Genomic DNA, 60,948 nt, shown 5'->3' on the forward strand with positions numbered 1-60,948 from the left:
CATTCATACAATGAAAGTCATTTAATATTTTAACCTGTGTTGAAGGCTCCACCTTGTAGGATTTCACCTTGAAATTTTTTTAGTACTTCCACGGTTTTTGACAATGTAGTAGGTCTTTTACTCATCCACATAGGAGTTAGCCACAAAAATGAGAACTCGTCAAGATTGTTAAGAAGCACTTGTGATTGCCAGATCGCAATGTTCTTAGGTTAATGAATTTTTAAAAAAAATTGAGAGAAAAATCTTTCTGTAGTATAAGGGTGGATGATAGTGTTTAATTTATAATGAACATTCAACTCTAGTCAACCCTAACTCAAATTCCAATTATTTCATCCTAATCCCTCAACTTCAGATTATTGTGTTTGGCCCTTAATGCTTTAACTTTTTGCACTCAAGTCCAATCATGAGTATAACATCCATCAAGATATGATTGGATCTAGTTTGGATTAACCTATAGAGAGGGCTTAAGTTATTGTAAATCAATAATTCAATTCAAGTTATCAATAAAATTCAGTTTGAGTTTTCTTAAAAATTCTTTAACAAATTGTATTGAATTTTTATTTATTAATTTGTGTATGTTGAATGATATCAACTCTAAACATCCTTGTGCATGATATCGCAACCTTATCAGCGCTTATCTTACGTCAAGTAGTGCTTCTTTCTAGAGAGCAATACTTCTGGAAGAGATTTTCAACAACATGGATACTACATATTATTTATACATCGACAAATGCATTTAACTCTACTAGTGCCTATAACTCAATCTATCTTCATTTTAGCAAACAAGCTTTATGGTTAATTAAGTCGAACATATAACTATTGAACACTCAATTTCTCACTTGGTAGAAATGTATCATTCTCTTTGGTGAACTAGACCATGATAAACAAGAGCTTAATTAAGCCTACAGTGACGGAAAACCTAATTTTTAACTCAATATTTGAGTAAGGGATTTACGTTAATTTATATTAGGCCTCACCTTTAATTTAATTTATTTTACATGCATTACTTAAATTTTAAAATGTATTTATATACAAAACCTAAGGATGCATTCTAACACTTAAAATTGGATCTGACAATTCGTATTATTGGATCGTGTTTGTGTCATGTTAATTTAGATTTTGAATTGAAGACTTTAAACCCTAACCCAATCCGAAATAAAATTGTGTCAAAATTTTATAATTTTATACCGAACCGAAATAACCTAAACTATGTAACAAGTAAAGTTGTATCAAAACATAATAAATAACGACATGATTTAAAATAAAATAATACACTTTGTCAAATGTCAAGAAATAACACAATTTGTTACAAAATAATATACAAAAAGACATACTTATCAAATTAAAATACACAAAAAATATTTTGACACAAAACAACATTTTGATAAAACAAAATTTTTCTATTTCAAGTTAATTATAATAGTTTACTTATTATATCTTTATATGATCAATTGTAAAATTAGGGGTGTGTACGATCTGATTTGATGTAGTATAAGAACTTTTTCAAACCAAACTAAAAAACGGTTTAAAAAATTTTCAAACCAAACTAAACTATATTATGTTTTAAACTAAATTAAAAAAGTACAGTTTGATTTAGTCTAGATTATAATTTAAATCTATTAAAATCATTTATTTATAAATATATATTATTTTATAAAATTAATTGAATTATAATTTTCTAGAACATAATATTAGCATGTAAAATAAATATGAAATATATATAAAAAATATATGTAAAGAAAATAATAAAATAAATATGAAAAAACAAGTTGTATATCTAATTTCTTATTAAAAAATTTTATTAAATATAATTACATATATGTATTTAAAAAAAATAAAGTTAACAGTTTGATTTGGTTTAAAAATCGCCTATACTATAACACAAATTGAAAACTATTTTTTAAAAATTTATTAACTCAAGTCAAACCATTTTACAAATTAAGTCATAATTTTTAAATGGTTCAATCCAGTTTTACAATTTAGACCGAATTATACACACCTCTAGTAAGGATAAAACAATAGAATATCATAATAAAAAATCTAAATAAGTCTATAACTTCAACTTTAAAATAATATAATTGATAACTAAGAAGGTTAACAACCACTTATTAAATATTTAAATTTAATTTTCAATTTATATGATGAATGTAATTGTCATAAATATTAACCTCATAAATATTAAAACTATTAAAAAATATATGACACATCAAACATAATAAGTTTAAATTAGTAGTACATAATATATAACATGCCAACTAAAAATAAATAAATAAACTATAGATAGTTTTTTTTATAATTTTAGCAAAAAGAGTTATTAAATTAAAATGAATGTATTCGGATTATGTGAATTTAGTGTTTAGTGATAAAATATCAATTTCTTTGTTGATTAAAATTAGATATAAAAATTTTGTGAACTGAAACTCTTTTTATCAAATGAAAAAGATAAAAAATATCAGAGATTTTTTATTGTTATAATATTATATAATATTTTGTTTAAAATATTCGAATTAGTTTAAGTCTATTCAAATTAGGTTCGTGTCAACCTTAACCCGATTTGATTTTTAAAAGATCAATTCTAATCCAATTTGAACTATTTTTCTTGTCAAAAATTATAATCCTAACCCAATTTTTTTTGCATATCATGTGCTGTTAAATTTTGTTAGATCTACTTAAAATAAACATGTCAATGCATGACCTAGCTATAGCTGATTCTCTTGAGCCTAGAGAGAGCGCAAGATCAACCTAGGGATCTTATTCATCAGTGTGTCCTTTGGTTCTTTAAGAATGTTTATTGTCTTCCTTCATCTCTTTCGTTGCATTACATAAAATGTCATGTAATCTAATTAATTACTTCAATTATTTACGATGATAGAAAAATTTTGAAATTAAATTTGAGGAGAGTTAGGTGAGAAGAGACATATACAAGAAGGTATAATAAGCCAAGGCATGTAGACTTCATTTTAAAATTTTTACAAACAATCACAATGTTAAGCTACAAAAACAAAGGAAATGTATTTAAAATACATAATAAATCTTCCATATGAAACACGTAATATCCAACTTCTCATTAAAACAAAAGAATGCAACCGAATCTTGTATTATTAACTCTTGTTACCAAAACAATGATTTGTACCCAAACAAAATCAAATATCTCTTTTTGTAATGAAATCATATACGATAATTATGGACAAAATTTAAAAAATACAGACACAAGATAAAATCAAATATTTAGATTTGATTACTATCTAATAAATAAAAATAAAAATAATATCAAATATTATGGTTAATATCCAATAACTTAGGAATAAAGATAATACCAAACATTATGGTCAATATTCTCTAAATCATATAAATATCATATCAAGACAATGCTATTCAAAAGATATTGATAAGAATAATTATATGCAAAGATAATGATCAAAATAATATTATATAGTAATATAAATACCCAAAAATGTACATAATTTAGATCAAATCATAAAATCAGAGCAAATTATTTAAAAATTATGATTTGATTCTATTTATGAAGCGATTTTATTTGAATTGATAAATTTAAAAAAAAAAATGGTTTAAGTTATGGTTTGAGTGATTTTCAAACCAATCCAAACTATAAATCAATTTTTTTAAATACAAATATATTACTCTTGCCGGGAATTTTTTGTTCGGTGTTTAGTGCTCTAGAGGCTTTGAAGTTAAAAATATACTACACTTTTGTATGCGGAGATTGACTCAAGTACTTTTTGATAACTACAAAGTTATAATGAATGACTAATTGTAGTAATAGTTTCTTTTCTACAAATATGAAATATCTCGTACATGTTAGTAGATTATATTAACCTTTGCTTTGCAAGATACAAATTTTTTAATCCATTCTATTCTTTAAGATACCATGTTATGGCATGAAAGTAAGTTAAGATAGGGTGAAAGCTTCTTACAAGTCTAAGTTTAGTTTTGGCTTGAGATGCATGCATTTGTTTTTATGGACATACCCTAGATAGTTTTACCACAAGTTTCCTTGTGTGTCGGTTTGTTCTATGACGACCATTACGAGAGGGTACTTGTGAAATTCTCTCTACGCATGCTTGCAATAGGGCATAGTAGTCTACAATAGGACACAACCACCCATAGTAAAGTGTAGTGGATTGCAGTAGGTTCAAGTTATGATATCGTAATTTGATTGTGTATGTAAAGAAACGGGACTATATAATATGACTTATATGGACAAGGTGTTAAATGAATGTCTCAGCTTAGTCTGATCAACACAGATGTTACAATTATAACTTAAGTTATGTTAAGTGTTGTCACCTAACTATTTAAGTTTATGGAGAATCATTCCAGATTAGGATTCCAAAAGAATCTTAGATGACTATATGAGACCTTAGAGCTTCTTAAGATAGCAAGTAGGATCAAATGAGATCCCAAGATATATAATATAATGAAAGTTTCATGTCATCCAAGTCAAAGTCCAAGAATGGTACTCCTGATGACCAAATTAGAGTGGAACCAAGTCAATGATAAAATAGAGATTAAGTAAAAGTTTAAATAGAGTATCATATTTACTGAGTGATTTATCACTTACTCCTTTACTTTATGTTTTGTAGGTAACAAATGATTGTGATGACTGCAATGTAAAACGTTTAGCTAGCATGAAGTTTATCATGAGGAGCATAATAGTCATTGTGCAGTTACATATTTTATAGTTTGATATATTTACAATTGTTTTTCATGTTAAGACTATGTATGGTTTTCTTTTATGATAGATTGATACACACATATTTTGTTTGGAGTCTATTTACATGGTTATGACATCCTTTATATGCTTCTGCACAACATTCAAATAAAGGGAATTTATGGAATTTGAAGTAATGTTAAAATTTTAAGTTATTCGCTTACTCATTAAATAGTATTTCTCTTTAGAGGATAATGCTTCTAGAGAAGGTTTACAATAGAGTAGATACTACATATCCTTTATGCACTAATGAATGCATTTAACTCTACTAGTGCCTCTAACTCAATTTATCTTCATTTTAGCAAACAAGCTTCATGATTAATTAAGTCGGACATATTACAATCGAACACTAATGGAAGGGTACCATTCTTTTTGGCGAACGAGACCATGATGAACAAGAGTTTAATTGAGCCCATAGTGATGGAAAACTTTATTTTTGACATAATATTTGATTAAGGGATTTGGGTTAATTTATAATAGGTCACATCATTAATCCAATTTATTTTGCATGCATCACTTAAATTTTAATATGTATTTTTATACAAAACCTAAGCATGCATTGTAATACTTAAAATAAACGTTTCGATACATAGGGTCTTGCTCTTCAGCATGTCCTCTTGGTTCTTCAAAAATGTTCGTTACCTTTCTTCGTCTCTTCAGTTGCATTACATGAAATGTCACATAACATGAGGATAGAAAAATCCTCATGTTATATTTGAGAGAGTCAGGTAATAAGAAAAATACACAAGAATATATATAAAAAGAGAAGGCATACATACAGACTCTAGTTTAAAATTTTTACAAACGATTGCAGTGCTAAGCTACAAAAACAAAGAAGGACATATATTAAAAATATATGATAAATCTTGAATATGAAACACGTAATGTCCAAGTTCGTTCTCATTAAAACAGAAGAACGCAAGCCAATCTTGTATTATCAACTCTTGTTATCAAGATAATGACATGTACCCAAATAATATCAAATGTCTCTTTTAGTAAAGAAATCATATTAGGATAATTATAAACAAAATTCAACAAATAAGGACACATAACAAAATCAAATATTGAGATGTGATCACTATCTAATAAATAAAAATAAAAATAATACCAACTATTATGGTTAATATCCAATAACTCAAATAAATAGGAATAAAGATAATATAAAATATTATGGTCAATTTTCTATTAATCATATAAATATCATACCAAGATATATCAAGATAATGCTATTTAAAAGATAATGACAAAAATAACATTATCTTATTCAAAAAACTTCAACAAATAAGGGCACATAATAAAATCAAATATTTTTATTTGATCATTATCTAATAAATAAAAATAAAAATAATATCAAATATTATGGTTAATATCCAATAACTCAAATAAACAGAATAAAGATAATATAAAATATTATGGTCAATATTCTATAAATCACATAAATATCATATCAAAATAATGCTATTTAAAAGATAATGATAAAAATAGTTTTAACTAAAGATAATGATTAAAATAATATTATATCAAAAAAAATTTTCGATAACTACATAGTTGTGATGAATGACTAATCATAGTAATAATTTCTTTTCTACAAATATATAATATCTCGTACATGTTTTTTTTTTTTTCAAAGAAATACTATATATTCATATTTATGCACATAATTTAAATATATAAATAATATATCATTATGTAATTAAGTATTATTTTTGTTTAATTTAAAATTATTCAGTCATATGATATCATATCATCTATATACCTAAATTATATATTTAAGATATATATACATAGTTTTATTTTTTTTTTCTAGTGAAATTGTTGCAAATTGACAATTCTTAGTATTGTGTTTTTGGCATTTGGTTCATTGTATGTGCATTGTTGAATTCTCGATGTGGGTAATACTATATACATAAATAATAAGTATAAATTTGTACACAAACAATAATATATCACAATGTGATTGAGTATTATTTTATCTTTAATTCAAAATCATTTAATCACATGATGATAAATTATTATTTATATATAAATTTGTGTTTATTATTTGTACACACAATTTTGTTGAATCAGAATAGCCAAAGGACTATTTTCTACCCAAAGTATACTGATTTCTTAAGTTTCTTCCTGTTAATTTTGAAAATCTCATTTACCCACCCACAGACAGTTAAAATTAACTGTTTCAAGGCAAAAAGGTTTTTTTATCTTTAATATTAAAAATAAACTTAAATTTGATTTTATTTCCCCCTTTAAACCCTAAAAACGAACAATTTCTCCCAACTCAAATTTTTAAAAATAACATTTTCCCCCCTAGGGTTTCCAAACTTTCAAATTTGAATTTTTCGATGACGACTAACGATCTTCAGGCGACATCTTTTCCTCTCCAACGTCTCATCCTTTCAACCATGCTCCTTCCCGTCCTCCTCGACTTCGTCATCGACGAAGATGCCGAGGAGGATGGAAAGGAGCACAGTCAAAAGAAGGAGACGTTAGAGAGGAAGAAACATCATCTAAAGATCATTAGTTATCGTAAAAAAATTCAATTTGAAAGTTTGGAAACCCTAGGGGAGAAATGTTGTTTTTGAAAACTTGGGTTAGGGGAAAATTGTTAGTTTTTAGGGTTTAAGGGGAAAAATAATATAACTAACAGACTCAGTTAATTTTAACTATATATGAGTGAATAAATAAGATTTTCAAAGTTAATAAGAAAAAACTTGGGAAATTATCATACTCTGCAAGGGAATAAGTCCTTTGGCCAATCATAATTCATTAACATATAATGAAATCCAAATATCTTATAACTGTTTGGAATAAAAATTTATAAGAAATCGATAACTCATTATGGATTACAATCAAATATTATTTTGGGAAATTGAAATTTTACCCTCATTTGGGCCTACGCATATATTTATACCACACTTTTTATACTCTAAACATTTTTACCACTTTATATAATAGAATGTCTAAATTATCTTTATCTTCAACCTTGAGAAACCAAAATAAAATTTACAGTATTACTTGCTTTTAATACACTATAGAGAGAGAACATATATAGATATTTCGTATCAGTATTTGAAACAAGATTTATATATATATGTGTTAGATAAAATCAAGTGAATTTAAAATTGTTGAATTTAAATTTTTTAGATTAAATATACAAAAATTGTAAACTCAATTGATTTTATCTGTCGAAATTTTGGTTAGCGTCAATCTCATGTTAAAGCAACACATGAAAAGATAATCCAAGAAACCACCCATGAAGAGCATGCACTAAAGTATTTGGTGTTGAATATGCAAAGAATACACCAATATATATATCCTAAGAATCAAAACAAAAATCAATTGGATATTCACATGAGCTTGCACAGAATAATTTTAAAATTTTCAAAAGCTTGCAGGGAATAACTTGACTTGCAGAGGAGAGATAATGCAATAATTTGTGTAATAGTATTCACATGAAGTAAAATTTCATCTTTAGTGTGTATATATATATATATATATATATATATATATATATATATATATATATATATATATTCATCTTTAGCACATCTATTTTTAACATAAAGAGAGATCTAAAGTTAGCACAGTTGGATACAAAAAAAAATTCAGTGAACAATTGGTCGACGAAAGTTGTTGGATTTGCAGAAACGAAATAATGGCAGGACAACAGGTAAGGTTTTTTTATAAAACAAAAGTATAAATGTATTGTATCGTACCAAAATTAATTCAATTTAAATTTCATGTAAATCAATTTAATTTAATTATATCGGAATTTAATTAAGTAAATTAAAATATTGTTAAATATTATAATTTTAACAATATTGTTAATTAGCCAATTGTTACAATTTTTAAAATGAAAAAAATTTCGAGAAACTGATTTTGGCTAGAAAGATTATTTTGGGAAGGGGGTTGGCGCCGCCAACCCTTTAATAAAAAAATTGATGGGGCTGGCGCCAACCCCTTTACTAAATGTTAGGGGTTGGCGACACCCCTTTTACTTTGGCTTTTGCTAACGTCTTGATTCAAAATACCATACATGTTTTCATCAAACTCTGAGAATTCATCATCATCATTATCATCTTCATTATCTTCTACTTCGTAATCTTCATCCATCTCGTCATCATTATTACCGTCAACACCATAATTCTCACCAAACTCTTGGAAGCTTTGCGGATGTGCTCACTTATTTGTCGGATAACTTTCCTTTTCTTCTTCACGAACATCTTCGGCTTGTTGATTGTCCCTTCCGCCAATTGGACTTTCAGTAACATAAAGTTTATGATATCTTTGTGAACTTCTTATTACAACCATCAAAAACTCCACATTATCATCATCTATGATCTCCATTGGACTCACATTACTTGAGGTAAATACGCGCACATTTGATTGACTTCGATCGAGTCTTAGACAATAGCTTATTCTCGTAATGAATCCTTCAAAATCAACACTTGTGTCAATATACATCCCTCTCTCATTTCCACCAACATATCTTGTCACATTGTCATCACCTTCAATCCATTGGCGTCCGTAGTGAATCTTAAATGCAGTTTTTTTCATCTTAACTAGAAATAACCCTAAAAACATAAAAACACCAATGTCTAGGCAAAGTTTATATACTATAGATAGTAACCATCGATGAACAGTAACTTTCGAAAACTTTTTAAACTTAAATTTTTGTATTCTATAACCATCAATACATACAACATTAAATAATTAAAATAACATGAAATAATAGTATTAAACAACATAAAATTGAGTGGAATGGAAGGAGAAAAAACAATGCAAGCCAACCTCTTTTTGTCTGAAAATTTTCCAGAAATGAATTTTTGTATTTTATAACCATCAATACAATATTAAACAACATTATAACAACTTTAAACAATAAAAATTGTATGAAATAACAATATTAAACAACATGAAATTGAGTGGAATGGAAGAAAGTGCAAAAAATATCAGTTTGGGTGCCAAGCCCTAGGTTGGTGACGCCAACCCGTTCTTCATCTGGAAATTTTTCAGACCATATTTTTTTTATTTTTTGACCATCAATACAACATTATAACAACTTTAAATAATGAAAACAACATGAAATAAAAACATTAAACAATCTAATAATATGAAATCGCAACAAAATTAAATTTCATATGAAGTCATGAATATGAATCTACCATTCATTATTTGATTTTCAATTATTTATAAAAAGACACATAACATATGAGCTTGAATCAAGACTAACCTGAATATAGATGATTTTGCTGTGAAATCTTTGCAACAAATGTTAATTCTCTAAATAAATCTACCAATTTTCGTCTCTCCTCCCTTGTGTCTAATTTGAATCATTTATGATGACTTTCTCACAGGTTTTATTATTCAATCATATATGTTCTCTATTGAAGAAGTGTTTTTTCCCATGCTATAGAGATTCTTTCCTCATTGGAAGGCTGAAGGAAAAAATTCTCTCTTTCTACATGCAGAAGTTACATCAACGAGAGTATTTTGAGAAAATGAAATATTGTTGTGGTATTTTTGTTTAAGGTTTGAGATAGGTGCTATATATATATATATATATACGCGGTAAAAATTTCAATTTCCCTATTATTTTACTTGAAATTATTGGGAAAATTTAGGATAAAATTCAATATCAATCATGGATCGATTAGCACTCAAAACATCTAAAAGAAAGAAAGAATAATTTTGGGCACAAAGTCGGCTAAGCTAACCGATAAAATTGTAGTTGTAACAAGTCTTATCTCTTATCAATGTGACTGGCTTTCTTCTTCAAAGTAAAGGAATTTCTCAAGATTGTGTGATGAATGTAGCTTCCGCCAAATATTCTTATCATAAAAGAATGTAAACACTAGTAATTTTTTCTCATTTTTGGTCACAAGCATGAAATTCTTCCCATTGAGAATTTGACTCTTTACACATTTTTACAGTAATGGTTTCTCTATCAATAACATTTTATTTTAAGATATTATTTACTAATTTCAAAAATATTATAAAAACGTTCATATAGTTCCTCAAAATCATCCGAAAAAAATTAGAATGATAAAAGTTTAACAAATTATAGAAACATCAATAATGCATTGTATTAAGATGGGATAACAACACTTAAAATTATCAAATTATCACTTTTTTTATATTTAAATGATCAAATTTTGTTTTTTTTAATTTTATTAAAAATACTAAGCTTTCGGATTTTTCAATTAAATAAATTGAACTTTAAAATTTTCCTATATAAAGAATCAAACATTCAGTATTTCCTATTGAATGTATCAAAGAAAAACAATTTGTTTTGTTATGTTTTGGAAGCCAAGTGATTGGTATGATATCTTTAAAAAATTAGTGAAAATTTACTCTCTTCAATAGGGAAATAAAAAAAAATTAGTTTTTATAATAAAAAATTTTGAAAATTTAGTTTTTAATAGAAAAATGCAAATTTTTTAATCAAAATAAAAAAATGATAATTCAATACCTCCAAATATTGTTATCTCTAATAAATTTATCATAACACAAATAATGTTTGAAGTTCTTTTAAAATATATTTACTAATTTCTAAAAATTTATGAAACTTCTATATATTTTCTCAAAATTATCCAAAAAAAATTAGAGAAATAAGTTTCTATTCATCTTCTTTGAAAGTTATGTACGGATTATAAAACATCAATAATGTATTATATTATAATCACTGTAAGCTTCGATTGAGGATCCAACAAACCTTATATATAATGATATGGAAGAAGATGAAGTTACAACAAAATTTTTACATTGCAAAACCACAGTGATCTGAATAATTAAATCAATTTGTAAAATAATGCATCAACCCAATTTCATTCAATTTTGTTTAATCTTTATAACCAAACAAACAACCCATTTACGATTGATCTTGTTGGGTTCCTATCAAATTAATATCAAAACACCTACCATTTCTAAAATTGGAGAGAATCGATTTAATAAAGGATGAGATCAAAGAGTAGATATTTGTCCAACAAAAGAAAATGAACTCTTAATTTTTCTACCTTGAGGACAGTGTCATCCTTCTTAAAGATGCGAATGATATTAAGATTAATATTTAGGAAAAATATGTATGGACACAGTTATAAAACATATATGGACAATTATGAAATGAAATCAAGTAATTATGAAACATATATGGAAAATTAGAAAATGAATCATCATAAAAGAGAGATTAGGTATGGAGAGAGGGAGAAGAAATTGAGTTTTTTTTAACAAACTTTGACTGATTGGGAGAGACAGTTTAAACTCTTGAAAACCAGACAAATTAGGGAGAGTTCTGACTTCTTGAATAGCCAGAATTATCCATTTGACTAGTAATCACCTTATTGATCAAAGAAAAGTATCTTTGAGTGAGATTTTCGATCCATGTTCTTGCTCATTTCTGAATTTGTGTTCAAGCAATCCTTACATTTTTCCAAGCCAACTCACAGAGCCAACACACAAGCAGAATTGATTTATAAGAGGTCAAACAGAACAACATCCAAAATGGAACAACTCTCTACACTGTATTTTATATATTCTCAAATGAATAATTCAACTATCTGAGAGGTCAATGTTCTCCACTTTTGGCTGTTCGAGAGACAAGAACACTCTCTAATTTGTCTAGCTTTCGTTAAGCTAGACTCTCCCCCTCAATCAGTCAAAAGTTGTTCAAACAAAACCCAATTTCTTCTCCCTTACTCCACTTTCCCAGTCTCTCTTTTATGTTTGCTCATTTCATAACTGTCCATACATGCTTCATACCTACCCATTCCACTTTCATAACTGCACCTACATGTTTCATAATTGTCCAATCTCATTTCATAACTACTCATACATATTTCACCGATATATACCTCAACTGGACCCAAGAGCTAATGATGCTTTTTAGATGAATTTGCAGGATTTCGTGACAGCCACTTGTCAACAAGCTAAAACCATATTGTGATGTCGATGAAAGTATAAATGATTCATCATCTCTGCGAAAGATATTAAACAAAACTAATGCTGATTGTTGATCCTCTCCAGTGTCACTGCTCAAAGGAGAAATCAACTCTTCTGCAGTTGCAAATAAAGGTAATATAGCTTCAGCGCCCAAAATGACTCCAAACCCCCCACTATTTGCATCCTTGATGGCTCCTCTTTGTAGTAACTTTGCCCAGGGTCAGTGGTCTAAGGTTTGAGATGACATTTTTGGTCAACAGATCAAATGCTTTTCTATCTCCATCTGTGGCTATCACATGGCTAGTGTTAGGAACCCCAGTTCTTATTTAACCAAAATACAAAATTAAAATACAAAAAACATAATAACTAAAATTATTTCATTAACCAAAACATTACAAAGATAAACCGAACAATTCGAGGAGTTCGGGGCCTCCCATTTTCCAGCCGTTCGAGGCGCCGGAGACCTCCCTAAATCAGCCAAGAATGGTTGCCCTCAAACCAAAACCCTAATGCATTTTTCCTTCTTCCCTTTTGAAACTTAAAACACATATTTATAATAAAGAGTGACCGTTGGATTAAGGACAAGTATCCCAATCCTAACATTTCCCTCCCCTTCAAAATCATCTTGTCCTCAAAATGAGTTTTTTTTTTTTAACCTGTCTCTGTCTATCCAAAGCTATTTCCCGCCCACTGTTTTTACTTTTTTAATTTTTTTTTCATTTACAGCTGTCTTTTTTTTCTTTAATATATATATATATTTTTTCTCTCTCCTATTGCTTCTTCACCACTTTTTTTTTCTCTTTCCAATGCCCCACATCTTCTCTTCTTTTTCTCTTTCCAATAAACCCACCTACTGCCTTCCCTCCTATTTTCCCAAGCAAACCACAACTCTCCTTTTCCCAACAAGCCACCGCCGCTGCCCTCCAACCCTCTTTTTATTTTATTTTATTTTTCTCTCCTTTCTCTTTTCTTCTTTCTTTTCCTTCGTCCTTCTTTCTTCTTCCTTTTGCTTTCTCTGCGTTTGCCTATGTAATTTTTTTTTTTTAGACTCTTGCCGATGTTTCCTTTTCATCCTCCTTCTTCCTCTGTCTTCATTTTCTTCTTCTTCTCTCTTTTTTTTTTTTGGCACTTTTCCAGTAGCCACCGACTCATTTCTCCCATTCTTCTTCAAGTCAGCCTCCTCCATAAACATTTTTCGACGACTCTTTACTTTTCCGGCCACCATCTATCTTTCCCGTTGGATCGAATGCTCTGATACCATTTGAAGGGGAGGGAAATGTTAGGATTGAGATACTTGTCCTCAATCCAATGATCACTCTTTATTATAAATATGTGTTTTAAGTTTCAAAAGGGAAGAAGGAAAAATGTATTAGGGTTTTGGTTTGAGGGCAGCCATTCTTGGCTGATTTAGGGAGGTCTTCAACGCCTCGAACGACCAAAAAATGGGAGGCCCCGAACTCCTTGAATTGTTCGGTTTATCTTTGTAATGTTTTGATTAATGAAATAGTTTTAGTTATTATATTTTTTGTATTTTAATTTTGTGTTTTGGTTGAATAAGAGCTGGGGTTCCTAACAAATGGTATCAAAGCATTCAATCCAACAAGGAAGATAGATGGTGGCCGGAAAAGTAAAGAGTCGTCGGAAAATGTTTACGGAGGACGCTAACTTGAAGAAGAATGGGAGAAATGAGTTAGTGGCTATTGGAAAAGTGCCAAAAAAAAAAAAGAGAGAAGAAGAAGAAAATGAAAACGGAGGAAGAAGGAGGATGAAAAGGGAACGTCGACAAGAGTCTGAAAAAAAAAAAATTACATAGGCAAACGCAGAGAAAGCAGAAGGAAGAAGGAGAAGAAAGAAGAAAAGAAAAAGACAAGGAGAAGAAAGAGAAAGGAGAGAAAAATAAAATAAAAAGAGGGCTGGAGGGCAGTGGCGGTGGCTTGTTGGGAAAAAGAGAGTTGTGGTTTGCTTGGGAAAATAGGAGGGAAGGCAGTAGGTGGGTTTATTGGAAAGAGAAAAAGAAGAGAATATGTGGGGCGTTGGAAAGAGAAAAAAAAAAAGTAGTGAAGAAGCAATAGGAGAGAGAAAAAATATATATATATATATATTAAAGAAAAAAAAGACAATTGTAAATGAAAAAAAAAATTAAAAAAGTAAAAACAGTGGGCGAGAAACAGCTTTGGACAGGCAGAGACAGCTTAAAAAAAAAAAAAACTCATCTTGAGGACAAGATGATTTTGAAGGGGAGAGAAATGTTAGAATTAGGATACTTGTCCTCAATCCAACGGTCACTCTTTATTATAAATATGTGTTTTAAGTTTCAAAAGGGAAGAAGGAAAAATGTATTAGGGTTTTGGTTTGAGGGCAGCCATTCTTGGCTGATTTAGGGAGGTCTCCGGCGCCTCGAACGGTCGAAAAATGAGAGGCCCCGAACTCTTCGAATTGTTCGGTTTATCTTTGTAATGTTTTGGTTAATGAAATAGTTTTAGTTATTATGTTTTTTGTATTTTAATTTTGTGTTTTGGTTGAATAAGAGTTGGGGTTCCTAACAATTAGCTAAGCCAACAGCAGCCATAGAGCAGATGCCCGCAAAGCCAGATCCCAACTCTGACACCCTTTTCCCTGCAACAATGGTTGAATTCCTTGCTAGGACAACAGCTGTTAAAAAGCTGATTCCCATAACATCAAGCCAGTAGATTTGCAGTTGTTTTAGTTCTCTTTGGATGGTACTTTAACCTTAAAATTGCACCCTTTCAGGTTGACCACAATCATCTAGCAAGTGACACAGTGCAAAAGATAAGAATAGATGTCTGGGGAGAAATGACAAGTCTACTTCCACTAATAATGCAAATGCCTATTGCAATTTTTTTAAGAAGAAAAATAAGTGTAACAACAGGCTTCAAGTAACATAACCAGGAACAGTGTAAAAACACTAGACATCTGTTAAATTCAAATTTTTGACAACCTTTTAGAGCATAATTTGAAAAGATTGTCACAATGACTACGAAATTTCAACAAACTAGAAAGATAAAAGGCAAAATGTAATAATTTACCTCATCATCAGATGGTGAAATTCCAAACATCGCAAAAGCAGACCCCCAGATATTTCAACCTCAAAATTTTTCACAGGCGCCTTCAAAGCATTCTCACCAGCATGCGGCTCCACAACCTCTTGACCAATTAGGTTCACCTTGCCTGAAGTTTCCTCACAAAAAGTGGAGCTCAGATCATCCAAAAAGTGGAATTCAACTTGAACCCAACATCTAAAATCACACAACAATCTTTGTAACTGATTTAGAGAAGGTGTGAAACACAACTAAAACAAGAGAAAAGCAATACTTATGCACAGGATAGAGAATAAAAAAATGGTTGTTATTTAATCCACAGTATCAACCATTCATCCATTCATCACTAACTCCCACAATAGGTTCTCAACTTGTTTACAGCATAAACCAAAGTTTCTGTCAACATCAAATCCATTTTCATTAAACAAATTTATCAAGAAATCATTAGAAAAGTATAAACGCACTGCACAGGGAAACAAGTGGCAAAATTATGAATTGTCGAATAGAAGTGCTAAAAAAGTATAGAAGAAGACAGAAACTCTCTGTGCCATCATCTCTAGCATAGAAAGTCTCACTGATTTTCTGATCCTTATCTGTAAATCTTTCCTGTCAATATGGTATAAAGAGACATGGGATAATGAATCAAAAGAACAGTAACAAATCTAAGATATGCTTAAAGGTAACAAAGGGTTAAGCCAAGGAAGCATGGAAACGCACTGCATAGTGCGTTCCTGCGTTTCTGAAACGTTTCAGTTTCCGAAACAGCCTGAAACTGGTACGAAACGTTTCTGAGCCGTTTCAGTTATTTTGCAAAAATACGAAACGCATTTCTTGCATATCCTAAGAATAGGAAACGTCCCAAAGCAATATGCTTCTTCCTTATTCCCAATTTCATTCAATTTCCAGTAACCTAACATCTCTCCATCCCAAGCATACGTCTCGGTTCCTCACCGTGTCCGACTCAAACTCCGGCGCGGCATCTCAACTCCTCACTGTCTCCAACGGCTCAAAGTTCGGGCAAATCTGTTACGTTATTCTTGAATTTTCATATTCTTCTGCAATCTTCATATTTGTCTTCAATATTCAATTTGGCGATTAAACTGTAGAGATATAAATCAGTCTTTGGTAAAAAGACTTTCTCAAGTAGTCATTAAAGGAACATGTGAAGCATTTTCTTGTCAGAATTTTGAAGATCAGAAGAAGGATAGAAGAACAAGAGAAAAACCTAGAGAGAAGTTTGAAATATGCATAGAGAAAAAAGTAAGAAGAAACTGAAACAGTAAAATATTCATTCAGAAATTAGTGTTGTCTGGTTTAGATTTTAATTATATTAGTATTGGATTGTAAATACTTCCTGGAAGAGTTAGAAAAATGTCCAATTTTTGTGTTTTTTTCTTTTTAAAAAATACAGAGTATTGTATTTTTTTATAAAAAAAATTTATTTATAAATAATTCCAATATTTTTAATATTTATACGTTTCCAGATTTATGTTTCTTATATTTTTGAAAAATTACGTTTCTTCACGATTCTGTTTCCGTGCTACTTAGGTTAAGTCATATAATGGCTATTGAGAGTGCCAAATAGCATTGCTAAATTAGTTGAAAAGATAATTTAAAAAAAATAAATAATAACCATCCTAGTCAGGCTTACCAAAGCTAAATACTCTTATCTAAATTAGAATACCATATTATTCTACCCACGAATGAGATATGTGATTCATGCTAAACAATCTACTTTATCCGTCCCATCAAAGGTTAAAGAACAAAAACACAGTTCAGGGAGGATTCCATCTTGTAGCAAGCATAGTTATTACTGCAGCCATTTAAATTGTCTAATCAAAACCAATAATTACCATAAAGATCAATGTGAATGTTTATGCTAGCTTAAAACAGCTACTGGCGGACAGTACAAATGGAATGCTCACGTGAGACAACACATTGAGTGTTGTTTGTGAAAGCTGTGTTTATTTACACACATCTACTCATATGAAATAACAGAATCTAACCTAAAGATTATCTAGAATAGCATTTCTATGTGACAAAAAAGGCGAAATCTCAGCCAAATGCTTTTCAAGATTGTTAGCAGAAACTGAACACAGATAAAAGAGTTCCAGAATGTGCCAATTGTCAGAAAAGTAGAAGAAAGATATTGAAATACATAGAAGATAAACCTTAGCAAGGTCACCAACTGCATAGTCACAAAACAGCATGTAACACTTGGCTGAAAGGAATCAGAGACAGAGTTGCATCACAGTCACATAGATCATCATTGAAGGTAGTTTAGTAACATATTCAAAGTTGGAGATATTAAAGCCACCTTCCTTGAGAACTTTAACAATGTTCTGCATGACTAAAGGCATCCTCTCACCATTCGAAGATTTGTTGCCGATACCGGTCACCCATTTGAAGGCATCCAATACTGGTCACCCATAATATATTTTTTTCTCATACAATGTTCATATGTAGTCCTTCTGGATGTGAAGGGAATTGGAATATGTTTGACCATGTGAGTCTTAATTAATTACACTTACATTATCATATAATATATATTATCCTACTCACATTTACCTATTAATATATGTACTAATCAATATGTAATTCATATGTATGCAAATTCATAGAAAGAATAGAAATAAGTTAGCAAAATTAATGATGAGTTATCTTTGTATATGAGAGGTTAAGGCTTGTTGGGGATAGACATCACTATCAGACAAAGAGAAATAAAATCACTAGATGAGTGGTGGAGTGCTTATAAAACGAGTCGTCCACACTTGCAAAAGTTTAGTATCAAAACTTTTAACCTTATATGTAGTGCTTATGGATGTAAAAGTAATTAGAATGTGTTTGACCATGTAAGTTTTAATTAATTACACTTACATTATCATACCATATATATTATCCTACTCACATTTACTTACTAATATATGTGCTAATCAATATTTAATTCATATGTATGCAAATTCATAGAAAGAATAGAAATTAGTTAGCACAACAAAGACTAAATTGATGATAGCAATGAATGGTTGATGAGGAAAATGGAAGGAGGAAATGATATTAATCATATTGATGATGATGATGAATTAGTGTTTGAAGATGATTCTATAACTTGGGGTGATGTTTTTAGGGCTAGTGGGGCTAATGAAGTTGTTTATGCTATAAGAGCTACTACAAGTTCTTCAATTGGTAAAGCTAAGCCAATAGCCAAAAAAAAAAAAAAAAGCCAAAATCTTTTCTTTTTTTTTAACCATAACTCTAAGTCAAAGTCTAAGGATAAAAAAGTCTTAGAATACAAGTCCTCTGATGAAAAAATGGATGAAATTGGAGATGCAAAATTTGATGATTAGAAAAAAGCCATTGCCTTGGATGATGAAGATGAAGACTTGAATTTCGATTAGAATACATGTTTGGTAAAAGTTTATGTAGATTGAAAAGTTTTAACTAGTTTGAAAAATTTTAACATTTTTTTATGTTTTATAATAAACATATATTTGTCTTTTTAAGACTTCATTTATGAGATTACACTTTGTTTCTTTTATGATTGGTCTCGTTTAATTTTTTTTAATCCCTTTTGGTCCAAACGCAACATCTTTGCCTCACTTTTTTTGCCCCCTCATCATTTTTAGAGTACTAGTTGATGATATGGAGTCATTTGGTCCTCACCCATCTATTGGTTTTTTTAATTCTTTTTTCCATGTGTTTTTGAATCCAATGAACATGTGCTTGTTTTTGAGAAGAGATTTCAATGGTCATGCACAATATAAATTACATAAACCCTAGAGTAATGGGACATGTTCAATGGTAAGAGCAACAAGAATTCGAAGTTGCTAGTAAAGGTGGTTTTCCTCTGTAGTGGTTGAAATTTATGTTTAGGGTAGAAGAAACTTTGGTTGAGTTTATGGGTGAACTAGGGAGGAGTGTCAAATTTGATTTTATTGGAAAAAGGGTTAAATTTTGCATGTTTAATATCAGTTGAGCAAAACGAAGTTGTTTTATTCTTCATCAAGACGATGTTGTTTTGATTCAATAGATTTGGGGAAAAAAAAAGACTTGGTTAGTGTTTTTTTTAGGGAGTAAAGCTCATAGCCCAGCAAGACAAAATAAAAGAAAATAACATATTAAAAAGATTGGAATTGTCTTTACCAAAACCTTGATTATCAATTCTGAAGTTGCTACTGGAAGTGTGTTTAGTTTGTTATGATGACGTACAGATAATAATGTATCTGTTAGGGTGAAGGTGTAAATCAAAAAGAAGACCAAGAGAGGGAGAGTGACATGTGGCCGACAAGCTGGAAGAAAGGAAGACAACCAAACAAGTTTGAAGAGTCCTTCAAGTCAGAAACAACAGAGGTCATAAGCAAGGGAATTGTATTTGATCTTGGGAAATTCAAGTAATGAGGTGGCAAATCCTGAGTGGCAGAAAGGAGACAAAGGAGTGAGAGACTGGATATAATCTTACATAAATGAAGTATGGGAGAAGAGTTTTTTGAGGAAAAAGTAATAGGTAAGGAGAATACAGCCTCTCGAAAGCTGTTGTGGTTCAACAGTTGGTTTGGTGAAACTACTGCAGGAGTGTGTTTTGGAATGTGTTGTTATTGTTTTGTGTAATTTTCTGGAAATCAATATTGTAACACTGAATTAGAAGAATGCTTCTGTAACTATAACTAAATTGCTGAATGAAATGAATATATATTAATTCTGGGAATTCTGTTACATTGTGTGATTTACATTGCACTGTTACATTGGAGCTATTCCGACTATATTGTGCAGCATACTGGTTCTAAGGGAGCTGTAGTCTGGAGCTGGTATCTGGTAGTAGTCTGCTCTTCTCTAGGTTGAAATCTCTCACTCACCAGGTATGTATCATCCTGGTATCAAAGCATGACTCGGATGGAGACTAGGGTGGACAAAATAAAGGCAGAGTTAATCTCGGTAAAGGAAGGGATGAAGGTCATCCAATCAGAGTTGAAGGACAGTCATGTCAGGATAGAAAAAATGGAATCCAATATGGAAACCATCAAAGAATTCTTAAGAGAAATGAGAGAAGCATCCATTGCACGAAAGAGTAATGATAAGAGAAAGACCCTAATGGGAACCAATCCATCACCGATGCAAACCCAACTACCAAAGGCATCAACAATGTCGTCCCTTGAAAGAACTGAAGAGGTGAATATGAGAGAAAGGGAAACCAATGAAGAATAGAGAGAGGAAAGAGTAAGATTAGGAGATAACAGAAGAGATCTTCAGTACAGGCAGTTAGAGTTGCCTCTCTTCGGCGGTGATGGAGAGCTAGATTGGGTATCCAAGGTTGAGCGTTACTTTCAAGTCAATAGGTTAACGGAACAGGAGAAGTTAATGGCAGCCGACGTCGGTATGGAAGGAGATGCCTTGCACTGGTTACAATGGCGCGAAAAGCATCAACCGTGCGCTAATTCGGAAGCGTTCAAGCAAGAGTTGTTGGAACGATTCCCACCACCTGATGAGCGCTCAGTTAAAGAAGAGTTGTTTGCCTCCGAAAAACGAGATCAGTACAAGATTATCGTAGCAGGTTTAGAGATGCTTTCAGCGATCGTCGACGATATTTTTGAAGACACCATGAAAGTCATATTCATGAATGACCTGTTAGAGGAGATTCGATCGGAGGTGAGGATGTTTCATCCTCAAATGTTGTCGAAAATGATGACGAGGGCGCGACAAGTGGAGAAGAAAAACCAGATTATTAATTAACGGTATATGCTTCGTCCTAGAATAAGTTTAAACAGAGGACAAATGTAGGCGACCCGACCTATATACCCAGCACCTTCCAACCCAATTTTCATCTCACCTAACCCAAATCCTTCAACCACAAATTCCAGGCCCAGTATTCTAACGAACTCAACCTCAACCTTAGTAACATTTCGCACCCAGCCCAAAGACTTAGCCAACCTATCATTTAACCCAAATTTTGGCCCAACAAGAGCCTAAACTAAGACTCGCCCACCCTTTTATAACAAAACAATTCAGCCTTCCACACAGACCAACACTCATTCGCGTCCAGTAGCTAGCACAACTGTGTCTTCTTCGTTTCCTCGACAAGAAAGCAATTTTTAACGACTTTCAAACGAAGAGTTCAGACTTCAGGTTGAAAAAGGGCTTTGTTTCCGATGTGATGAGTAGTTTGTCCTAGATCATTGCTGTCGTTACTACCAATTGAGAATTATGATAGCTGGAGAAAAAGAAATTGAAGGAGAAATAGGAGAGGTTGTAGAAGAAGAACCTTCTGTAGAAATTTCAGAAAAAGAAGCCAATTTGAATAGTAGTTCAGTGGTGGGGTTTGATTCACCTAAAACAATAAAACTTTTGGGAGAAATAAACAATAGAAAGGTAGTCATTTTGGTGGACAACAGCACGACTCACAATTTCCTCTCAGATAAATTGGTGCAAGAGTTGGGCTTACAAGTTCAGGCTGCTAAATACTCCGTGGTGCTTAGGGAGGACCAAAAAATTTGAGTGGGTCATTGTGAGGGAGTCGAATTAAGGTTGCAGGGGCTCTCAATGTCGCTCAGTTTTCTTTCTTTTCCTTTAAGAGACGTACATGTCATACTTAGGGTTGAATGGTTAAAGCAATTGGGGGAAGTCAAAATCAATTGGAATAATCTTTGTATGAGATTTTGGTGGGATGGTAGAAGGGTGGAATTAAAAGGGGACTCTTCTCTAGTTAGGCTGGAATCTTCTCTCAAAATTATGTGCAAACTGCTGAGTGATGGAGGACAAGGATTCCAGGTTGAATTGGGAATAATGGCAAAACACGATAGGGCTAAAAAACCTGCAATACCTCCAAAGATTCAAAAGCTTTTGGGATAATTTGAAACTCTATTTCAGAAGCCTCAGGGACTCCCACCACAAAGAAATCATGACCATGCTATCCGATTATTACCAGGCTCTCAACCTCTGAATCTACGACTCTACCGTTACCCATATTTTCAAAAGAATGAGATTGAGAAAATAGTGAAAGAGATGTTGGCAGTAGGGGTGGTTCAACCCAGTGTGAGTCCATTCTCCAGCCTGGTGATTTTAGTGTGAAAAAAGGATGGGGGTTGGCAATTCTGCGTCGACTACCAAGCTCTCAATCATATCACTCTTCCTGATAAGTTTTTTATTCCCACCATTGATGAATTATTGGATGAATTAGGAAGTACGAAATAATTCAGTAAACTTGACCTAAAGTCTATATACCATCAAATAAGAGTTCGTGAAAAGGATGTCGAAAAAACAGTATTTCGAACCTATGAAGGGCACTATGAATTTTTGGTCATGCCATTTGAATTAACAAATGCCCCGGCCACATTTCAAAGTTTGATGAATGAGATCTTCAAACCTCATCTACGAAAATTTGTCCTAGTTTTTTTTGATGATATATTGATCTACAGTCGAATATTTCGAGACCATTTGGGGCATTTGAGGGCTGTTTTGCAACAACTCCAGGATCATGGTCTAGCGATCAACTAAAAGAAATGCTCGTTTGGACAGAATTGGATCAAATATTTAGGTCACATTGTATCAAAACGAGTAGAAACTGACCCAAAAAAATAAAAGATATGGAGGCTTGGCCTGTTCCAAGTGATCTGAGGGATTTAAGGGGGTTTTTGGGATTAACAGGTTACTATCGAAGGTTCATAAAAGTTTATGAAAAAATCGTTGAACATTTAATGAAATTATTGAAGAAAAATGCTTTTCATTGGGGATTGAAAGAACAACGAGCTTTTAATGCCCTTAAAGTCGCCATGGTTTTCGCTCCTATTTTGGCCATCCCAAACTTTTCTAAACAATTCGTAATCGAGATAGATGCATCTAGAGCAGGATTGAGGGTTGTACTTATGCAAGACGACCGACCTATTGCGTATTTAAGCAAAGCTCTTTCATTAAGGAATTGTAGCAAATCTGTGTACGAGAGAGAATTAATGGCAATTGTGTTAGCTTTCCAAAAATGGCATCATTATCTTCTCGGGCGGCATTTCAAAATTCAAACCAACCAAAAAAGCTTGAAGTTTCTGACAAAGCAGAAGATTACTAGCAATGAGCAGCAAAAATGGTTAGTAAAAATGTTAGGATTCGATTTCGAAATTATATATCATCCTGGATGCAAAAATAAGGTCGTAGATGCCTTATCAAGGAACCCCAAATTTGTCTCAGAATATGGAGTTGTGACAGTAGTTCAGTTAGGAGGAGTCGAAAGCCTGCAACAAGAAGTGGGGTATGACAAAAAATTAAGAAGTATTATTCAAGACCTGTTAAGCAATCTTACTTCCCACATTGGCTATTCTTTAAGAAGGGGCAAGTTGCTATACAGAGGCAAATTAGTGGTGCCAAAATGTTCCAGGTTTATTCCTTCTTTGATTGCTGAGTTTCACTCATCATCTTATGGTAGACATTCTAGTTTTTTCAAAACCTATAAAAGGCTAAATTCTATTCTGTATTGGTAAGGTATAAAGAAGGATGTTAAGAGCTTTGTGGCAGAATGTGATGTGTGTCAAAGGATGAAATAAAAGGCAATGTCACTAGCGAGCTTACTACAGCCACTACTTGTCCCATCTAATATATGGGAGGACTTAACTATGAATTTCATCGAAGGTCTTCCGAAGGTAAAAGGAAAGAGTGTTATTTTGGTGATTGTGGATAGATTAACTAAATACAGGCATTTTATCGCACTACGCCACCTGTTCAATGCCAAAAACGTGGCAGAGGTGTTCATCAAAGAGGTTGTTCGCCTCCATGGGTTCCCACGAAGCATAGTTACAGACTGAGATCGTATTTTTTTGAGTCATTTTTGGACAGAAATTTTCAGGGCTGATGGAACTATCTTAAAATATAGTACGGCTTACCATCCTTAGACGGATGGTCAAACCGAAGTCGTGAATCGAAGTTTAGAGACGTACCTTCACTGCTTTTGCTCGAGGCAACCCAAAAATTGGCCTCGATGGCTAGCATGGGCAGAATATTGGTATAACTTATCATTTCATAGCTCAACCGACATGACTTCGTTTAAAGCCGTCTACGGAAGAGATCCCCCTCCCTTTTTGAGATAGATGGAAGAAGAATCCAGGATTGAAGAAGTGAATTCCCTGATTAAAGAGAGGAACTTAATTTTGGATGAATTAAAAAGCAATTTACACATGGCTCAAGAAAGAATGAGGAAGGCAGCCAACAAACATCGAAGGGACATCGAATTTCAAGTAGGCGATTGGGTCTTCCTTAAGTTACAACCATACCGTTTTCGTTCAATTGGCATCTCGTCTGAATGAGAAACACCCCCGTTTCTATAAACCATTTCAAATGATTAAAAAAATAGGTGTAGTGGCTTATGAATTAAAACTACCTGAGAATGCAAAAATACACCCTATTTTTCACATTTCTCAGTTGAAAAAGTAGATAGGATCTGCTTTACTGCCTCAACCCTTACTTGACTACCTCAATGAAGAAATGGAGCTGCAAACTCAACCAGAAACAATATTGGCACATAGATATTCTAAACAGGGGGACTTAAAGCTACTGACAAAATGGCGAGGACTGTCGGACTGTGAGAATTCTTGGGAACTGTATGATAATCTCAAACACTTCTTTCCCGATTTGTACCTTGAGGGCAAAGTGCCTCTTGATGGGAAGGGCAATGTTAGGATGAAGGTGTATATAAAAAAAAAGACCAAGAGAGGGAGAATGACATGTGGTCGATAAGCTGGAAGAAAGGAAGACAACCAAACAAGTTTGAAGAGTCCTTCAAGTCAGAAACAGTAGAGGTCAGAAGCGAGGGAATTGTATTTGATCCTGAGAAATTCAAGTGATGAGGTGGCGAATCCTGAGTGGCAGAAAGGAGACAAAGGAGTGGGAGAGTAGATATAATCCTACAGAAAGGAAATATGGGAGAACAGTTTTTTAAGGAAAAAGTAATAGGTAAGGAGAGTACAGCCTCTTGAAAGTTGTTGTGGTTCAGCAGTTGGTTTAGTGAAACTACTGCAAGAGTGTCGTAATACCCTCAGGTATGTTCCAAGGGTATTTATGTCTTTTGACCCTGTTTTGAAATATTTCCAATTTTAAATATATTATATATATATATATATTTATTTATTTATTTATTTATTTATTCACATGGATGTGTGTTTTGTTTTTTTATTTATATATATATATATATAATATGGACAAAACAAATAAAATAAAAATAAGTTGTATATACATATAAATGGATATATATCCATATCTAAAAAGAGAAAAAGTCAAAAAAAAGGCAACTTCTACCTTTTTCTGTCACCTTCTCCGTCCCTTCCAGAAAAGGCAGCCTTCTTCATGCTTTTTCTTTGTTTTTTAAAAGAAAAATGAAGGATTTGATGGAGTTTTGTAAGACAAGTAAGGAAAGAAAAGAAAAGGAAGCACTTTGGAAGCCTTGGTAACCAAAAAAGATCTCTTCCTTTTCCTTTTACCTATGTTTATATATGTATTGGATGCATGTTATATGAATATGTTAGTGTGTTTTGGTGTTGATTTAAGGTGATTTTGGTGATTAAGGAAACAAGACAAGGAAAAGGAAGTCAACTTGAAAAAAATTGGCTTGAAATAAGATAAGGGGTATCATCTTTGATATGTTGCATGTTTTAGGCTTTTGGTTCCTTAGATCTATGTTATAAATGATGATTTTGAAGTTGAGAAATGTTGTTTTGCCATTTGGGGTGTCTATGTGTGTGATTTTGTTGATGGTAGAAAGTTGGACAATATTTACAGTTTTACCACTGAGTTCGTCCCATGTTTTGGTTGTCTTATCTTATGAATCATGGGTGCTATTATAGCTTGTTGGAAAGCTCTTTGAATCCTCTTTTCAATGATATATAGCTTGTATGAATTAGAAATCATTTGGACTGATAAATATTGTAAAAGCAGAAGAGACAGTTTTTGCCACTAATTTCATCTCACGTTTTGACTGTCTTATCTAATGAGTTATGAGTGCTATTATATCTTGTTGAAAATCTCTTTGAATACTCTTTTTAGAGATATATAGCTTGTATGAATTGAGAATCATTTGGACTGTTAAATATTGTATGAACCACAAGGACTGTTTTACCAAATAAACAGAGGAGACAGTTTTTGTCACTAATTTCATCTCACGTTTTGATTGTCTTATCTAATGAATTATGAGTGTTATTATAGCTTGTTGAAAAACTCTTTGAATCCTATTTTCAATGATATATATCTTGTATGAATTTGAAACCGTTTGGACTGTGAAATTGCATGAAAAAGAAGACTGCCCTGTCAAATGAACATGGTTGTGAACAGTATTTCACAGTTTTGGAAAGGAAAAGAAAAAAAAGAAAGGAGAGAAAAAGAAAAGAAAGAAAAAGCAAGAAAAGGGATTTGAGGCTCAAGATTCAGGGGTCGTCCCAAAAGTATGGTCTAGTGAGTTATGAATAGATTTAGATGGAAACAAGATTAGCAAAATATAAGGCACACATGCATGCTATGAACTATGAGGGGGCACTTTACACTACACCGCCCGCAGTAGGGCATGTCCGTAGTAGGACATAGACCCATAGTACGGTCCGCTCGCAATAAAGCATGCTCATAGTAGAACTCAATTCAGATTCAGAAATAGTGTAGTGAGAGAAAGGAAGAGAGCTCGAGCTTAGAAAAGTGTCAAATCCCTATAGTCAGCTTCCAAAAAGTATCAAATAGACACCAAATGGGACAAATTATGACCCAAATAATAAAGAATGAACTAGATTATCTCCTCACTTGATTATAAAGGTTATGATGTGAGATTGAGTCCCGAGAGTGAGTTAGAACAGGAAAGGAGATAGTTTACTTAATTCTTTCCCCTTACTGAGTGTTTTTATCTCTCACTTCCTTTTCTTTCATGATTGCAGGTACAGGTGATCGAGGTAGCTGCGAGGCAGGGTCATATCAGCGTAGGTAAATCCAGCTGAAACAGGTTATCTCTGGTTTATATTACATGCATACAGTGACATGTTCTTGTCGACTTTTGACCTTTTTGAAATGATGGTACAATTGTATATGATTACTCCACGTATTCAGATGCTTTCAGATGAGTTTCCATATGAGGATATACATCTTTAGTTTGCTTCCAAATTTTCAATTTTTTTAGAATAATTTCTAAACACTTTTAGTGATGCGTTCATGTTAAAGTATTTTAAAAAAAAAAATAGACGCTCCAGATATTAATTCGTAACATTTCTCCTTCGGTGGGTAGTACTTCTAAGAAAGGGTGTTACAAGTGTGTTTTGGAATGTGTTGTTATTGTTTTGTGTAATTTTCTAAAAATCAATATTGTAACACTGAATTAGAAAAATGCTTCTATAACTGTAACTAAATTGCTGAATGAAATGAATATATATTAATTCTGGGAATTCTGTTACATTAAGTGATTTACATTGCACTGTTACATTGGAGCTATTTCGACTATATTGTGCAGCATATTGGTTCTAACGGAGTTGTAGTCTGGAGCTGGTATCTGGTAGGAGTCTGCTCTTTTCTGGGTTGAAATCTCTCACTCACCAGGTCTGTATCAGTATCCCCTGACAACATTTTTATTTTAACAAATTTCCTTATACCATTGAGACTGTCCAAAATAAAACAAAAGTACTTCATCAACATCGCAAGCATAAATAGACACACATATACTTAATGCAAATAAATAGCTTTATCAAGACTTGTGTTGGTCCACTACAATAGAGCAATATATATTTATTACATATCCTCAAATAAGTTCATACATTCATTACATTGTAAGTTACAGAGAGAAAAAGAGCAGAGAAAACGAACCTTGACCAAGTCAACAGCACATGGTACAAAAATCACATGCATGAACAAAACATCTGGGTATGCAGCAATCAAAGGAAATATACTATTTCCAACTCCACAGCCAATCTGCAATTTATATCACTACAATCACCTCAAAAATTAAAACTTAAAAGAAGCGGCTAAAGATCTTGCAAATAAGAATTTTGATTAAAGAAAATAAAAGATGTGCATAATTGAAAACAAGGCTGACAGAGCCATTTGAAGCCTTCATGATAAAGGGGAAATGAGTCATTCAAAATCCATGAAGAAAAAACAGATGCAAAAACGAACTTCAAGAAGACTTTGGCATTAAATTGTGCCCCAAAATTCTTTGAGATGAATAATAATATACATATAAACTCTTTGTACAAACCAACTCATACATACAGATACATTAAAATATTATTGAATGACTTAAAATCAAAGATAATTGAAACAAATTAAAGAAGATGATGTCACAAACATACAGGGTTGCCAAATCAGTTTTTTATGGATTAGTTTGCAAAATGAGTTTGCATATGTATCATCATTCTTCAGAGTTTATGACTTAAGTCTATCATGATAGTTGCGATAATATAGTCAAAGACAAAAATTTAGGCTACGTTCATTGAGTTCCTTTTGGGTTACTATAATGGATACAAGTAGGTTATGAGTTTCTAATAAATTTAGAAAAGGCTTGTGTGTGTAAATCCTATAGCAAACTCTTGCCACAGATTTGGATTGAGATAAGATTCACAATGATACATTCCTGATTTATCCACCTTACTTTTTAAAGGCTTCAAGTTTTTAGAACCTTTCACTCATAGTATTCAAGTCAGTTTCATACTTTCCTTCCTGGAATTTGATTAATATGATAAAAACATTAGCCTTGCAGTTTTTAAGTAGTGATTCTAGCTTCTTTCAGGTTAATTATTTGTCTAATTGTCAATCAACAGCCCCTAACGTTTCACTCCCCTACTGAAAAAGGGCAGAGCCACTTCACACCACAGACAGACTAGACTACTTGGGCTACAGCAGAGAAAAATACTGAAACAAATTCCAAAGTATTAAGGGGAGTTTAATCAGTAACCCATTCATTAAATTGCCAAAGTTTGATCCTCATGATCTTCCTGTTCTTTTCAATTGTACTACATTTCTAATTCCTTTCCACTTGCTACCAACGGCAGATTCCCAAATAATCGACCTTTTAAGCTAAATAAATTTTCCATCCTTCTGGAACCTATTTACATCCAATTATGGCCCTAAAATTTATGTTAGAATATTGAACTAGAGAATTTTCCATTTTGCATGACAAACAAACAAACAAAAAATATTTAATTAGCTCATTTCACAAATCAAGCTGATTCAAACCATTTGAACAATTTTGTAATTATTTTTATATAGAAACATACTTTTATATTCCAGTAGAAAGCATTACAAATCCAAGCACGAAGCAACAAATTTTGTCATTTATTTTGGGAGCTCAAAAGCTTTCAGCAATTATAGAGACCCTAAAAAGGTGTACTGTTCTACAGAGGAAGCAAAACAAGGCAGGCAGTGTTCGCAAATGAGAGACAGATTTGCAACACATATCATAGATCCACCATTAGCTATTCAGGGAATTATTAGAGGAGTCAGCTTTGAAACTATGTTCTAGATGAAGAGGACCTAATAGCCATTGAAATACAGTCAAGCTTTCATATTTTACTCCTCTCAGTTAACCCAGTTTAAGAGCACCATTAGTGTTAAATACAACTAATATGCACTAGTAAGATAAGTAGTTAAAAATATACCGAATGATTTGTCTCTAGAATGTCTTTTCTCCCAGTTCCCTGCAGAATAAATTAATTTGAAAAAAAAAAACCAATTAATGAAAAATATTCAGGAAATGGAAGAACTTACAAACCAAAAGTAAAAATAGAAATAGACAGTTCTGTTTCTAACTCACAGCGAAATAGTGATCCCATTACGTCTCTAGGTAATGCCGATCTTTAAAGAACTGAACATGAAAAAACAAGTAAATAAAATCAGAAATTCAAAATATTAAGAAAACAAAACTGACTCTGTCTTGAGGCCCTTTTGTAGAACAGATCCCAACACTTTTAGCCTCTCTTTCAAACTTGTCTGCAAAAGGAATGAAAAAAAAAAAAGAACCAAATGTACTGAATTTAACCATACAATGAACAAAATTGTGTTGGTCCACAAGAAAAATAGTACCTCTCTAGAAAGGGTAAATTCCAGTATGAGAAGTAGATTATATTTGTATCTTAAGACTTCCTCTTCCATTTTTCAGCTTTCTGGGGAAAATTATTTGCATAGAAACAACTGAATTCAGATTTAGACTGAAACTCGAGCAGTAAACTAAACAATTCAGATTTATACGGTAAATGATTAGCATGATAAATAGAATTACATAGATCTCTGATAAACATTCAACACATCCACCTGACTAATTTCTATACATCAAACGAATCGACACATGCACTCTGTTAACAGGAAAAATTCCGTAAGGGTTTTGTTGGAGCTTTTAAAAAGGCCAAAGGACTTATTAATGCGTTCACCGAGTTTCCAGACATTAATTTTGAAAATATTTTTTATCCGCCTATAAATAATTAAGTCCATTATTTAATATAAAATTATTATTTTATTTATAATATTGAAAATAAATTAAATTTTTATTTTTTAAAATCTTAAAAATTAATAATTTCTTTTATAAATCAATTTTTAAAAAATTATATTTTTTATCTGGAGTTTACATTTAAATAATTCGTCATGTCCTTTGACACTATCACCAATAGTCTCTCTTTTAGGATAATTTCTTTTCTTTTGATGGTTTCTTTCGATGTTTATTCTCCTTCTGACAATCGTATAATGCTCATATAGAAAGATGAATTATCTTTTTAGATGAAGACGAGATCGTTGATATCATCTTCATCTAAAAAAATGATTATCTTTTAAAATAATTAGTTTTTTTTTAAAAGACAATTTGTTTTTCTATACGAGTATCACACGATCATTGAAGAGAAAAGAAATATTAAAGGACACCACTAAAGGAAGAGGAATCGTCGAGAGAAAGACCATTGAAAATGACATTGAAGAGAGTAATGCGGTATTAAAATATAAACTCTATAAAAGAAACGTAAATTATTAATTTTTAGGTTTTAAAAGTGAAAGTAATATAAAATTTTAAGATTAATTGGTTTAATTTATTTTAATAATTTATTTATAAATAAAAGGATTTTTCAAAATTAAAGGTGAAAACTGTTTGACAATAATCAGCGGGTTGGACAAAGTCCTTTGGCCTTTTAAGCATGTTTAAAATTCTGGGTTGGCTTAATCACCATAACCACCCTTAAGGTTTTACAGTCTCCCTTTTCTCTCTTCCCATTTAAAATAAATAACCTAATTGGATAAACCCGCGTCTTTAACTGCAACTCCGACAAACAACGAGCTGAAGAAATCAGATGAGTTAGGTAAAATCCATAGCGTACAAACACACACCCATGTCTCGTCATCTTCATCATAGTAAGGTGTTTCCATTTTCCTTCTTTTTTTTTTTTATTTGGGCAAATTAGTGTTTGCTTGTGTAATCTATGACTCTTCTGATATCCAAAAGACCGTACTTCAACTTATTTTATGAGTTTTTAAACTATGTCAAAAAAAAATTAACAAATCTTTTCTTAATGCTTCTGGAAATATAGAAAATATGATTACCCAAACTTTTTGAAATGTGCAATGGAAAGTTGATTGCTTGCATTTGTTTTAGCGATAATTTTGTTTGTATACTAACAATTTTGTATTTAAAGATTAATAAAAAGTTTGAAATGGGTTTGTTTATTAGAATCATATCACTAGTGACTGTCGTGTTTATTTGGTTGTGGATTGCTATAGTTTTGAATCTGTTGTTCCTGGTTTTTTCTTTTTATTTTGTAAATAGGAAGCCTAGTTTTAGAGATAAGAAAATATCTGCTGCTTTTTGCACTTGTATATAGAAGAGTTTTGAATCATTTTCTAAACTGTGACAATAGACTATTGAGTTTTGCTGGGTTGGGTTTAATGACACCTTTATTTCTTTTCAAGGATTAAAAAATGAAGAGAGAGATTACAGGAAGTCTTTGCTATTTAGAAACCAGTTGAAGAAGATTAGTATGGAGAAAAGATTATTAAAAAAAAAGGTGATGAATTTTCTTAAGTTAATCATTTCAATAATGTGAATACTACTAATATATAAATCATTGCTTTTCTGATTCGTTTTCTAAATCATTCTTATTCCCATATAAGATGAATGAAGGAATTTTAACATTGTATAACTTTTTTATGTGGGGATTAGACAACCTATTCCTGTGGCTCACAAGGAGTGTGGTGTTACTTTTCGATTTTAGTGGATCCAATTTACTTAGCCTGAATCTGAGGGACCCAAATTAATTATCTCCTCTAAGCTCTAGTCTTAATCCAAGGTTAGCCAGTCTAATTTTTTGTTAAAATTTAACTAGATCTATGTTGTCTTTTGCAGATTTATGAACACCTCAACTAACAGTTATGTTTCAGAAATTCCATAGCATACTCAACTCAACAAAGTTTACAAGATTTAAAACTCTGAACTTGTTGTATAGAAATTTTCATGTTCAGTCAAAAGTGGGTTTTAATCCTCAAAATAAACTATTAACTTCAGAACCAACACCATCTCTAAACAATGTGGGAATTTTCTAGGACTTGGACAATAAACCCCCAAAAGCATTCGCCCTATTTGAGGCCGTTATTAAGCTAAAAAAGACCTTGTCTTCATTTGGAGTTGTAAGTTACATGGTAGCATATGCTAATAGCCATGCTTTTAGTTATGTTCCTCAAGTTGTAAGAGAGCAAAGAAAAGAAAGAAAATTGTTGGACCAATTGGAAAAGAAGAACTTGATTAAGCCTGTTGAGCCATATTTATGCCATGTTTGTGGGAGAAGATTTTTTGCTAATGAGAAGCTTGTTAACCATTTTAAGCAAATCCATGAGAGCGAATACAAGAAGAGGTTGAATCAGATAGCATTAGCAAGAGGGAAAAAGAGACTGAATTTGGTTGCGAAGATTCAGTGAAGATGGAAAAATATAAACGAGCAGCAAGGGAAGTTTTGACTCCAAAGGTGGGGTATGGTCTGGCTGATGAGTTGGAAAGAGCAGGATTTTGGGTTATGATGGTATCAGATAAGCCTCAAGCTGTAGATGTTGCATTGAGGAATCATATGGTGGACATGATGGATAAAAGGAAGATTGAGTGTTTGGTTCTTGTGTCTGATGATTCAGATTTTGTGGATGTATTAAAGGAGGCCAAGTTGAGGTGTTTGAGGACATTTGTTGTTGGGGATATAAATGATGGGGCATTGAAAAGAGTTACCGATGTTGGTTTCTCTTTGAGGGATATCTTGATGGGAAAGGCAAAGAAGGAGGCCATATTAGTTGTTGGGAATGGAAAAACCGGAACATTTTAAATAGGTTGGAGTGGACATATAATCTGGAGGTGGAAAAGAAAAGATATCAATCAGATGATGATCTATTTTTAGCTACCTCTCCAACCCTAGCTTCCAAGTCTCTATCAAATCTCCATTTGGCTCAAGCCATCATTGAGAATGAAGAACTAGCTCCATGCAAGCCCAAAGATTCATTGCTCTTTCCACCTTAGCCCAACTTTACTTTTGGGTGCAATCTCATTACTTGCATCCAAGGCCTTAATGAAATGGAAGCTTAAATGAGTCCAAGAAGCCAACTACAAGCCCACTTGAAGCCCAAGTAGATAAGGCAGCCCTCCATCACTTAAATGGAGCCCAAGATGCCATGAAGCCTATTTAGTTGGATTGCAACTAAAAGGGAAGCAAGTAACTTTAGTTGGTGGACATAGTTCCACCTTTTAGGGAAAAGTTGTTCCCTTTTATTGTTTTCTTCAATTAATATGGTATGGCCTTAGTATTGAATGAATGACTAAGCTCAAATGAAGGGAAAAGCTTCCATGTCAAATTAGTGCCCAATTTTTGCCGCCACTTGCTCTTGTATATGAAAGTGGATTTTCACTTATAAAGGTTAGACTTCTTTGATAATGAAATATTCAAGTAAAGCTTTGTAGTTTTTCTTTAGTTGCTTTTTTCCTTTATCCAATTCATCTTGGAGGAAGAATTGGTAGTGGAAGACCCCAAGATTGGTGGAAATTTCCTTTATGCCTTGGTTAACTTTCTTGTTCCCCTTGAAATCCAAAGTGTGAATATGTGTTGTATGTCCGGATATTGTTCACAGTGTGTGATTTTCCCATTTTCAGATTTTGCCATCAAACTTTGAAACAAGTTTTGAATTCCTTGTTGATTGAGTTGTGATTGCTATAATATACCATTAGAAAGCTCTTTAAGTACCCTTTCCAATGATCTATCCTTTGTATGTTTTGGAGGTCATTTGATTGATTAAATTGGAAGACAGAGTGCTGTTGTGCCATATGAACATTAATTTCCAGATTTGAGTTTGTGAATTGTTGCATTGCCTTGATGGATATGCACTATTTGGTATCAGAGCCTAGGTTGTTTGTGTGATTTATTGATTGACTTCTACCTCCCAGAGCTACTGTTCACCTCCCGAAATTTACTGTTCACTACAAATTACTATTCACAGAACCTTAATTTGCCTTAAACACAAACCTTCTTTAACCTAAACACTTACCAATACTCACCCCAACCCTTAAACACTTATAACCATTAACCTTTACCTACTAGTCATTACCACAAATGTCCCATAAAAGAACTTCATCCTCATCCTCCTCACCTTCTCATCCTTGGGAATTTGCCAACATGGCATTAAAAGAAGAGGACAAAGGAGAACTTAAGGTCATTAAGGACCAAATGAATCAAATGATGCAAATGATGAGGGACTTGACCCTCACTCAAAGTCGAGCACCCTTATCACAGCCCCAAACTTCAACACAAAGCCCAATACCCCCTCATCCACCTCACCCAACCCAACTACATCAACCAAGAAGACATATTAGACCTTCCCCTCCTCCTAGACATCATAGGGAGGAATTGATGTTTTATGATTATTCAAGTGAGGAAGAACAAGAGAGGCCATCTAGGAGAGAAAAAGATGATGATAGGGGTTTAAGGATTGAAATTTCAGAATTCGAAGGGAGCATGAGTCTGGATGATTTTGTTGATTAGTTACATGCTATAGAGAAAGTTTTTGAATATAAAGGCTATTCGGATGAGAAGAAATGTAAACTTGTCATCTTGAAATTCAAGGATTATGCATCCTTGTGGTGGGAAAATCTTAAGAAGCAAAGGGAAAAGGATGGTAAAGAAAGAGTGAGATCTTGGGAGAAACTTAAGAAGCTTATGAAGAGAAGATTCCTTCCGGACAACCATAAACAAGATCTTTACTTCAAGCTACACACCCTTAAACAAGGAAGTAATGGAGTAGAGCATTACATAAGGGAGTTTGAGAAGTTATTAATGAGAAGTGAGCTGCCGAAAGTGAAAGAGCAAACCATTGCAAGATTCATTGGTGGTTTAAACCAAGACATTGCTCATATAGTATAATTGCAACCATATTGCACCTTTGAAGATGTTTGTAAGTTGGCTATTAAGGTGGAAAAGCAAAAGAAGGCCATAAAGTCTACATTTGCCAAGCTATTTACCAAGGGGACTTCATTCTATGAAAGTCCTCCTTTCAACAAGGGAACCATTTTTCAAAAGGGTTCCTCATCCAACTATAAGGCTGCCGAAATCACTTCCAAGGAGAAAGGGAAAGAAAAGGTGGTAAAACCTAGCAAGAACAAACCAACTATGGGAAAACTTGATCTCTCCAATAAAAAGTGCTTTAAATACTAAGGCTATGGACACTTCCAAACCGAATGCCCAACTAGAAGAACTTTATCATTGATGGAGATTCAAGCTATTGAAGAATCTCTTCAAGAAGATGAAGAAAATGTAGATTATGGCCATAAAGATAGAGCTATCGAAGAAGAAGAAGAGGAGGTCATGCAAAGGGCCGATGAAAGAGAGATGTTAGTGATTAGAAGAGCATTGCATTCCAAGTCCTTTCCACATGAGGAACAAAGGCTCCAAATTTTCCAATCAAGATGCACCATTGGAGGCAAGGTGTGTTCTTTGATTATAGATAGTGGAAGTTATGCAAATGTGGCTTCATCTACATTAATAGAGAAACTTGGATTGTCTACCATACCTCATCCTCAACCATATAAGCTCCAATGGTTGAGCAATAGGACCAGCCTCCAAGTAGCCAAACAAGTACTTGTTTCCTTCTCCATTGGCAAGCATTACCAAGATGAGATTGTGTGTGATGTAGTTCCCATGGATGCAGGCCATTTGTTGCTAGAGAGACCTTGGTAATTTGATAGAGAAGTAACTCATAATGGTAAGAAGAACACTTATTCCTTCAAATTCAAAGGGAAGACCATTACTTTGCTACCTCTTAGTCCCCAAGAAGCTAACAAGGCTATCAAAGGGAAAGAAGCTAAAAGGGAGAGTATGTATATGAATGGGCAACAAGTAGAAAGGGCTTTTTTGAGTTTGCAACTTGTCTTTGCATTACTTATACTTGAAGGGGAGCTCAAACATGAGAAGAAAGAAGCCCATCCCTTAGTTCAATCTCTCTTGGCTGAATTTGAAGATGTGTTCCCATTAAAGCTTCCATTCGGCCTCCCTCCTTTAAGAGGCATTGAACATCAAATTGACTTGGTTTCAGGTGCACCATTTCCTAATAAGTCAGCCTATAGATGCAATCTCATAGAGACTAAAGAGTTACAAAGGCAAGTGGAAGAATTGATTGAAAAGGGCTTTGTAAAGCCTAGCATGAGTCCATGTTCCGTTCCAGCCCTACTTGTTCCTAAGAAAGATGGCTCATATAAGATGTGTGTGGATAGTAGAGCCATTAACAATATAACCATCAAGTATAAGTATCTCATCCCTAGACTTGATGACATGTTTGATGAGTTACATGGTGCTTGTGTCTTCTCCAAAATTGATCTAAAGAGTGGCTACCATCAAATAAGGATGAAAGAAGGAGATGAATGGAAGACAACCTTCAAGACTAAGAGAGGCTTATATGAATGGTTAGTTATGCCCTTTGGCCTTTCAAATGCTCCAAGCACTTTCATGAGGCTTATGAATGAGGTACTCAAACCATACATTGGTGCATTTGTTGTTGTTTATTTTGATGACATATTAGTATATAGCAAAAATCTTGATGATCATGTCTTGCATTTGAGAAGTGTTTTTGATGTGTTGAGGAAAAATAAGTTATATGCAAAAGAAGAGAAGTGTGAATTCTTTGTAGACCAAGTTGTGTTCCTTGGATATGTAGTTTCTAAAGATGGCATTCAAGTAGATCAATCCAAGGTAGATGCCATTAAAACTTGGCCCCAACCAAAGACTCTCACTGAAGTTAGGAGCTTCCACGGCCTTGCTTCTTTTTATAGGCATTTTGTGCCTAATTTTAGCACTCTCATGGCTCCCATCACTAAATATATGAAGAAAAATGGGTTTGAATAGTCCACGACAGCCTCCAAAGCATTTGAAGAGGTTAAAAAGAAGTTATGTGAAGTCTTCATACTTGTTTTACCTGATTTTGATAAGGTATTTGAAGTGGAATGTGATGCAAGTGGAGTTGGCATTGAGGCAGTCCTAACTCAAGCCAAAAGGCCCGTTGCTTACTTTAGTGAGAAGCTCAATGAGTCCAAGAGAAGATACTCCACCTATGACAAAGAATTCTATGCAATTGTTAGAGCCCTTGATCATTGGAGTCATTACCTAAGGCCTAAATAATTTGTGTTTCATTCCGATCACCAAGCCTTGAAGTTTCTTAGTAGCCAACATAAGATAAGTTCAAGGCATGCTAAATGGGTGGAATTCCTCCAGTCTTTCTCCTTTGTTTCAGCATATAAATAAGGTTCTTCCAATGTAGTTATCGATGCTCTTTCAAGAAGGCATTACTTGTTATCCATTTTTGATGCAAGAGTTCTAGGTTTCTAGCTTATGAGACAATATTACAATGAAGATGATAAGCTTTGGGAGATCATGAAAAAGTGTTCTAGAAGGGCATATGAAGACTATTTTGTCCATGATGGTTTTCTTTTCAAAGGAGCTAAATTATGCATCCTTAAGAGCTCTTTTAGGGAACTTCTCATTAGGGAGACACATGGTGGTGGATTAGCAGGTCATTTTGGCATAAATAAGACCTTAGACATGCTTAAAGAGCATTTCTATTGGCCTAAGATGGTGAGTGACGTCCAAGCCATTATTGCAAGGTGTGGCACATGTCAAAGGTCTAAGTCTCATTTCAAACCTAGTCCTTACATGCCTTTACCTATTCCGGAGCAGTCATGGGAGGATCTTAGCATGGATTTTATTGTGGCTCTTCTAAGAACTTAAAGGGGAAAGGATGCTATAATGGTGGTAGTAGATAGATTCTCTAAAATGGCCCACTTCATCCCTTGTTCCAAGACTGAAGATGCTAGCAAGGTGGTTGAATTGTTCTTTAAGGAAGTAGTGAAGCTACATGGAATTCTAAGAACCATAGTTTCGGATCGAGACACCAAGTTCTTAAGCCACTTTTGGAGGACATTATGGAGCAAAATGGGAACCAAGCTCATGTTTAGCACCTCTCATCACCCTCAAACCGATGGTCAAACCGAAGTAACTAGTAGGACTTTGGGAATAATCTTGAGGACTTTGGTTAACAAGTATTTAAAAGATTGGGAGTTGAAGATTGCTCAAGCTGAATTTTCCTACAATAGGAGTCCAAGCGCAACAACCGACCACTCTCCGTTTGAGGTAGTCTATGGCCTTAATCCCTTAACTCCTTTGGACCTCACTTCCTCACCTCTTGATGTGCAAGTTCACAAGGATGCCAAGGAGAAAATTGTTGCCATGAAAAAGCTCCATGAAACCATCAAATTTCAAATCAATAAAGCTCACAAGAGGAAGATCAACAAGCATAAAAAGCCATCCATTTCCAAACCGGGTGACTTGGTTTGGGTGCATTTGAGAAAAGAGAGATTTCTAAGCAAAAGGAGGAGTAAGCTAGCTCCAAGGGCTGATGGACCATTTGAAGTGCTTGAAAGGGTGAATGACAATGCATACAAGGTGAATCTTCCGGATGAAATGGGAGGAGTCTCGGCCACCTTCAACATTGGAGATCTTTCACCATACATGAAGGATAGCCACCTTGAGGACTTGAGGGCAAGTCTTCCCAACCCAGGGGGGATGATGTATTTTCGGCTACCTCTCCAACCCTAGCTTCCAAGTCTCTATCAAATCTCCATTTGGCTCAAGCCACTATTGAGAATGAAGAATTAGCTTCATGCAAGCCCAAAGATTCATTGCTCTTTCCACCTTGGCCCAACTTTACTTTTGGGTGCAATCTCATTACTTGCATCCAAGGCCTTAATGAAATGGAAGCTTAAATGAGTCCAAGAAGCCAACTACAAGCCCACTTGAAGCCCAAGTAGATAAGGCAGCCCTTCATCACTTAAATGGAGCCCAAGATGCCATGAAGTCCATTTAGTTGGATTGCAATTAAAAGGGAAGCAAGTAACTTTAGTTGGTGGACATAATTCCACCTTTTAGGGAAAAGTTGTTCCCTTTTGTTGTTTTCTTCAATTAATATGGTATAGCCTTAGTATTGAATGAATGGCTAAGCTCAAATGAAGGGAAAAGCTTTCATGTCAAATTAATGCCCAATTTTTGCCGCCACTTGCTCTTGTATATGAAAGTGGATTTTCACTTGTAAAGGCTAGACTTCTTTGATAATGAAATATTCAAGTAAAGCTTTGTAGCTTTTCTTTAGTTGTTTTTTTCCTTTATCCAATTCATCTTGGAGGAAGAATTGGTGGTGGAAGACCCCAAGGTTGGTGGAAATTTCCTTTATGCCTTGGTTAACTTTCTTGTTACCCTTGAAATCCAAAGTGTGAATATGTGTTGTATGTCCGGATATTGTTCACAGTGTGTGATTTTCCCATTTTCAGATTTTGCCATCAAACATTGAAACAAGTTTTGAATGTCTTGTTGATTGAGTTGTGATTGCTATAATATACCATTAGAAAGCTCTTTGAGTACCCTTTCCAATGATCTATCTTTTGTATGTTTTGGAGGTCATTTGATTGATTAAATTGGAAGACAGAGTGCTGTTGTGCCATATGAACATTAATTTCCAGATTTGAGTTTGTGAATTGTTGCATTGCCTTGATGGATATGCACCAGATGATGACAGTGAGGATATAGATTTTGTCGATATTACTGATGATAATCTCACAGATTGTATCCCGAATGAAGATGGTCGTGCTTGGTGGGAGTTGGGATCCTCTGATGAATGAAACATTGTGCGTTTATTGTTGACTTAATGATTTCTAAGAGCTCATTTTTACTTTTACTTTGCTTCCATTTTTGACTTCTGCTGTAAGAGCCGCCTGGAAGCATGTGTGTATCAACCCTCATCTATAAGAAACTTATATTTAATTAATTAGCAATAATTGCTTTTGATGTCATTCTGGTAAAATATATGGTTTTGGTTTGCTATACAACTAGATCATATATAATAATTTTAAGTGAATGAGATGGTTGAGATCAGGGAAGCCTATTATCTCATTAGCTCATGATGCTTGCTGGATGTGATTCAAGTTCTTTCTGCAGATATTATATCTTCATTGGAATATTATTTTGGTGCTAGTGTTGTGATGTGGGTTTTACTTATTTACATGAGCCAACAGGGCCTAAGATTGTTGTTTGTCTCTTCACTTAATAAATGGCATTCAAGTTCTAAATAAGGGAAACAATGACTTGCATATCTTCTTTGTCTTCAGAAATTTCCTTTTTCTGGTTTGTTGAAGTTACTAGTGTCTCTGCCTTCTTTAGTGATAGGCAATGGCATTAATGTGAACACAAAGCAGAAATGCCCTTTAACAATCAGAAGAATGAGATTACTCTTGAGCACAAAGATTTATGATTAAACTCAAAAGTTCTTTTAAAACTGAAGGGAATACTAGTTAAACTTCAATATCTCCCAATTAAATATCAGCAACTATATTGATTTGTCGAACCCCAAAGATTAACTTGAGTGATGAAGTGAAAGAGTCCCTCTGTGAAAGTTCAGGATTTTGAACAGTAAAACTACGTGTATATAGTAATCTCTGAGGTTTAAACATTTACGTGTATTAGTACGTAAATTAACACTTATTATTTGTTACATAATCTATCTTACTTATAATAAATTGATAATAGTTTAGTATATAAGCCAAAATAAGTTATTAATATCATCCTTTAATCTTAATATTGACTTCAATTTTTTTAATTAATTTTAGACATTCTTATTAATTCAATTCTTATTAATTCAATTTTTATTAATTCAATTATGATAATAAATAAGTGAAAAGACAATTCTATTTAGTGCTGTTTTGAATAATTTATTTAATCAATATTATTGAATTATTAAATTAAATAATCAATTATTACACACTTAGAAAAGTTTATGTAAATAATTTTATTGTTGATTATATTCTCATTTTTAAATTATTTAAATAATAATTCAGAAACTAGTAGGATTAACATTTTTTGAATTGATAAATTTTAAAATTCTGGTATTATTATTCCCTGTTTTAAAATTAAACATTTCTTTATTTATTCTCATTATTAAGAAGTATTCTTGTATGGTTACTATTAAATTATGATAAGCATGATTTAATTATCACATAATTAATTATTTATATAATCATAATTTAATTATAATAAGTTACATGCACTTAATGTACCTTAACAATCTCATATCACCATTAGATCATAAAAAGTGAATGGTTGATAAAAATATTTAAAAATCAAGTAAATTTAAATTTTAGTATCCTATCCCTTTTTTCTCCTTGTATGTTTAAAATTATACTCTGTTTTTATAATAAAATGAAATGGGTATTATAAATATGATAAAGAATTACAAATAAAGAATTCTATAATTAAAGAAATGTTTAAACAAAAGAAGAAGATGAACAAAGTAGGAGACATGAATTTAAAATGGTTAATTTGGTGTCTATATCTCTATTACAATGAAGGGGAAAGTTATTTATATAGACAAAATTTCCTCCAAGACAATAAATATCGTTCACTATGTATTAAACGCATTCACACAAAGCTTTCAAATTTTCCTTTCACGCGGTGGAAAAATCTAATTTGTATAATAATAAGTAAATTATATATTCCCCCCAATGGTTTGGCCAAAACATTTTTCACATTTTAGCGGCATAAGTTATTTTTTCACTCAAAATCAAACTTATAAGGGCCAAAAAAAAAAAATTATCATGTATAAATTTTGAAAAATTAAAAAAAAAAATTTCCAAATCTCTCTTTACATGTTAAATATGGAAATGTCATCATTTATCTATTTGAAAAACCCACAATTTAGTTTTTTAAATCCTAACTACCATTTATTAGAATCTTATCATTGTTGTCGAAAAAGCTATGATACAAAGTTATTGGAAATGATAAAATTGTGATAAAAAGATATGATAAGAGTTGGAAAGAGATTAAACCACATTATAGAGAGAGATTGAAAGAGTAATATCCTTAAATTTCAAATGTAGTTGAAGAGTAATCGACAATGAAGTCAACACTAGACAAAGTAGAAAATAATGACATTAATAGGATAACGATCAAAAGTCATAATCAATGTTAGATGAGTTAGAAAAGAAAATATCAACATATTGGATAGGTTACCAAAGGTTTTAGTTGATACAAAATGAGTTAAAAACAATAATATTGACAAAAAAATGAACTTGAGATGGTGAGATTAATGTTGGGAGTGGGTTTGGAAGTCTAATTAAAATAAGAGACAAATCAACAAAAAAGGAGAATGACAGCTAAAATTTGTGAAGTGATTAAAAAAGTTAAGGGAGAACAAATGAATTATAATGTAAATTTAATATTTAAAATTATTTTATTATTTTTTAAAATTAAAATGATATAATGATTAAAAAAAAAATTGTTAGAAAAAATATAATAATTTAACTTTATAATAAGGTTACCATTCCTTGACTTCGTTTGAAAAGAATGTGATTTGGGCTATGAAATGGTGCTTGGGTATAAAAAATATTAATTTATCCTGACACGACACCGTTAGGATGAGCAGAGGGTGAAGGGCAAAATGGGAAAGGAAAAGTAATGTAAACCCCTCACGATGCAGGCTCTCTTAGCTCAGTATCTCTATCCACAAAAGTCTCTGTTCTTTGAACTCCTCCAAACAAATCATCACTCGCTCCAGCGATCCGAGGAGTTCGGGGAAAACCCTAACCCTAAAAACAAACAACGAACGAACACAGGACCTTCTCTCTTCATCTCATCACTATCAGGTTCATTTACCTTCCTTTCTCTTTCTTTTCGTCAGATCAGTGTTTGCTTCTTCAATTTTTACGTTTTCTCATGTTTGATTGTCATGGATTATAAGGCTTACATCTTTAACTAACCTTGTTTATGGGTTTTTAAAAGCAGCATGATTTATTTCAATTAATTTTTATTTTTATTTTTTGGCTAAAATACATCTCGAAATAGAATTAATCTGTTAACTAATCTATACGCAATGGATGTTGAATTTTTCTATGGATTATTGCATGTGTTGTCTGATGCTGATTATTATGATGGTCTTGTATTTGCTATGACGGCGGTTATGCGATTCTGACAGTTATGGAGTTAATATTTTAACAATTTAGGATTAGCATGAACTGAAACATAGGAGCAAGCGGTGATTCTTATATATGTGATGCTTTATAAGAATAGATAAAGTAGATTCATTTCTATGTTATATGATAAAAGTATGTTTGAAGCTGATTCATTATTTACCATTTCACAGTTATGAACTGTGTAATTTAAAGAATTTTAATTTGGGCAGTTGCAAGAGTTGTTCCTTCCTTTCCTTAAGAGGTTTTATTGAGAATTACCTGTTAGGTGTCATGGTGTTTCTTGTATGTTTTGGGATTCATTTTCATGTGTAAAAGATTGAGGCAAAAGTTGCATAGAAGCAACATTGGAACAAATTGCTCTGTGGAGGCATACATGTTTCCTTAATGTCCATACGCGTGAATCAGAAAAGCAATGATTTATATATTAGTTGTATTTACATTATTGAAATGATTAACTTAAGAAAATTCATCACTTTTTTTTTAATAATTTTTTCTCCATACTAATCTTCTTCAACCGGTTTCTAAACAGCAAACACTTCATGTAATCTCTCTCTTCATTTTTTAATCCTTGAAAATAAATAAAAGTGTCATTAAACCCAACCCAACAAAACTCAATAGACTATTGTCACAGTTTAGAAAATGATTCAAAACTCTTCTATATACAAGAACAAAAAGCAGAAGATATTTTCTTATCTCTAGAAGTAGGCTTCCTATTTACAAAATAAAAAGAAAAAACCGGGAACAACAGATTCAAAACTATAGCAATCCACAACCAAATAAACACGACAGTCACCAGTGATATGATTCTAATAAACAAACCTATTTCAAACTTTTTGTTAATCTTTAAATACAAAATTGTTAGTATACAACCAAAATTATTGCTAAAACAAATGCAAGCAATCAACTTTCCACTGCACATTTCAAAAAGTTTGGGTAATTATATTTTCTATATTTCCAGAAGCATTAAGAAAAGATTTGTTATTTTTTTTTGACATAGTTTAAAAACTCATAAAATAAGTTGAAGTACGGGCTTTTGGATATCAGAAGAGTCATAGATTACACAAGCAAACACTAATTTGCCCAAAAAAAAAAAAAATAGAAGGAAAATGGAAACACCTTACTATGATGAAGATGACGAGGCATGGGCGTGTGTTTATACGCTATGGATTTTACCGAACTCATCTGATTTCTTCAGCTCATTGTTCGTCGGAGTTGCAGTTAAAGAAGCGGGCTTATCCAATTAGGTTATTTATTTTAGGCCAAAAGACTATTTCCCACCCAAGGTATGCTGCATTATCAGTTTCCCCTCTTTATCTTTGATAATACCAAATACCCACCCATAAGTAGTTAAAATTAACAGAACTCCAACCCCTTGAAATTTTATCTTTTTTTGCCCTCCTAAACTTTAAAAACTAAAAGTTTCTCCTAGCCGAAGTTTAAAAAAATGACAGTTTCATCTCAGGGTTTCGTTTTGAAATCTTCAACATCATCTCCGGCTCTATTGTCGAAGACCTTTTCCTCTCAAAGCATTCTCTCTCTCCAGCGGTCTCTTTCCTCCCATTTAGATATTTGATCGGCATCGAAAGAGAGGTGGAAAACAAAGTTCGCCATCCTCCCTGTAGTCTTCATCTGGGAAGACGATCGTCTTCCTAGAAGAAGATCTCTGGGAAGACAAAATGCTTCGTCTTTCACCATTTCTCTGATGCCAATCGGGTGCCCAAATAGAAAAAAAAGAGGCCGCCAGAGGGAGAGGATGCTTCGAGAGGGAGAGACCACCGGCAATAGAGCCAGAGATGATATTGAACATTTCAAAACGAAACCCTGAGATGAAACTGTCATTTTTTTAAACTTAGGTTAGGAGAAACTTTTAGTTTTTAAAGTTTAGGAGGGCAAAAAGAGATAAAATTTCAAGGGATTGGGGTTCTGTTAATTTTAACTACTTATGGGTGGGTATTTGGTATTATCAAAGATAAAGAGGGGAAACTGATAATGCAGCATACCTTGGGTGGGAAATAGTCTTTTGGCCTAAAATAAATAACCTGATTGGATAAGCCCGCATCTTTAATTGCAACTCCGACGAACAACGAGCTGAAGAAATCAGATGAGTTCAGTAAAATCTATAGCGTATGAACACACGCCCATGTCTCGTCATCTTCATCATAGTAAGGTGTTTCCATTTTCCTTCTTTTTTTTTTTTTTTTGGGCAAATTAGTGTTTGCTTATGTAATCTATGACTCTTCTAATATCCAAAAGACCGTACTTCAACTTATTTTATGAGTTTTTAAACTATGTCAAAAAAAATTAACAAATCTTTTCTTAATGCTTCTGGAAATATAAAAAATATAATTACCCAAACTTTTTGAGATGTGCAGTGGAAAGTTGATTACTTGCATTTGTTTTAGCGATAATGTTGGTTATATACTAACAATTTTGTATTTAAAGATTAACAAAAAGTTTGAAATGGGTTTGTTTATTAGAATCATATCACTGGTGACTATCGTGTTTATTTGGTTGTGGATTGCTATAATTTTGAATCTGTTGTTCCCGGTTTTTTCTTTTTATTTTGTAAATAGGAAGTCCATTTCTAGAGATAAGAAAATATCTTCTGCTTTTTGTTCTTGTATATAGAAGAGTTTTGAATCATTTTCTAAACTGTGACAATAGTCTATTGAGTTTTGCTGGGTTAGGTTTAATGACACTTTTATTTCTTTTCAAGGATTAAAAAATGAAGAGAGAGATTACATGAAGTGTTTGCTATTTAGAAACCGGTTGAAGAAGATTAGTATGGAGAAAAAGATTATTAAAAAAAAAGTGATGAATTTTCTTAAGTTAATCATTTTAATAATGTAAATACAACTAATATATAAATCATTGCTTTTCTAAGTCATTCTTATTCCCATATAAGATGAATGAGGGAATTCTAACATTGTATAACTTTTTTTTGTGGGGATTAGACAAGCTATTCCTGTGGCTGACAAGGAGTGTGGTGTTACTTCTCGATTTTAGTGGATTCAATTTACTTAGCCTGAATCTGAGGGACCCAAATTAATTATCTCCTCCAAGCTCTAGTCTTAATCCAAGGTTAGCCAGTCTAATTTTTTGTTAAAATTTAACTGGATCTATGTTGTCTTTTGCAGATTTATGAACACCTCAACTAACAGTTATGTTTCAGAAATTCCATAGCATACTCAACTCAACAAAGTTTACAAGATTTAAAACTCTGAACTTGTTGTATAGAAATTTTCATGTTCAGTCAAAAGTGGGTTTTAATCCTCAAAATAAACTGTCAACTTCAGAACCAAAACCATCTCTAAACAATGTGGGAATTTTCTGGGACTTGGACAATAAACCCCCAAAAGCATTCGCCCCATTTGAGGCTGCTATTAAGCTTAAAAAGACCTTGTCTTCATTTGGAGTTGTAGGTTACATGGCAGCATATGCTAATAGCCATGCTTTTAGTTATGTTCCTCAAGTTGTAAGAGAGCAAAGAAAAGAAAGAAAATCGTTGGACCAATTGGAAAAGAAGAACTTGATTAAGCCTGTTGAGCCATATTTATGCCATGTTTGTGGGAGAAGATTTTTTGCTAATGAGAAGCTTGTTAACCATTTTAAGCAAATCCATGAGCGCGAACACAAGAAGAGGTTGAATCAGATAGAATCAGCAAGGGGGAAGAGGAGACTGAATTTGGTTGCGAAGTATTCAGTGAAGATGGAAAAATATAAACGAGCAGCAAGGGAAGTTTTGACTCCAAAGGTGGGGTATGGTCTGGCTGATGAGTTGGAAAGAGCAGGATTTTGGGTTAGGATGGTACCAGATAAGCCACAAGCTGCAGATGTTGCATTGAGGAATCATATGGTGGACATGATGGATAAAAGGAAGATTGAGTGTTTGGTTCTTGTGTCTGATGATTCAGATTTTGTGGATGTATTGAAGGAGGCCAAGTTGAGGTGTTTGAGGACAGTTGTTGTTGGGGATATAAACGATGGGGCATTGAAAAGAGTTGCTGATGCTGGTTTCTCTTGGAGGGATATCTTGATGGGAAAGGCAAAGAAGGAGGCCATATCGGTTGTTGGGAAGTGGAAGGACCGGGACATTTTAAATAGGTTGGAGTGGACATATAATCCGGAGGTGGAAAAGAAAAGATATCAATCAGATGATGACAGTGAGGATGTAGATTTTGCCGATATTACTGATGATAATCTCACAGATTGTATCCCGAATGAAGATGGCAGTGCTTGGTGGGAGTTGGGATCCTCTGATGAATGAAACATTGTGCGTTTATTGTTGACTTAATGATCTCTAAGAGTTCATTTTTACTTTTACTTTGCTTCCATTTTTGACTTCTGCTGTAAGAGCCGCCTGGAAGCATGTGTGTATCAACCCTCATCCATAAGAAACTTATATTTAATTAATTAGCAATAATTGCTTTTGATGTCATTCTGGTAAAATATATGGTTTTGGTTTGCTATACAACTAGATCAAATATAATAATTTTAAGTGAATGAGATGGTTGAGATCAGGGAAGCCTATTATCTCATTGGCTCATGATGCTTGCTGGATGTGATTCAAGTTCTTTCTGCAGATATTATATCTTCATTGGAATATTATTTTGGTGCTAGTGTTGTGATGTGGGTTTTACTTATTTACATGAGCCAACAGGGCCTGAGATTGTTGTTTGTCTCTTCACTTAATAAATGTCATTCAAGTTCTAAATAAGGGAAACAATGACTTGCATATCTTCTTTGTCTTCAGAAATTTCCTTTTTCTGGTTTGTTGAAGTTACTAGTGTCTCTGCCTTCTTTAGTGATAGGCAATGGCATTAATGTAAACACAAAGAAGAAATGCCCTTTAGCAATCAGAAGGATAAGATTACTCCTGAGCACAAAGATTGATGATTAAACTCAAAAGTTCTTTTAAAACTGAAGGGAACACTAGTTAAACTTCAATATCTCCCAATTAAATATCAGCAACTATATTGATTTGTCAAACCCCAAAGATTAACTTGAGTGATGAAGTGAAAGAGTCCCTTCGTGAGAGTTCAGGATTTTGAACAGTAAAACTATGTGTATATAGTAATCTCCGGGGTTTAAACATTTACGTGTATTAGTACGTAAATTAGCACTTATTATTTGTTACATAATCTATCTTACTTATAATAAATTGATAATAGTTTAGTATATAAGCCAAAATAAGTGATTAATATCATCCTTTAATCTTAATATTGACTTCAATTTTTTTAATTAATTTTAGACATTCTTATTAATTCAATTTATAGTAATTCAATTATGATAATAAATAAGTTAAGAGACAATTCTATTTAGTGCTGTTTTGAATAATTTATTTAATCAATATTATTGAATTATTAAATTAAATAATCAATTATTACATATTTAGAAAAGTTTATTTAAATAATTTTATTGTTGATTATATTCTCATTTTTAAATTATTTAAATAATAATTCAGAAACTAGTGGGATTAACATTTTTTGAATTGAAAATTTTTAAAATTCTCGTATTATTCCCTGTTTTAAAATTAAACATTTCTTTATTTATTCTCATTATTAAGAAGTATTCTTGTATGGTTACTATTAAATTATGATAAGCATGATTTAATTATCACATAATTAATTATTTATATAATCATAATTTAATTATAATAAGTTACATGCACTTAATGTAACTTAACAATCTCGTATCACCATTAGATCATAAAAAGTGAATGGTTGATAAAAATATTTAAAAATCAAGTAAATTTAAATTTTAGTATCCTATCCCTTTTTTCTCCTTGTATGTTTAAAATTATACTCTGTTTTTATAATAAAATGAAATGGGTATTATAAATATGATAAAGAATTACAAATAAAGAATTCTATAATTAAAGAAATGTTTAAACAAAAGAAGAAGATGAACAAAGTAGGAGACATGAATTTAAAATGGTTAATTTGGTGTCTATATCTCTATTACAATGAAGGGGAAAGTTATTTATATAGACAAAATTTCCTCCAAGACAATAAATATCGTTCACTATGTATTAAACGCATTCACACAAAGCTTTCAAATTTTTCTTTCACGTGGTGAAAAAATCCATTTTATATAATAATGAGTCAATTATATATTCCCACCAATGGTTTGGCCAAAACATTTTTCACATTTTAGCTGCATAAGTTATTTTTTCACTCAAAATCAGGCTTATAAGGGCCAAAAAATAAAAAAATTATCATCTATAAATTTTGAAAAATTAAAAAAAAACATTTTTTTTCCAAATCTCTCTCAACATGTTAAATATGGTAATATCATCATTTATCTATTTTGAAAAACCCATAATTCAGTTTTTTAAATCTTAACTACCATTCATTAGAATCTTACCAGTGTTGTCGAGTAAACTATGATACAAAGTTATTGAAAATGATAAGATTGTGATAGGGAGATATGATAAAAGTTGGAAGGAGATTAAGCCACATTATAGAGAGAGATTGAAAGAGTAGTATCCTTAAATTTCAGATGAAGAGTAATCGACGGTGAAGTCAACACTAGATAAAATAGAAAACAGTGATATCAATGGGATAACGATCAAAAGTCATAATTAACGTTAGATAAGTTAGAAAAGGGAAGATCAACACATTGGGATAGGTTTTCAAAGGTTTTAGTAGATATAAAATGAGCTAAAAACAATAATATTGGCAAAAGAATGAACTTGAGATGGTGAGATTGATGGTGGGAGTGGGTTTGGAAATTCAATTAATATAAGAGACAAATCAACAAAAAAGGAGAATGACAATTAAAATTTGGTGAAGTGATTAAAAAAATAAAAGGGGAATAAATGAATTATAATATAAATTTAATATTTAAAATGATTTTATTATTTTTTAAAATTAAAATGATATGATGATTAAAAAAAAAAATTGTTAGAGAAAATATAATGATTTAACTTTATAATAAGGTTACCAGTCCTTGACTTCGTTTGAAAAAAAATGTGATTTGGGCTGTGAAATGGTGCTTGGGTATAAAAAAATTAATTTATCCTGACACGACACCGTTAGGAGGAGCAGAGGGTGAAGGGCAAAATGGGAAAAGAAAAGTAATGTAAACCCCTCACGATCCTTGATCGCAGACTCTCTTAGCTCAGTATCTCTATCCACAAAAATCTCTGTTCTTTGAACTCCTTCAAACAAATCATCACTCGCTCCAGCGATCCGAGGAGTTCGGGGAAAACCCTAACCCTAAAAACAAACAACGAACGAACACAGGACCTTCTTTCTTCATCTCATCACTATCAGGTTCATTTACCTTCCTTTCTCTTTCTTTTCGTCAGATCAGTGTTTGCTTCTTCAATTTTTACGTTTTCTCATCTTTGATTGTCATGGATTATAAGGCTTACATCTTTAACTAACCTTGATTATGAGTTTTTAAAAGCAGCATGATTTATTTCAATTAATTTTTATTTTTATTTTTTGGCTAAAATACATCTCGAAATAGAATTAATCTATTAACTAATCTATACGCAATGGATGTTGAATTTTTCTATGGATTATTGCATGTGTTGTCTGATGCTGATTTTTATGATGGTCTTGTATTTGCTATGACGGCGGTTATGCAATACTGACAGTTATGGAGTTAATATTTTAACAATTTAGGATTAGCATGAACTGAAACATAGGAGCAAGCGGTGATTCTTATATATGTGATGCTTTATAAGAATAGATAAAGTAGATTCATTTCTATGCTATATGATAAAAGTATGTTTGAAGCTGACTCATTATTTACCATTTCACAGTTATGAACTGGGTAATTTAAAGAATTTTAATTTGAGCAGTTGCAAGAGTTGTTCCTTCCTTTCCTTAAGAGGTTTTATTATTGAGAATTACCTGTTAGGTGTCATGGTGTTTCCTGTATGTTTTGGGATTCATTTTCATGTGTAAAAGATTGAGGCAAAAGTCGCATAGGAGCAACATTGGAACAAATTGCTCTGTGGAGGCATACATGTTTCCTTAATGTCCATATGCGTGTATCAATTTACAGTTTTGTTAGTTATGCAAAGGGTATACTCATTTTTTGTAAGGCTGTTGTGTATGTTTTTGTCCCTTTTTCACAAAGTATCCTAACTATGGTGGACATTTGGTCCACTCTTGTACGTCTTTTTTACTATGTTTCATTTATAGAAGGAAAAAGAGAATATACATTCCAGTTTCATTTATAATTGTTATTTTTTATTGAACGTAAGAACAATATCATCACGGCTAGTTATATATAGTTTACTATTTGCAGTCATGGCTGGTGTGGCTTCTGAAGGATCACAATTTGATGCTCGTCAATATGATTCTAAAATGAATGAGTTGTAAGTTTTGATTCCTTGAATTTTTTTTTCGTGGATATTCATTTCTTTTTTAGTAATGTGATTAGTTAACTGGCAAAAACTTTGCTTATCTTACATCTTCACTTGATATTTATGAAACCATGGTGTTTAATCCGATAAATTGGTGGGAGCAGACTTGAATCTGATGGGCAGGATTTCTTCACATCATATGATGAAGTTCATGAGAGTTTTGATGCAATGGGACTGCAGGAAAATCTTCTTAGAGGCATATATGCATATGGTAAGTAAGATTTTACTGCAGTCTTTTCTTTTCTTGTTTGGAAGGGTTTGTGATGGGGGTTATTTCATAGCCCCTTTCTGATGTCTACCATAAGTTCAAGCAGATTCAAGTGGTTTTAGTTTGAGGTTAATTGCTTTTTGAATGGTTGAACCAATGAAATGGAATTTTACCTTTCATTTCTCTAAATATGTTGAGTAGCAATATGTCCTTGTCCCTTCAGTTTGACCCTCACTGTCTCTTTTCTTTTTTCTACCTTTATTTACGGTTTCCTTATCCTTAGAAGAACCACAGAAGCAATCTTGGTTTAGAATGTGAGATTTACTGCCATGTGTGAAAAATGAGATCATTTTTTGACAAGTGGATGAGAAACAAACAGCAAAATAGCCACCAAATATATGTCCTATTAGATTTTATGAAGGTTTCTCATAAATTTTGTGTGTTGGAACCTTGAGCTAATTGTGGATAACAATGATTTAGCAAAGCACTTTGAGTTGTGATCTTCTCCTGGCTGCTGTTTCTCTTGTTTTTTTCTTAGGACTTTGTCCTTTTTTGTGGGTTCCTAGGCACTTTAAATAGGTGAATTGAGATGAGATAAGTGTTGTGGCTTATTTCTGTACTTGTGTACAAATAAACTAATAAAAAGTTAAAATGGTGTCTTGGGAAATTAGGTTTTATAAGAGATTTATGAACTCATGCTTGATGAAAATAATGGCTGGTGAATTCTTTTCTTTTAATGATTGTTTAATTGCTATTTTTGGATGAAAATGGTGGCAGATCTGCAAAAATGTGTTCGGAAAAAGTTGGATTCTTAAGAGATTACAATAAGCTTTTAGAAAAGATTTCAGCTTTCATTTTCTAGGAGTTTTCTTTTTTTCTTTTTTTTTAACTCATGTACATTAATGGCATTTTTGGGGTAAATTTGATTGAAACCGCAATCAACGAGATATATTTTGTTTATTTCCACATCAAATTGATCTGCATGTAATTAGGCCAGTTCTCTTTGAGAGTTAGGTTAATGCAATTAAGTCTTTTTTATTACTACATTGCTTTAAGCTAATGCTCGGGACTTTATGAAATTTCCCTTCTATTTTGATTTCTTTGGGGGCCCACTTTGGAGGCCTGTTTCATGCTTGGCTAATTATTACTAGTTTCTACTTTTTTGATAAAAGACCTAATATCCTTATTTTAGTAACCTTTTTGCTTTTCTCTGTTTGGGTTATTGTTGATTTTATATTGCTATTTCTCTCATTGAAGTTAAAATTTCTGCTTTACTGATTTAAGTAGTAACTTATTAATCCTTTGAGTGAGTAAATTTTAAAGTGTGATTTTCTACATCTCTGTACCATATTTAGTATGTCACTTTGAAAATAACAGCTGGTAGTTTGGTTCGAATCTTTTTAAAGGGTTTGAGAAGCCTTCTGCAATTCAGCAAAGGGGGATTGTACCATTCTGCAAGGGTCTTGATGTAATTCAACAGGCACAGTCTGGGACTGGAAAAACAGCAACTTTTTGCTCAGGAATTCTGCAGCAGCTTGATTACAGCTTAGTTGAATGCCAGGCATTGGTCCTTGCACCAACTCGGGAACTGGCACAACAGATTGAGAAGGTTATGCGAGCCCTAGGTGACTACCTTGGTGTTAAGGTTCACGCTTGTGTTGGTGGAACTAGTGTACGCGAAGATCAACGTATTCTTTCTAGTGGGGTTCATGTTGTGGTTGGTACCCCAGGCCGTGTGTTTGACATGCTGAGAAGACAATCTCTCCGCCCTGATAACATTAGGATATTTGTGTTGGATGAAGCAGATGAGATGCTTTCACGAGGTTTCAAGGATCAGGTCCTTACATTACTTTTAATTTTGAATGCATTCTCATGGTATTTGCTATTGTTTGTGGGAAAAGAGAGCATCATAAGCTGGAAAGTACAAAGTAGTAAGTCATGCATCTGAATGACTGCATATGGTATATGATGGGAATCCTGTTTCTTTGTTGATCAAGGTGTCACTGTTGGAGAACTAAGGGATCTTTTTGATTTTTTCTTTACTATATGTATTGTGCTTGGACCTTCAAGCTAGATTGTCATCTGACATATTTTTTTGATAAGTTTACATTTGATCTGTTTGCTTTATGTTCTCTCTTCTCTCTTTTCCTTAACAAATATAGTTGCTCTTGTATCTTTTTTTTTTTTTTCTCCAGATCTATGATATATTCCAGTTGCTGCCAGCGAAAATTCAGGTTGGGGTTTTTTCTGCCACAATGCCTCCTGAGGCCCTTGAGATCACAAGGAAATTCATGAACAAACCGGTGAGGATTCTTGTCAAACGTGATGAGCTTACGCTTGAGGGTATCAAACAGTTTTATGTCAATTGTGAGAAGGAGGAATGGAAGCTGGAGACATTATGTGATCTGTATGAGACTTTAGCAATCACCCAAAGTGTCATCTTTGTGAACACTAGGCGTAAGGTAGATTGGCTCACAGACAAAATGCGCGGCCGTGATCATACAGTCTCTGCCACTCATGGAGACATGGACCAAAACACTAGAGATATCATTATGAGGGAATTCCGTTCTGGATCTTCTCGTGTACTCATTACTACTGATCTTCTTGCCCGTGGTATTGATGTCCAGCAAGTCTCTCTTGTGATCAACTATGATCTTCCAACACAGCCAGAGAACTACCTTCATCGAATTGGTCGTAGTGGACGATTTGGGAGAAAGGGTGTTGCCATCAACTTTATTACCAGGGATGATGAGAGGATGCTGTTTGACATACAAAAGTTCTATAATGTAGTAATTGAGGAGTTGCCAGCGAATGTTGCTGATCTTCTTTGATGCTGTTTCGTGTTGGCAAAGGTAAATGCTTTGAAGTCTAGTCATGATTGTTATTTTGGAATTTTTCTTATTTTCTGGGTTGTTTCCATAATACCATGTAATTGAGGAACTTGGGTCTTGTGCATTTGTGATTATCAGTTACTTTAAGTTTTGTTGCATCTGATGTAGTTCGTATGAAATTGTGGTGTTCTAAGCATATCTATATTCTTTGTGATAACAGATATTATGTAGAGTTGAAACATAAGTAGTTATTTATTGTAGGATACCGAACTTGCTTCTTTATTGTTTTTTAAGCTATATAACTTGTTATTTTAGGTTCATGAATGAGGCTTGGATTTTCTCTGTGTTTGTGTGTGATTGTCTATGTAGCATATGTACTCATTTGAGTGCACTTGATTCAGTTTGCATGTCAGAGTGTGCGAGATTTACCCAAATGAAATGCTTGATGGGCCCCAAACTTGTGAAATTTCTAGGGATTTAGGCAATTCTAGAATAGAGAGAGACTTAACCCATCTCGAGCTTTTGGTCCAGAAGGGGTCAAAGTCCCTTTCAAATATTTTAGGAAATTCTCCCCGGAAATGAACAGCTGATCATATCGATCTCAAAAACAACATATTTTACAGTGAATTATCTGCCTTTCCCTTGTGTGTAGGAGTGAATTATCAATTCTGACCTTATATGAGTTAACATGTATTGAAATCAAGGGGATCGATTCTAGTACTTTAGACTAGAGGATCTGGATTTGGATTATACTAATACCCAAACTCCGGGGGAACAAATAGAATTATCTCTACAAGAGAACAAGTTGACAGTGTCTGTCTAGGCCAGCTTTCTCCTTGATAAGTGATTAACAATTTCTGTTTCGGCTCCGATCTTGACGATGTAATTTTATATTTGTTGTTGAATGGGATACGAGCAGCCATTTGCCTCATGTTTCTTACAATTAAGATGGTGTTTGATTTGACGAATGTTTTATTACTGAAATCAAAGAATTATTTTGAGGATTATAGGATATGAATTATTACTATGCTTGATAAAATTTGATAAAATTGGATAGGTATAAATAATTATTGTATTTGGTTATGGTTAATAAAAAAATATTAGTATATTATTTTATTTTAATACTTTTGAGTATAATTATTCTAAATTATTTTTTATGTTATATGTTATATTAATTAAAAATAAGATTATTTTTATCTTAAAAAAATTAATAAATAAATATATAGTTATAATAAAATGAAAATTATTTTGCTAGACTTAAAAGTGAATGTAAAAATCAGATAATTTTTTATATTATTTGTTATATCACTATTGATATTAAAATAGTATCAGAATTTTTTAATATTTATAAATTAAATAAAATAATTTAAATAATAAAAAATAAATTTTTGAAATAATTTTTGATATCAGCTAACCCAGCGTCCCTCATGGTAGATTTCCGTGGCATTGGGGAGTAGAAAACTGTCATAAATAGAAGAATTTTGATGAGAGCTTTTTTAGCAAGTTGCGTGTTGTTTCATTCGGAGAAGTCGGGTCTTACTTTTCCATTAAGCGAAACGTCAAAATTTTCGACTTGGACTTTGTCAAGACCAACCGGGTCTCTATTGCGTTTGGTTACCCCAAGAACTTTTTCTTCCTTCCCAAAATGACTGAATATTATTTTATAGTTCTGAACGTCAACATCAATTGAATTCGTATATATAAAATCAATAAAATTATTGGACTCTAGATAACTGTTTAAAATAATACAAATTTAATATAAGTGATTTTAAATTAAAATAAAATAATATTTAATTAAATAATATTATATATATTTATTTTAAATATATAAATATAAATATATATAAATAAATTTATATTTAATTTAAAATTATTTAATTATATAATAATATATATAAGTATGTGTATATTTATGTATTTAAAATAAATGTAAATAATTTTATTACATTCAATTACTTAATGTTATATCATATATATATATATATATATATATATATCATTTTAATTCAAAAAATTATATATACATATTTTTTAAATACATAATTATATATATAAATATATTATCATATAATTAAATATTATTTTATTTTTAATTTAAAATTATTTAAATATATTTTATATTTAATTATATATTCAAAAGCTAGCTGATTCTCTGAGATTTCTCACTCATTTATAACATAATTAATTGTTAAAAAGAAAAATATTTCTAGAAGTTCTTGCTTGAATTGGAAATTTGCTTTCGTAGATCTATTTTTAGAAGTCAAATTGAATTAATTATATTTTTACTTTTATGAATTAATTTCAAATGGTAAATATATAAATTTAGTAAGGGATCTTTGAATCATAAATATAGCCTTTTAAAAAAACGTTCCTAAATAAAAATAATAATTCTCTTAAATTCATAATGATTACACTAACAAATACAAATCCCTCGGCTAAACACTAAAATCTTTTAAGAGATATTTGATTTGAGTAATTTTTTATTATTAAAATAAAAAGATTATTTATTAAATATAAATAATTATTATATTTGATAAAATTTAATAGATATAAATAATTATTGTGTTTAGTTAAAAGTAACAAAAAAAAAATACTAATAAATTATTTCACTTAAATATCATTGAATATATTTATTTTTAAATATTATTATATTATTTCTTATATTAATTAAAAATAAATTTATTTTTACCTTAAAAAATTAAAAAATAATAATATAATTATAAGAAAATTATGATTATTTTTGTAATATTTTAATACCTATAGTAAATGTGATAATCAGAATATCACCTATATTTTCTATCATATCAATATTAGTAATAGAATATTACTATAATTTTTTATTACTGACAAATCAAATAAGATAATATAAATAATAAAAAATAAATTATCAAAGTATTTTTTAAATTTTTTGAATCAAACGTTGCCTTTTAATTAGAAATAATAAAAATCTTTTTATTTTTAAATAAATAATTCGATAACATAAAATTAAACAAAAAAAAAAAAGATTATTTTTATTTATTATTTGATTAAATCTCTGTAGAGTCAACGCAATAGACAAAATTATTTCGCGTAAAACACGCTAACTCGATTCTCGAATCAGCTGTGTGTCACTCACCCCAACCTAATAACTACTCTCATGCTGTTCGGGACCCCACCCCTATTTCCATTATTCTTCTTTGTTCCTTTTCAACCAGAAGCTCCCAGTCCATCTTCTCCTCCTCCTCCTCCTTCTTCTTCCGGCCATGGACGACTACAACCGATCAAAATCCTATGGCCCCAACACCATGCAGCTGGACACCTACTATCCTCCTCCTAGACATCCCACTTCTTATGACCTCCGGAGCTACAGTGCCTCCCATGCTCACGCACAGATGTCTAATTATGAATTCAACAATAATAACGTTAGGGACTTGAAGTTGAAGAAAGGTAAGAGTACTTTTGCCTCTTCTTCTTCAGTGCCCTGGAGCTTTTCTGATCCTGAGTTTCAAAGGAAGAAGAGGGTGGCTAGCTACAAAATGTACAGTGTTGAAGGCAAGGTTAAAGGCTCTTTGAGGAAGAGCTTTAGGTGGCTTAAGGATAGGTACACCCAGGTTCTCTATGGCTGGTGGTGATTTTTTTTTTCTTATTTTTATTGTTTTTATCTTATCTTGTGATTGCATTCATGTTGTGGTATGTGTGACAAGAACAAATTTTGTGACACAAAACAGAGGGAAAAAGAAGAACTTCTAAGATTTGTGGGTATTTATTATCGATGTGGTTTTGTCATATGAGGTTTACCTTTAATGTAAAATCTAGCTCTTGGATATGTTATCTGGTTTTCATTTATTTGCCTATTCTTCTGAAGTTCTTGTTGTCTGTTTATTCTTATATAAGTCACTGTGTCATTGCCTATGTGCGATTGTCTGAATTTGGTTATTGGTTAATAAATTCCATCTTTCAGATGTTATAGAAGAGGGGTTTTTTGCAGAGATTGAATTTTGATGTTTTAAGCATAGCTTTTATATATAATCATGGTTAAGGAATCAAGCACATCTACTCAGTGTTAAGATTGATGGGCCTAAATGCATGATGTTTAAGCTCTAGTTGAGTAGTCTAGTTTCTGTTGGTCTTGATTATGAAGTGTTCATTTCTAATTCCTTGCATAATTGGCACTACACTGGATGAGTATTGGCAACAAAAATGTTGTGCATAATTCACATCAAGCCAATGCTGCTGAGTTATGATAATCCCTTTATTACATTAGTTTTTCCTTCTGAAACCTATTGAGAATAACGTCATGAGATTAGGTCACCCAGCAAATGCTTACACATAGCTTGTGTCACATTTTTTCCAACATTCCTAGGTCCTTGCAACTTACAGTGATAATCTAGGCATCTGTAGGTATTGTTGGTTCACTGTAATATATACAGTACTTTCCCCTGAAACAGGGGTTTGATATGGGTTCATTTTGGTGAATTATGCTATCCACACCCATCCACATAGGCAGTGTTTCCAGACATTATGTCATGGTTTCCTAGGGGACTCCTTAGTAGTGCCTTAAATTGTATCTTACATTATTTTGAGTATCCCTCCTAATGAAATCTTGGAAATTCTGTACTAACTTAGACCTTGATTGGTAAGGTCACAAGTATCCATCACTGAACAACAGGAAAAAGCAGCACTCATGTTTACGGTCTTGCTTGTAATGCTAAGGAGTCATTTCAGTTGTTGGCCGACTGTGACTATTGTCCATTGACAAATACTCTCATGCTCCACCTCATGACTGAGACTTGTTTTTATGCTACAATAAAACTATGCGTATGTATTTTAAGTATATAAATAGATACATATTTATCATCATGTAATTAAACGATTTTGAATTAAGAATAAAATAATACTTAATCGCATGATGACATATATAAGTGTGTATTTAATTATATACTTAAAATGAGTATGCATAGTGTTACTTTCTATGCTAGAGTGCTGATAATAATGTCTACTTTGAATAACTGTTTGATCATAAGGTGTATATGCTTAAAGATTTAGAACCTGAAGGAAATTTTGGGACAAAGACAGTGTAAATGCAGCTGAAGAATAAACGAAAAAAATCCAAAATACCTACCCACGATCACGGATTAAGAAACAAATACATAACATGTTATTCAAGGATTTTTGGAATATCATACAATGCGATTGGACGCTCTTTCAGGTTTCTCTGAATTCTTCCACAAATCTGTCAAGTGTTGGGCAGCTACTACTGCACACACAGAGCACCAAGGTCTTTCACCAAGGGTGGAGAAGCCAAAGGGACAAAAGGCAAGTGCTAGCTTGCAAA

General features: G+C 32.4%; 3 protein-coding genes, 1 long non-coding RNA gene and 1 pseudogene across 11 annotated transcripts; 4 read left to right on the top strand and 1 right to left on the bottom strand.

The window, feature by feature from the left end:
• Window positions 1-12,227: 12,227 nt before the first annotated feature.
• LOC123200956 lies at window positions 12,228-31,085 on the bottom strand. Of its 6 annotated transcripts, none has more exons than XR_006498688.1 (7): window positions 30,964-31,085; window positions 30,736-30,815; window positions 30,467-30,642; window positions 30,312-30,350; window positions 28,522-28,626; window positions 15,712-15,853; window positions 12,228-15,430 (listed from the first exon to the last, which is right to left on the bottom strand). It is a non-coding gene; the product is annotated as an uncharacterized LOC123200956 (long non-coding RNA). The 6 variants fall into 6 exon arrangements; XR_006498692.1 differs by having other exon boundaries at window positions 12,228-12,947; window positions 30,932-31,080; XR_006498687.1 differs by having other exon boundaries at window positions 30,932-31,080.
• Window positions 31,086-33,057: 1,972 nt separating this feature from the next.
• Window positions 33,058-40,870, top strand: LOC123200888 (annotated as a pseudogene).
• Window positions 40,871-43,703: 2,833 nt separating this feature from the next.
• Window positions 43,704-48,650, top strand: LOC123200782. 2 transcript variants are annotated; one of them, XM_044616160.1, is made up of 3 exons: window positions 43,704-43,885; window positions 47,167-47,257; window positions 47,350-48,650. In XM_044616160.1, the coding sequence occupies exon 3, from the start codon at window positions 47,376-47,378 to the stop codon at window positions 48,477-48,479; it is 1,104 nt and encodes a 367-aa protein (XP_044472095.1). In that variant the 5' UTR covers window positions 43,704-43,885; window positions 47,167-47,257; window positions 47,350-47,375; the 3' UTR covers window positions 48,480-48,650. The 2 variants fall into 2 exon arrangements, with proteins under 2 accessions (XP_044472095.1, XP_044472096.1); XM_044616161.1 differs by lacking the exon at window positions 47,167-47,257.
• A 2,663-nt stretch (window positions 48,651-51,313) lies between these two features.
• LOC123200783 (eukaryotic initiation factor 4A-11) lies at window positions 51,314-55,897 on the top strand. 2 transcript variants are annotated; one of them, XM_044616164.1, is made up of 5 exons: window positions 51,314-51,489; window positions 52,464-52,547; window positions 52,700-52,806; window positions 54,210-54,640; window positions 54,999-55,897. In XM_044616164.1, exons 2-5 carry the CDS (start codon window positions 52,480-52,482, stop codon window positions 55,632-55,634), a joined length of 1,242 nt encoding a protein of 413 aa, XP_044472099.1. In that variant the 5' UTR covers window positions 51,314-51,489; window positions 52,464-52,479; the 3' UTR covers window positions 55,635-55,897. The 2 variants fall into 2 exon arrangements, with proteins under 2 accessions (XP_044472099.1, XP_044472097.1); XM_044616162.1 differs by having other exon boundaries at window positions 52,478-52,547.
• A 2,870-nt stretch (window positions 55,898-58,767) lies between these two features.
• On the top strand, window positions 58,768-59,459 carry LOC123200784. The gene has a single exon (XM_044616165.1). The coding sequence runs from the start codon at window positions 58,877-58,879 to the stop codon at window positions 59,243-59,245; it is 369 nt and encodes a 122-aa protein (XP_044472100.1). The 5' UTR covers window positions 58,768-58,876; the 3' UTR covers window positions 59,246-59,459.
• The last annotated feature ends 1,489 nt before the right edge of the window (window positions 59,460-60,948 follow it).

The sequence above is a fragment of the Mangifera indica genome, chromosome 17 (genome assembly GCF_011075055.1).
Source record: "Mangifera indica cultivar Alphonso chromosome 17, CATAS_Mindica_2.1, whole genome shotgun sequence".
NCBI classification, from domain to species: domain Eukaryota; kingdom Viridiplantae; phylum Streptophyta; class Magnoliopsida; order Sapindales; family Anacardiaceae; genus Mangifera; species Mangifera indica.

What these genes read in the sequence shown, in the direction of transcription:
- LOC123200782 (XM_044616160.1), top strand. Translation starts at nt 47,376, where the DNA reads ATGTTTCAGAAATTCCATAGCATACTCAACTCAACAAAGTTTACAAGA.
- LOC123200783 (XM_044616164.1), top strand. Translation starts at nt 52,480, where the DNA reads ATGGCTGGTGTGGCTTCTGAAGGATCACAATTTGATGCTCGTCAATAT. An exon ending in GATTCTAAAATGAATGAGTT is followed by an intron (nt 52,548 to 52,699) that starts GTAAGTTTTGAT and finishes TGGTGGGAGCAG; the next exon opens with ACTTGAATCTGATGGGCAGG. An exon ending in TAGAGGCATATATGCATATG is followed by an intron (nt 52,807 to 54,209) that starts GTAAGTAAGATT and finishes ATCTTTTTAAAG; the next exon opens with GGTTTGAGAAGCCTTCTGCA.
- LOC123200784 (XM_044616165.1), top strand. Translation starts at nt 58,877, where the DNA reads ATGGACGACTACAACCGATCAAAATCCTATGGCCCCAACACCATGCAG.